The sequence below is a fragment of the Stegodyphus dumicola genome, chromosome 8 (assembly GCF_044657685.1).
Source record: "Stegodyphus dumicola isolate Sdum_Otavi_A_Nest chromosome 8, ASM4465768v1".
Lineage (NCBI taxonomy): Eukaryota > Metazoa > Arthropoda > Arachnida > Araneae > Eresidae > Stegodyphus > Stegodyphus dumicola.
The window spans coordinates 16,483,028-16,555,116 of NC_140775.1; the positions used below are offsets into that span (position 1 = coordinate 16,483,028).

General features: G+C 33.0%; 3 protein-coding genes across 3 annotated transcripts in view; 1 reads left to right on the top strand and 2 right to left on the bottom strand.

Annotated features, from left to right (window-relative positions):
* The first annotated feature begins 8,945 nt into the window (after window positions 1-8,945).
* On the top strand, window positions 8,946-17,582 carry dlt (codanin-1 like protein dlt). Its single transcript, XM_035368073.2, has one exon. It carries the CDS (start codon window positions 9,225-9,227, stop codon window positions 12,852-12,854), a length of 3,630 nt encoding a protein of 1,209 aa, XP_035223964.1. The 5' UTR covers window positions 8,946-9,224; the 3' UTR covers window positions 12,855-17,582.
* A 30,337-nt stretch (window positions 17,583-47,919) lies between these two features.
* On the bottom strand, window positions 47,920-49,750 carry LOC118196607 (cytoplasmic 60S subunit biogenesis factor ZNF622). Its single transcript, XM_035368075.2, has one exon. The coding sequence runs from the start codon at window positions 49,644-49,646 to the stop codon at window positions 48,558-48,560; it is 1,089 nt and encodes a 362-aa protein (XP_035223966.2). The 5' UTR covers window positions 49,647-49,750; the 3' UTR covers window positions 47,920-48,557.
* A 15,057-nt stretch (window positions 49,751-64,807) lies between these two features.
* LOC118205460 (tyrosine-protein phosphatase non-receptor type 11-like) overlaps window positions 64,808-72,089 on the bottom strand; it is a 71,817-nt gene continuing 64,535 nt past the window's right edge. The window contains exon 6 of the mRNA XM_085822973.1: window positions 64,808-64,996. Within this exon, the coding sequence (XP_085679099.1) occupies window positions 64,808-64,996 (189 nt within the window). The remainder of the gene's footprint in view (window positions 64,997-72,089) is intronic.

The window sequence follows — 72,089 nt, forward strand, 5'->3', positions numbered from 1 at the left end:
AGAACTGGAAGACCGAGGTGTCTTTCTTAAGAGAAACTGTTCCAAACCTTAAGAGTACTCTCACTGGACCATATTTAAAAATTTTTGTACAGACTGAACTGGAGTTCAGGGAGGTCACACGTTGGATGAAGCAAGCCGGTATCCAATTCAAAACTTTTGATCTTAAACAGGACCGGCCAGTCAAAATTGTAGTCAGAGGCCTCCCTGTGGAAACTGATGTCGAGGACGTCAAAGAGGAAATCGAGTCACTGGGATTTAAAGTGCATCGCTGCGTTCGGGTTTACCAGCCAGGCTCCAGATATCCTATGCCACTTGTTTATGTACAAGTCATCCCACACCCTTTCCTCGACCAACTGTTTGCCGTCACTGACATTTGGGGCACAGAGGTCAGCATTGAGCGTTATCGCGGCCGAAAGGGCCCTACTCAATGCTTTAGGTGCCAGGGATTTTTCCATTCTTCCGAACTCTACACTTTGCCAATCCGTTGTGTGAGATGCTCTGGACCCCACTGGGCACGTGAGTGCACCAAGGGGCTTGATGTACCTGCAACTTGCTGCAACTGTGGTGGAAGTCATCCAGCCTCATATAAATCTTGTCCTCGACACCCAGCTAATAAGCGGTCTCGTGGAAAGAAAACCACGTTTAAAAATAGGGTAGCTGCTCAGACAGCCCCCTCAAGGTTCTTCTAAGCCCCAAGCACAAGCTACTAAAGCACGTCCCATGCCTACTCCCCCTAACGACGTCAACTCACCGTCGTATGCAACGGCGGTGAAGAACGCCACCGGGCACGGATTCAGAGCTCAGAATCCAAGACTGCCGGCCGCAGAAAAACCTGTAGCCCCAGCAGTATTAACCTCAGCAGAGTGTGCAAATGATTCCGAAGATGTCTTCGCATCCACACTAAAATGCTTGATTGAAATCTCCCGTGACCCTACGGTAGACAAGCATATTCTGCTCCAAGCCTTCAAAAGAGCTATGCCAAAGCTTAGGCAGGCAGACGCTCTGATGAGGGCCTTTTACTTATATGAAAGCTATATCGAGCTTTCAAATTAATTTCGACCTTCATTAGACCCATGTCTTCTGTTTTTCAGCCAGGAATCTTTTTAAACGGCCTAACATTCAATTGTGTCAGAAAAAGTTCATTTACCAACTCTGAACTAACCATTGGCTCCTGGAATGCCAATGGACTTCAAAACAAGATCCATGAAGTAAGAGACTTTGTGATAGAACACGATCTTGACGTGTTTTTAGTCCAAGAGACTCATCTAAACTTAGGGAATACTCCCAAAATTGGGAATTATGACATTTACTCGACGGACAGGGTGTCACAAGGCAGAAATCCGAGTGGTGGCACTTGTATTTATGTGAAACATTCGATCAAACATCACATAATACCGTCCCCTGATTTAAATATTTTGGAAGCGACTATTATCCAAATTTTCCTCCAAAATTCTCCCCCACTCACAATTGTTTCAGCTTACTTACCTCCACAATCAACTGCACGTGGAAGGCCTTCTTTCCCTGTCAGTGATTTTGACAAACTTTTGAATATTTCAAATCACCTGATCATTGCTGGCGATCTAAATTCACGTCATACCGCATGGTTTTGTCCTAACAGGAACAGGTATGGCATTAGTCTAAATTCATGGTGCCAGAGTAACCATGTACAGATCATAGCTCCTACCCTCCCGACTTACTACCCTGTAAGAGGGTCCCCTGCAGTACTCGATCTGGCTGCTTTCTATAATATTTTCTTTAGGCATGAAATTGAAGTGATACAAGATTTAGACTCTGATCACTATCCTATTTTGATAACCTTAGATGTTCAAAATCGTCACTCAAAATTACAGGAGCGAGTCTCAACAAATTGGGACGATTTTCGATTTATTTTGGAAAACACAGCACTCCCTCCCATACAAATTTCCAGCAATGCGGACTTTGACAGGCAGATTAAAAATCTGGAGTCTTTACTTAAAGAAGCGAGAGCTGCGGCTTCAAAACCTATTCAGCACCCTGGTGCTAGACTCCCACCTAAGACTAAATTCAAATTTAAGCAGCGGAACTACTTGCGAAGAATCTGGCAAAGGTCGCGCGATCCCAGTATCCGCGTCCAATTTCGCAAGATACAAAACGAGATAAAGACTGAAACCCGCTTATTAAAACAAGCGGAGTGGAAAAATTATATTGAGTCCCTAACGACTGAAAACAAATCGATTTGGCGTGCAGCCGCCCGATTACGCAAACATTACAAGCTCATTCCGCCCCTTGAAACGGCCGATGGCACACAGATGGCCTACACAGACTCAGAAAAGGCCGAAGCTATTGCTGACAGCCTTGCTACTCAATTCACACCAAACAACGACTCCTACTGTAACCGCCCGGTTACACAGGGGCGCATCCATTCACGGGTTGAAGACTTTCTATCACAACCTTTCACGCCTGACATCAGGCCCACTGATCCAACTTAAGTCATGGTTTACATTGATAAAATCAAACCTGACAAGGCCCCTGGCATAGATTCAATGTCGAATCGCATGATCAAAAACTTCTCCGTAATGTTTATTGTCTGGATTACGGTCCTTATTAATTTAATGCTCAGGAGAAGCTATTTTCCCGACTGTTGGAAAACTTCAGCAGTCGTGCCCATTCCAAAACCGGGACAATTTAAACTTACCCGTCAATTACAGACCAATTAGTCTGCTCTCGTCTCTCTCAAAAATCTACGAGTATGTCTTGCTTAATCGCCTGAATGAATTCTGTCGAGATCAAAATTTGATCATCCCGGAACAATTCGGCTTCCGACCTAAACACTCCACTATACACCAGTTATTACGTGTAGTGGTTACCATCTTCACTTGATAAACAGGCTGAAAGCCAAACAAGAATCAGTTATCGCTCAGATTGGCGAAAGTGACGTTTCCTTTCAAGTGACATTCCCTTCTTCGTGTTGTTTGGTATCGCTCACACTCTTTTCGTTTTAAACTTTATTGTTAGTAACGGAAGATAATAGAAAGGTGATTGTTATCAAGTTAATCACTTTGATCTCCACTCTGGCACTTCAAGTAACAGATAAACACACTTCTGGTTATAGCAATCATTACATCAGTAATAGCCAAATTCTATATACACTAAAAATAGTTTAAAACTTGTGCTGGATAAGTCTATTTATCAGACATTATTTATGTGTATTTTCTGTTGTCTCCATTGCAATGAAAATTTAGTGGCTCACTGGAAAACTTGTGACCTGGTGACCACCTTCGGACCTTGACCAACTTTATGGCTCATAATTACTGTTCTGTCCATTCAAACAAACAAATAGAAAAAAAAAAAAAGACCTTTATGACAAAAGTCTATATGGCTGATATTTACATCCTCACAGCCAGCAGATACTATTCAGCAAAATGAAGATCAAATAAAGCATATGGATACATGAGCAATCAAACATGTGCGAGTTGTTTACTGTCCCATAGAACACTCGGTAATACACCTAAAACACATTAATTATACCAACTCTAGAAATTAGGTGGTGCACATCATGAGTTTGTTTTATGTGATTATGGCAAAGCTTCGTAGGATATCTGCCTAACAAGAGGGATCCCTTTGTAGAAGATTTTTTAAAACTGGCTCGTATACCAGTTACAAATGGGGCAAACCAAGGAAAATTTTATTTCTGAAATTTAAGTAATTTTATTTCTTAAATTGAGTCATGTAGCCAGCCCGTTTGCGGCATTCTAACCTGAGACAGAACTACCAGTGTTCAACGACACTTCGGCCACTAGTAGGCCCGTGCAATTCATTATGTAAACAGACATGAAGGTGATAATCAGTTGTGCACTGTTTTAAGTAATCAAATGTTATAAATGCACAGCTGTTACATTTCTTATTATTTATTAGTCATGTTTTTATTACGTAGATCATACATATGATATAATTATGAATTAACCCAATAACAAAATGTGTACACTCTTTAGTACTCAAATACTCATCAATTATTTTTCAACTGATTATTACATACCCATAATAATTTGCAAAGAACTGATAACTATAGTTGCTGCCAATTACATAATCGTTATCTGAATTAAAAGTAACTTCAAATAAACTTTTTGGCAATGTTCATTTTTGTATTTATACATACATATATATACACATCTAATAAGTCATATATTTACATACAGATAGAGAGATGCGATGGTTTAAAAGTTGTTAATATATATTTATTAGTATTAATGTAATGAAAAGATTTATATTAATGAATGTATATACAAATGTTTTTCATCATGCATAATAATAAATCCATAAACTTCCAATGTTTCAATATGTAGCATTTACAATAAAGTATAGTATCTAATCTATTTATAATTAAAAAAGTATTTCATTAATAACATGAAAATAATAGACAAATTTAATGAGTATTCTCATTATTACATAAGCTATACTTTTCTTTTTTATGCATCTTTTATGCTGTTTAAAATGTGTCACTGATTATGCAATTAACAATTTTAAAGATAAGTAATTAGGAGAAAAGCCGCGCACATACAAACGGATTTAAAAAATTTATTCAACTTAAATTTAAGAAATAAAATTCTATTATATAACAGTGATAATACACGACCAGCACGAAATACGACAAATTTGGCGAACGTTTGGCGACGAACAATTTGTAAACAAATCCGAAGTGCAAGAACGTCGTAAAATACTGTAAACTCTGAAATTTCCACGATTATATATTTAATGAATATATACACATTTAAAAAATGACTCAGGCAGTTGTATTACAATAAAACAGCAATAATTAAATCGGCCTCGATTTCCACCGTCCATGACTTCACAGTGGGAGCCATCGCCATATTGAATGTTTCCCGTGATCCTTCAGAAGCAGAACTTTCGGCTGATTGGTTGAACGTTCGAGGAATACGTCTCCAGCCGGAACATTTTCGGAGGAGTTTTAAAATGTTGCTCGTAGCCGGGACATGTTCCTCCTAGCTAGACGAAACACTTCTCGGAAGCCTGCCGCTTAAAGCCGTGCTACTAGAATATCGTTTCTCGGAATTGTCCCGGGTAAGCGCGCGCGTCCATAGAAGTGATAGGGCCATTAGGTATAAATCGATCTCCCTCTCCACCGTAGTGGTATTATTTCTGAGAAAGCGCTTTAAAGCCTACCGTATCACTTTTATGACATTTGTATCAGCACATGTGTCAGGATCCTCGAATGTCAGACTGTAAAACATATGTACACAAAGCCGAGAGGCCGTCATACAACTTTCAACAGTCCGACATTACCGTAGACTCTGATAACACCCACTCACGAAGTACAACCAAATGTTCATCATTGGTTCGTCGTTCCATATCAACGTGTCATTAATACAACAAGAACATTTTGCATTTATTGCCAAGATCTTCATATTATAATCAGAAACCTGCAAAATATTACTGTTGTGCATAGAGATCCTATCTAAAGACTTAAACAAGAATACAGGAAATATATGCTATCAATAACAGGAAATGTAATGTTTATCAGGATTTTAGAAATACATATGTTTGATAAATTTTAAATGTATTTTGAAACTTATTAGCTAAATGATAATAATCGACTTAATATGAAATAATATTCTGCAATATAAAATTATTGAGGAGTGTTAGTTAAAATCTTTTGGTTTACTAAGAAAATAAATTACATAAGCATTATACAAATATCATTTCAAATTTATGGAAAGATACATTTTTATAACATTATGAAAGCTGAGTTATTATTCGAAACTAATCCTACTTCAGAAAATTCTCAATACACAATTTTATAGTTTTACATATACGTAACAATTATGAGCACAATCTCATAAAAATTTATTAACATAACCTTCTCATTTGTGGTGTCAAAAATCAAGATCCGAAAGAGATTAAAATGTAACACCTACTGATTGTTTTTGTAAACTGTATTAATCTATCACATGAGAAACTTGCAATATTTTTACATGATGCTTCTAAAATAGCATAATAATATACTGGTAAAGTAAAATGGATTAAAGAATACTCTATTTTCAAAGAATTTCATACCAATATATCCTTCATAAGAAGAAACAGGGTATTCTACATCAATAGGTAAAAAATTACAATCCCTTTTCACATGAATTTTTAAGCACTATAATTAGATAAATATTAACAGATGACTTCAAGAATAACAAAATCTAAAATCCCAACAAACATTGTAATTCGTTTCTAAATAATACTGCAAATGAATTCAACTAGTTATCTTTTTCAGATCTTGATTTTTGACAAGACAACACAAATGAAAATTTTATGCACCAAAGATGTAATTTATTATGAAAACCAGAGAGAAATTTAGCTAATATATTCTTCTCTGTTTACTATTATACAATTCGGAACTTAATTCCAATTAAATTTTTCGAATGTTTCACGTGATACATAAAAATATTAAGAAGAAAATTCTTCGAGAAAAGTATAGACGAATTCATAAAAAATGTTTCTACAAGTGAAATTGATCAGTATAACAGAAATCACTACCCATGTAGAATATATAAACATAAATTATAGAATAATTGATTAAGTTATTTACAATTTTAGACTGAAATTTCAACAATTCAAAGTAACTTACTCTTAGCTCAGGCGGCAATCCAGTAAAAGGTAAGTCTTCGAATCCAGTCTACTTCGGAACATACTTTTTTGAATTGAATTACGATGATGTATTCAGTTTGAAAGACACTTCGTTAAACATTCATCCGACGCCATTACATTTCGATCGCAAGATTTTTAAACGGTTGCACATAAGCAGCCGAAAACCAGACGATCATCTACACCGCACGAAGTGGTTTCGATCGGTGCTCGAGGATTGCAAATTGTCGCTCCGCACGAAAAATCCGTCATATGTGACGTCACTCTCGTATCGAGATCTCGTCGCACGCAAGGAGGATACGGCCCTAGAAAGGAAAATGGGTTCCTTCTCTTATATATATAAAAAAAGGAACACATTTCCTTTTATTAAAGTATATATAAAAAAGGGCAGATTTTTATGTTCGCAATGTTTATCGTTTTCCTGAACGGTTGGAATAGTTTAAATGACTGATTTTGGGGGGCAAATCTTGTTTATTTTTATTTTTATTTATTTATTTATTTATTTATTTTGTAGTCTTGATTGTGCAAAACACATCATTCAGCTTAAAAGATGTGTTTTGCACAATCAAGACTTTAATTCATTCCCCTTTGAAAATTTTCATCTCAGAAAAGATAATAAAAATTAGACAGATAATTTGTGTGTAGAAAATTTAGACATGAAATAATTTAAATGCGATTAAATCAACTATTAAATAAACAATTAATCATATAATACTGGTTATTAACAATTTTGTATACCTGTTTATTTTTTTATGAAAATGCTTGGCATTTGCAGAACACAAAAATTATTTCAAAAAACTTTGAAATATTAATGCAAACACATTAATGAATTAAATTAAAATAAATAATGGGATGCAATTTAAAAGACTGAAATAATTTAATGTAAGGGATTTAAATTTAAAAATTTGCACACACAAATGATTTATCAGATTTTACAAGGTTTTATTTCATAAATAACTCTGGTTTTGAAATATGGCATTTGAACCTATAATCATGTGTGAATACTGAAAAGATGATGAATATATAAGGATAATATAATGTTCAGTAAGTTTTCTTATTGAAGAATAAATTCTGACAGTCCTATGCTATAAGACTAGGGTCTAAGTGTGCATAAAAATTCCTCTATTAAATAAATGAATTTAAGTGATTTCTGTAACCTTTTTGTCAATACATTAAAGATTTTTAACTAATTACACGTCCTGGCTTGCAATTAGAACCATCATTAAATCCCTATTTTATCTAATCCTGAACATTATCTTATATATAGATTGACCTTGTCTTTGGAACTGATAATTATTACTTGCAAATTATTCTCTTGCTGGTGAGCTATTAACAAGCCTTTCTATTGCTGAGTTAGGGTTAGCAACCTTCGCTCTCGCTACCGCCTGCTTTACGGAAATCGGGGTAGAATGCTGGTACCTGGGCTGATTGTGCGCATGCGCGAACGTGGGTGGTGTGAATAGCCTATTAGCTATTCGCACCTCGGTGCGATTAGCCACTGCGCCCCTTATCTCATTCATTTGCGCCCTGGCAGCTAAGAATGATGGTTCGGTAAAACCATGTGTAGTAACTATTTTCATTACCACTCAGAGAGCATTAAATCCGGAGGTAAGTGATGGTTCCGCTTCGCTATTAATACACATAAATTTATTTACACATAATACAATGGTTACAAACATTATTATTAGGCACACGCCTTTATTATTAGGTTTAACACCTTCGTTCTTCGATGAAATTGAATTTATAGAATAACAACAGAGACAACACGCTCGGAGCACCACCTAACGGCGCAAGCTATCAATTTATAACCCCATGGAAATTAGTCTTCTGAAAATTTTCAAATATAATGCTGATATTTCTTGTTTGACTTCTAAATTAATACTTGTTCGGCGTGTAAATAAAGTAATTTATCCTAAATAAATTACTTTATTTACACGCCTTTTTTATATATAGATATATATATAAAAATTTGCCCTTTTTTATATATAAAAAAGTAATTTATCCTAAATAACTTTATTTATTTAATATAAATTGTTTTTATTAGATACATTATTTTAGCACATAAGCTTTTTACGATCTATTGAAAATATCTGATTTCGTAAAAAGTAGCACAAGGAAATGATAGAGTAGCAAAAATTTCGCAAAATTGCAGCACATAAAGTCCCAAAGAATTGTCTAAAGTTTCGCAAATTTGCGAAAAATCGCATGTCTGGCAACACTGTTCAGGTGCGAATTTCCGATCACGTGGTATTCTGACAGCGCTTGAAATTATTTCTGGCAAGCCTGAACAGTATTGTATAGTATTTCAGTTGAACGCGAAAACTCGATCGTTTTATAAAATTATCATTGTATGTAGTGCTGTTACTATTGTGATATGCCGTGTTTAAATTTAATGAAACCTTTTAGATTGTTAAAAGAAAATGAAATTCCCCCTCCCCCGCTGCAAGCTAAAATAAATAAAGAAACTGAAGTTAAGACATCTGGCAACAGGCTCCGTATCTTTTTTAAATTTGGATTATTTGTTTTGATGTAGGGAGTGTTGCTGCTATGTATTTGTGATATTATGTGCTATTTTACTTTATTTACTTTAAAAGGAGATGATTCAGTTAGTAGTTTCCAGAATTAAAATGGCAGATATTTTGAAAGACGTTGTAACGGGCGAAATATGTTTGAACGATTTTATAGAGTGGTTAAAATACGACAAGTCGGATATTGAAAAACTTAGGTTAGTCGGAAATTCTGAATTTATTCCTTTCTTTTTAAATTACGTCAAAGATAAATGTTCCCAGGTGCTAAAGAGCGGAAAAGATGATTCAGTAGCTATTCAAAAAATTGTTAATAGCCGTTTTCCTGATACTACATCGAAAGTAAACAAGGACCATGCAAAAGAAAATGTGAATTATCAATACCCAAAATTTAGGGAATTAGGTGTAGGTGCTAGAAATAATGAACAGATTTATAACACTGATGGGATCAAAACCAAACCAACGGTTGTTTATCAAAATGGATATTCTCAACCGAAATCAATGGCTGTACACCAAAATGGATATTCCCAAGCAAAATCAACGATTATTCATAAAAATGAATATTCTCAAGCAAAACCAACAACTATTCATCAAAATGGATATTCCCGCGTGAAATCAGTGACCAGTTGCCATGATACATTTAAACAGTCTAGGAACTTTCACAAAATACCACAGAACATGAATTTAGGTTGTGCTCCATATTTGCATAAGCAGAAAGATTTTATAAGTTCTTTTCATAAAACAAAAACTAATCCACAGATCCCTGACATTAACAGTGTTGAAGCTTTTCCACCAGTAAGTGGAAACATTGATCATACCAGAGCACGGCGGAGAATAACACCAACACCGATTCAGGCTTCTGATAATAGTTCCTTAAGATTTGGGCATTCTTGCTTCTCAGCTCCAATGGAGAAGGTTCAGAGTGATGTGTTTAAAATGATGCCACAACAAGAACAATCATATTCAACCTTACAAGAAGAGAGAGACATGCTGAAATACACAAGAAGTGTAATGTCAAAACCTCCTAGTGTATCTTCTAACACTGCTATTAAAAAAAGTGTAATGCAGCCTGTAAACGTTGAGTATATAGTTCCAAATCCTGAGAACATATATTTTCAGGAGCAAATATTAATTATTGCAGAAATATATGGGTTTTTAATGAGTAATGCATTAGTATCGAATATAACATCAGAGTTATATTTTTTGTTTGAACTAGTCACTGCTAGAGTCAGCATTGAAGGTAAGCCTTCTGAAGATGATATTCTTTCTTCAGTCCATAACTGTGTTTACTTTGCTGTTTCCATCTTGAGTAAACATTGTTATTTACTACAAGTTTTAGATAATGCAACATTATCCTCTTTGTCCGAAATTCCATATTTATTTACATTTTCTCCACAGCTTGTTAACTTTCTGCAGGTGTATTTAGATGTTGGTGAATTCAGTCATAGTTTGGCAAAACAAGAAACAGTAGCCTCATTGAATTCGATAAACAGTGTAGCCTTTCAGGCAGAAGAAGACAGCCGATCGAATTTTATAAATGATAATACTTTTGTCAGTTTTAGAAAGCAGAGAGATTTATTTTATGAATTACTGCAGGAATGGCAGCAGAAGTCGATGGAATATGTCGATTCTAAATTCTATGAAAAATTTTCACGGAAGGCGAAGCTTCTTGTGAATCTTGGACCAAATACTGTAAATTTGTACCACTTAGCTAAATTATTCCATTCACAACTGATTGCTAGTTGTTTATATCTTGAAGTCAGTGAGGTTAAAGATGAATTACTACGTGATATTCAGAGGAATTTTCCTGGCAAATTTGAAAAATTGCAAGAAAGGTTTTTAATGCCATTTTGCAGTGGTGGACTCAATCCATCCCCTACATTTTATGGAATTCAGTCATTTTTTTATGAATTACTAAATGCTGCTGGTTCTGCGTGCCTGAACCAACATTTAACAAATATTCTTGTAAGTAATCTATTAGATTTAAATAATGTAGATATTTCTTTAGATGCTGATGTGACTTCCTTACTGGCTATAAAAGAGAAATATAGACTTTTAATGCACACGATGCGTTTGCTTGGTAAATTTCTCGGGTATTTACATTTCTCACCTTACAAAGTGACTGATACTTTACCTAGTAATGTTGTGTATAGTCAGCTTGCTACTCGTAAATATCATAAGCCTCCTTTGGATGTAGCAGAATTACTTATAGAATCTGTTAAAAATAATAAGATTATTTTGACCGTTCCTTGGGTTATTGAATTTTTGAGTATGATGGATCCTATAGCGTTAAATATTGAACACTATATAAAAACTTTACAAATTTTAACAGATATCTATCGATGGGAAGATTTTAAAGCTATACCTACAGAGAGCATTTTATTTGTTAGGCTCATTATTGGATGGCTGTTCGATGTTTTGGAGTATCCTAAAAAGTATGAATTGTTAATTAAACCGGAATCTTTTGAATACCATAAGAATTTACAAAGTTGTGGTATAGATTTCTTGGCAGTTGTTGACAAACAACTTATACGTTCCTGTTGTCCATATTTGATTGAATTTAGAGTTCTAATCTATAACTTTTTGAATGGTATCAAAAACAGAAACGGAGAAATACGTAAAATCACACCCTTATCAACCAAAATCGAGAAAACAAGTTCAGCTTCAGTCATTAAGAAACAACTTAATATTCAGCTTGAAGATAACTTCTTTTCCTATCATCCGCCTTCTGTTAAAAAGACTACGGAATTTGTTGCAGACAGAATGGCATCAAAGACTATAGGCAAAATACGTTCTGAAGTTACAGAATTGAAACTGACTGTTGTGAAAAATATTATGAGTGATAAACAATTTTCATCTATGTATGCTTCTAATGCTTTAAACAAAATTCAGATTGATGCAGTAATTGATGATAACGTGCTGCATGTTTATAACGACTTTCAGACTAAGTTACAAGATTTTCTAAAAGCCATTCACAAAAATATTGAAAATACTCTGCCGCTGTTGTTATCTGATGATACGAAGCCAGTTGTGTTGGATATGTGCAGCAAAGTTGCATATCGACTTGCAGCTGACAAAACTGCAGATTGGATTGATTCCAACTTATTGCTCGACCCAATAAAGTCTGATATTAAGAACAAATTATTTCATTTAAAGAGAGGTGAAGTTGAAAGCAAAGCAGATAAAAGTATTGATCTAAGTTACTGGATTCAGTTTCTAAGAAAGACAATTTTAGATGTGCATTCTAAATCAGAAAGCTTGACTGTTGATGTACTTACATCTGTAACTTTGAAAATTGCAACTCTTATTACAGATGAGAAGGTGAATACTATTCTAAAAAAGATTCTTTTATTGACAGTTGATTTGTATATAGCTGTAGTTGTACATGCTCCTGTACTCTGTTGCAGTAACATTTTGCAAAATTTTGTTTCATTGTGGTTAAAATTGCCTGAAAATGTTTTATGTGAAAAACTATTTTTATGTCCTAAAAATATAAAATTTCTGTTAACTAGTAAATCCTTGGAAATCAGTTGGGCAGCATACTTGCAAATCTTTGATGATTTGCTCAAAAGAAACATATTTAATGTTCAGCAGCTTCAGTTATGTTTAAAATGTGTAAATGAATTACAGTGGGAAGACAAACGTATGGAGAAAGTTTTAAGTGAGTTTAGTGACACTTTAACAAAATATTCACTAAGTTAAGCTTTTGGTCAGGACGCTGCCTGATAAGCTCTAATTAGTTATTATTTTATGAACAGAATTAAAATGTAAATTAATAAATTATGTACATATGTAATAATGATAAAAGCTTAAAATGACAAAGTATATAAATAAATATATGCAAACATTGAGACTGTTTGATGACAATTTATCAGATTTGTGAGTCATAATAATTAAAACTGAAACATTGTATAAATGTTTTATAAAATTTTATGTTTATTTGTATAAATATTTTGCATTTTCAAAATATAATAAGTATTTTATTTTAATGGAATTTTCAAATTTAATTCAGTGAATATAATTTCTTATTATATGTGTGTTATTTAAAGAGAATGAGGGGGAAAGACTATGTCTCCCTTATTAATAATTGTACATCTTGGAAATCAAGAGGAGAAAATTACACAGTGTACATTAATTATATCTGAAGACAGAAGTCAAAAAATTTTTTTAAAAAAAGGTGATATGAAGAGGTATACTAATATTATTGTATTTTTATATTTGAAAGACTAACTTACAATTATGATTTGCTGTACTTTTTACTCATCCATTTTATTTTCCTATGCATCCATATCTGTGCTGTTATATATTGAAGGTTCCTAAATATATGCAAATAATTATAATATATGCAGTCCTGGTAATTGAATGCAGGGACAGAGATATGCTAGATAATAGGGCTAAAATTTCCATAAAGAAGTGTTTACAAATAAAATTTATGAAAATGAGCATCTTTAAACATTTTTCTTTTAAAATCAAGTTGAAAACATTGTAATTTCAAATTCTTTTTTAAAAATGTATAAATTTTCAGAATACTTTAATCCATTGCAGATGTGATATACTGTCACCATAGTTATACATAAGTGAAACTCTGTTGTCCACAGAGGAGTTAAATATAGACATGTTGAGTTATCAAATAACAAGTAATGTGAAAGAAAATATGCTGGTTATTCTTGTTCTTAACTCGAGCTCTTATAACTTGTTCACTCAAGTGTTGGAGAAATTGAGCCATTTGCCTAATCATGTTATTCAGAAGTAGACCCCCTTTTATTTTAATCATTATGTAAAATGAGAAGTTTTTTTTTTTTTTTTGGTTGTGTATAACATAAAATATTTAACATTTTATAAGTTCTTCCTAATCCTGTAGTATCACTGCCTAGCACCTTACAGGCTTATAAATGTTCCAGCATCATGTTGCTCTGATACAATAATGATGCCATTAAAACAAGGTATAAACTACATGAATTTCTCGAAGTAATACAAATAGAATATACCTGTTCACAATTTCTTAACATTTGCTATACAGTCAAAAGTCGTTAATTCGGACTCTTCGGGACTTCGGTGATTCTGGATTATAGATCATCAGTTTAAATCGCGTAAGATGGCATGCAGAAATTCTAAAATTAAAAATATGAAATAAAGAACAATTATGATCTAAAAGGTATCAAAATTTACAAAAAAAAAAAAAAGCTTAATATTTATTTGTTTACTTTATTAAACATTTCTTTCAATGTAAGTTGTTTGCTTCGTTTTATGTGATAATACTTTCTCTTTAATTCTATAAACAGACATAATTTTTTGTTCACTTACAAAGTTTCGCTGTTCAAGTCCCGTTAATTGCTGTGCCGAGAATATCGACTAGCCAATCGAAATTTTTTCGTTTTCACTAACCTCTCTGTCACATTCTTCATGTCTTTATCCACTTTTTGCAGCAATTCCACTTTTTGTTTGATGGACATCAAAACATACTTTCGTTTTGTTCGATCCTTTGGGAGCTCCAGAATCGGAAATTCTATTTGACATAATCGAAAGTTCAAGTTTACTTTTATAGTATTGCTCTTACAGTCTGCAAAAAATAATAAGCCGGATCCAATTCGAAAATTAAGGAACAACGCAATCATCAACATTAACTGAAATAGATAATTTTAGCTTATACCGTTCGTTATACATAAAACGCTCACGCGAAAATGTATTCTGCGCTTGCGCACACGCAAATGCGCAGTCGTAAGAGGTCTTACGTGCACGCGTAATTGCCTATGCGCATGTGTCAACGCGGCGCATGCGCAGAAAGTTTTTAGCTTTGAGGTCCGTATTATAGATCATTCCGAATTATGGGTGTCTGAATTAACGACTTTCGACTGTACTAAGAATCTTTGTGCATCGAGCTGCATCCACTTTGTTTTATTGTCTGGGTCAAAACATTTTTAAATGAAAAGCAAGGGAAGACTGTTCCTTCAAAAATAATCTGATTAACGTTGAAAAAATATATTTCTGAGTAATTGTGACATGACTGAGTGCAGATTAACCATGAATGATGGATATACAAGTTCAAATTAGATTCTGTTACTTTCCATCATTTTCAACTTTAAAATATTTATTGTTAGTTGAATGTAATTCATTATTTTAAAGCAATCAGTTCTTTCTGCATATTTTTATCATTTAAATAAGTTGACTTGCAGGTATATTAAGTGCCTTAATTCATTCTCAGGTTAAATCTCTTTAAATGTGGGATATGTTATTCACAAGATCTGAAAATTATTATTGTAAATATAAGGTCTATGGATAATATTTATTATTGTCAACATAAGGTCTGTCTCTCTCTATATCATTTAAGGTTTTCTAGAACCCTCTTTTGAAATAATGAGAAGGGGGAGTTACATATTAAAACTAGACTTTTATACTTCTTTTTGATTGATAAATATCAAAATTTGAATACTTTTTAATAAAATGGAGCATTTCAAATATGATAGCTTGCCAACTTACTTTAGTGTGAAATGTTTGCCAATTTTCTCCTAATGCAGGATGGGCTTTCTAAACATGATATTAACATGTTTAGAAAAAATAATTGTAGAAGTGTGAATCTAAATGTTGCTACGTTCGTTTAGAAGATTGCCACCCCCATCCTCCAGTCTTATTAAACTTTTAATTACTCAAAACAGTATCCAAACAATACTCAATTTCAATGAAATATGTTCAAAAAATTATTGGGAAATTGTTATTCTGTGATAGACATATGCATCGTTTTGTCACCCTACTGCCTTCTTCAAACAAAAAATAAATAAATAAATAAAAAACAGTTGTTAACCATGTTTTTTAGATAATTATTTTTATACCATGCGTATGAGAGATAAAATATATATATTTTCTGAAATTTAATAAAAATGATAGAAAAAACTGTTTTATTTGCTGTAACAATATCTACAAATGTGTTTCTCTTATTTGTATATAGTTATCTCCTGATTTATTGGAGACAGTGTCCACAATTAATTCAAGAGCAGTAAAAAAAATCATAGTCGTTTAGAACTGAAAAATAAGTTAAGTTGGTTACATGAATTAATATTCAAAACGAAATGAATACATGTTAAATATTAGAAGGCCGAACATCATTAGAAATGAAGGAACTGAGTTATAAATGACATAATGAACAATATTTATTAAGCGAATTAGTATGAAATGGCACTATTGATAATCATAGTTTCTACATGATTTAACAATGCTTATATAGAAATGATGTGCTGTTGTGGCTACAAATATTTCCCAAATACAACAGAGTCTGCTAATCACTGCTGTTATTCGACTCTCTTTTTTTTCCCCTTTGTATTTTCTGAGGACATATTTTACGATTACAATTTGTCTATCATTCCACAATGAACAAGCTTAGTTTTTTATTTGAAAAAGCCCTATTTAATCAGGAGTTGATTTGTATCAGATGTAAGTACTGGAAGTATTTGTTAATGTGAGCTTCCCTCACCCAGATCCAGACACTAAACAAAAAAAAAAAAAAAAAGGTAAAAAACAGTAGTAAAATGTGGGCCAACAGCAGTTAACTCTAAGTTTTTACTTTGCCTTTTCTTTTTTAAAGAAAAACTTGATAACCCCCTTCCCTTTTTTTAAATGTGTGATGTTTACTTAAACATTTATACTTTCGTAATTTCTTTTTGTTTTTGTCCTGCACTTGGCTTTTAAATTCTTCTATTCTGACCTGCATTAAACTTTTTATTTGCGAGTTCATACTTTTTTCCTTTCCGTTTTGGGTGTCTATTTAAATATTTTGTGAATTGTCATACTGGCTGTGAATGAAGAAAGTTTATATGAAATATTTCCCTTTTTCTTACATAAGCAGTACTGTAATCTTCATTAATAATTTAACTTACCGCATTTTCTTTGTATGTATACCAGTTATGTACTATAATTTGTCTTTCATGTGTGTATGTGTAAATATTTGTTATCATTTTTTAAATAAGTCGGGCACTTTTGGATCTGTATATACTTTCTGGCTTTATGTTGTTTACAATTCTTTTGTGCCACATACCTTCAAATTAAAAGATGCACTTGAATATTTCATTTTTGAATTTTTTTATATGTATGTTTATGTGAGAGGGAAATAAATTTTGTATACTCTTCTGAAATGTACAAATTGCTTGGATAACAGAGAAATGATTCAAGGATTTATAATTTATACTGATTATTTGACGAAACATATTCAAAAACTTAAAAATCTGGTTATATGTTGTTAATTAAATTAATTTTTTATTTTTATATTTGTACTGGAAAAACACTTATGCTTATCAAGGTGATTTAAGTGCTCAAAGTGTTCTAATACTGTTTGATAATTTTTTAATAAAGTAAGATCTGCAGCCCTATTGATGTTTGTAAAAAATGTATTTAATCTGATTATCTGTAAATCTTTAAAATAAATATATTTTCATGCATTTATTCTTTGTTTTCAACTAAACAATTAAAAACCTGATATGGACACCACGTCTTACTTGTGTGGCCTATTAGATTACACACATTTTTTGCTACAATTCATTTAAGCTTACATCTTCAAATTATTCTAACAGGGTTCATACGGTCCTTAAATTTTTGGAATCGATTTTTGGTCCTTAAAAGTCCTTAATTTTGGCCAAAATCAGCAGAAGGTCCTTAAATTTAATCATCTGAAATTTCTGTCTGTTTTTATGACTGCCATTTTCAGTGTGAATTAGCATTTTGGAGGAATATTTTTGGCGATTCACTGACATATATGATTATCTTTTGAATGGGTTCATGGGTTATAATTTGTTTCTATTTCTAATATAAATGATGGGATACTCGAGTAAAAAGCAAGAAGTGAAACATAAGCATTTCAAAATTTATTTTTTCTAATAAAGAGCTCTTAAAAGCAAACAAGTTTTCGCTTTTGGGGATGTGAATTCTTTTCCAAATTTGGTGACTTGTCAACATTTTGGAAATTTTAAGATCAGTTTCTATAGAAAATTTGTCAACATTTTGGCGATTTTAAGATCAGTTTCTATAGAAAATATTTCGACAATTTTTTAAAACACCATAACATTGATAAATCTCATTAAAGTAATGGTAACATATTGAAATTATATTTTAAAAATAACATTAAAATAAAACATTTTTATTTTTTGCTGTCATATAAAGTTTCATTTTGACAACTTATTATACAATATTTTGAATCTGGAAAATAAACAAGGTATAATGATATTGTTACGTTATTTTCTTCCTTCACGTTCGTAAGGGGCTCATAGATTTGGAGTGAATAACGACGACACTTAATGAAATATCGAAACACACTTTATTTAGTCAATATTAATCAGGACAGCTCCAATAACACTTTTTATAGTCGTCGAAAATCTACTATAAACACGCTGGAACAATCAGTGACACAACCTTCACACTGTCAGGTAATAATGGTGGAGATAGCTTCACTGCAAAGCACCAGAGCACAGTTTCTGTTTGGTCGTTCTCAGAACTCCACGTACTCTCAAGACTATCCATGCAATGCACTCAACGATACACAAGATTATAGCTATTGACTCGGCACAGTCTAAGACAAAGTCCCTTGCCATTTTATGGCAACCCTAAAACTGCTTTGCGGGGAAGCTTTCTCACCGTGCCTATACATTTCGTAACAATATAAAGCATAATTTACGAAACTGCTCTTAGCAAAAGCAAAATTAGCTATGTAATTAATTATAAATGTCTTTTTAATTTTTTCATAGTAAGCATTTTTCCCATGTAACTGTCTCAGAATATTCAAAATTCTCAAAAAATGCTTCAGTTTTCTCTATAAAATTAATTGGTACTTTTCTGTTTCGCCGGCGCAAATCTCGCCAAGCAGACTTTATTGGTGACAACATACAGTATACACATAAAAAATGCTAACAAATGTTAGTTCTAAGAATTTTGTATTTTGAAGACAAACATTTTAATATCGTTTAAAATTTTGTAAAAAGCCAATAAATTTGTAAAAAGACATTAATTTAAGAATTTACTATGCTTTCACGGTTCAACATCCTGATTCGCCGCTTCATATCACGTGATTCCAAGTGATCTCATCTCGTGTAAACTGCGCTACAAAAATCTAATTTTCTCAGTAATTATCTACATTAAGTTAAATCTTAATTTGGAATACAAGTTTAAATGCAAGAATTATTTCAATTCGTACTAATAGCCTACTCAGAAATTATGTAGAACCGCGGTACTTTACTTCGTTAGTGCATTCTCATTAGAACTGATGACCCTTGACTTTGCCTTTTCTATATTTTTGCCTTCGGGTGAGCAGTGTGATTGCATCCTAGTTGATTCAATTACCGTGAATGGCCTTAGGGCATAAAATTGAACTATCTGGTAAAAATTCTATGTAATTTTATGCCAATATTGAAAGAAACAATCAATGTGATAAGAACAATGGCTGCAACTTGTTTTGAAAATGAGGCGTAAAAGGTTACCAGCGAGGTTATTCCGTTTGGCATCAGTTGTAGCACTGTTGGCGACTTTATCGCCTGTGCCGGCAAAACGGAAAAGTACCAATTAATTTTATACTTTTTCTTCTTTCGCTCTCCCCCCCCCCCAAATATTTCTGGCTTTTTGCTGTTACAGAATTGGTAGGGATAATTTTTCGTTAGTATTTTAGGCATTGCAGCTTGAAAAGTTAGAAGGATTTGAAGGCAAGATTTATAGACCCACGATTCTAGAAGATTCGAGAAATATGTGACAAAATGAAAAATATCTCCATGGTATCAACACATAATGGATGTATTTTACAGAAAGTTTGCGATGAATTTCTTACTTTTTGGAGAACGTCTGAAAGAACAATGAAAACATAATATTTGAATGTTTTACTTCTGATACTAGAATCTTTTTATTAACATGTTTATCTTCCCTTTATTTTCTTTACTAGACACAAGCATGGAAAATATCAAAAATGCTTCTAATCTTATCACTTAGGCAGGCATTATAGAAAGGGATTTTTTATTTATAAAAAAATTGAAAACTTACAATTTAAAAGATTCATCTAATATGTCTTAATATTGCATCATCTTTGTGGATCCTAAATTCTGCATTCTGCTTCCAATGCCTGCTCTAAATTCTAAGTTTTACCATTTCTAGATTTTGTTGTTCCGTATGTCACTAAATTCTAAAAAAAGTTCTGTATGTCATTAAAATTCTGCCATACCATATATATTTCATATTTCTTCTGAATATTCATATAACTAAAGAAATAAAATTAGCCACTTTTTCTATATATTTTAAATGCATTTAATGTTTTTTAGAATAACAGAAACCCTTAATTAAACCCAAAATTCTAAAATGAAAAAAAAAAACATGTTGAAGAAAGATACTGAATACATAAAGAAAATTATTCTTTAAAGATATGTGCAGTTATTATGTAAATTACCCAATTGTTTATGATTTCAGCCTTTACTATAATTTCCCATTTCGATTTCCTCAAATGATAGAGTTACTGACTCAGATTAAATTTAAATTAAATTGTATAATCTTCGACCACTAGTCCACATTTTGAGTTTGAATTTGACTGCTCTTGTTTAATTACGTCACTGTGAGCTGTAATTGATTTTGTTAGCATCAGAACATGCCTTTATTCTAATTTCTTTTTAAATAAGAGGCTTATTTAAACCTTTGTATGATATTGTAGTTACTTTCAGACATAGCGATAATTTGTATCACGTTCGTCTGGGGTTCGAGACTATTTAACTTTACCAGATCAAGTGAACCCTCATAGGTACATTGTGGAGAGGTTGATAAGTTAGGAGATAAAGCATGCAGAAACTAGCGAGAGCATTGGTTTGCATATTGAGACAAATCTCTAATTGTTAGTAAAGATGCTTAAAGAGAAGGAGATCAATATAAACTAGCCAAAATGTTTGGGAAGGCTTCAAATTAAAATGATGAATAAATATTGAGTGTTGTTGTTACAAAATATAAATGTTTTGTAGCTTTTAATGTGTAATTATCCTAATATCGTTTAAGAATCAGTGTCATACATTACATGTATTTTAAACTGTGAAATTCTATTAGATTGTGATTTTAATAGGGCTTTTTTTAACAAATATTGTTAGAAAATAAAATTTAATAGTGGCCACATAAATCTATACTGACTAAGGTTATCTAATTACCTAATTTAATAATTTATGATTAACTGCTTACCCTTAAAAATTATCTCTACATATTAAAGAGAGTTATTGCCGTTCATTAATACTCACTGTGGTCACAAGATAAAACACAAAAATGTAAAAATTCAAGTAAAACTTACTCTTTGCATCTAGTGAGACTTAAACTAATACAAAACAACTTATCACCTCTGGTGCTTTAATGGTTTATTGGGACCTTAGAGTATATTTACTGGGTTACAACCTCTGGAAGTCTACACAACTGTAACACTAACTACATCAAACAGAGCCCAACTAAATTTCAATACTTAACCAACCGTGCCTACATCAGGCCTTTCAGGTTTGTTCGAATCAGCATGTCTCTCTCTGGACAATCAGCAGGGTGACAACATTCATTCTTTTGTTATGAATCATTCTGATTATGATCTTACTTTTCATTTTAAGCCATGCCGCTTGACATAAAATCTATTTACTAAACCTCTAGACTGACCAAGTATGTGACAAAATGAGACATAAAAAAATCAGCATAAAGCTAACTATCAAGTATAAAATATTTAATGCTACTTGATAAATTGTATAAAGGTTTTTTTATTCTCAAACTTATTAATAATTATGTTAATTAATTAATGTTTAGTAATAATGCATACTACTTAGGGACCTATTTTATTTTTACGATGATATTACAAAAGTGAAATTCAGGCATAGAATAATATTTTCAGTTCCCATTTGCTCATAGGCCCTTAATTTTTTTCATTAATGGTCCTTAAAAGTACTTAATTTCTGTGTGCAGAGATGTGTACGAACCCTGTCTAATTAACCAATCCCTCAAGGGAAATTGAAAATATGATAAAAAATGCAAATTTGAAGTTTGATGATAAAAATTTATTTTACTTGTGGTAGATGGTGCTTAATGTGATCATGGTTAATATTATCATTCGGATATGTTCCCTAATTGCTCAAGTCCAACTGTTTGTATATAAAAACATGGAAAATACATTACTACTTATTTTGATCAATTAATGTTATAGAATGAATTTTTCAAACTGAACTAAATTTTATAAATAAGGTCAAAATAATTTGGAAAAGATTACCAAATGACTGAAAAATGTCACCAGGTAAGGGATGAAGTTGGGAAATTACTTAGTTTTTATTCAATCATTTAAAATTAGACAAAAAAGGAATCTTCTCTTCAGTTTGCTGCAAATTTTTAATAACTATTGATTTCAAGAACAATCAGACATAGGTATCTCTTCTTCAGATAGAAGATATCTGTTAGGTGCTTTCTGAAATAAATGCAAGCACATCGCATAATAAACTTTCTGAAGAACATAAGGTGAAATTGTTGAAATTTCCATAAATACTGATATAAGGAATGCCTTTGAGTACTAAAATTAGGGATGTAACATTGGTCAAGTAATTTCTAGAAAAGTTAAACACAGTACATAAATGAACATTTGCATAACGCTTACAGACAATCCACTAGTGATGACTTTTTTTGGGTTAAATGTTTTGAAAGTAAGTATTTATAAATTTCTACTTATATTATTAAATTAGTTAAATTCTATTGCTGATTTGAAAGATATTTTTTCTCATCATTTAATGCTATCAAAACAGCTGTGGACAAACGTAATAACATAAAGTAGCACATACTGTGTACTACTAATATATATATATATATATATATAATTGTTTCATAAGAATAAATTGAATTTAATTTAAAAAAATTAAATTTAAATATATATTTCATTAAATATTCTTTGCGCCATTGCTGCAAGGAAAGAAATTTAAATTTAAACAAATTTAAATTCTTAACAAATACGTATAAAAGTAAAAAAGCAAATTTAAATTCTAAAAAAAGGGAAAAAGCCAAAATAATTAAAAATAATTTTTTAAAAAAATGTGCAAACGTGTAAAAGATTTAATTCTCGAACTAATCTACAATATCATTTAAATTCAGAAGCATAAGCAAATCAAGTGCAATATCTATCCATGAAAATAAATCTACTAATTTAATAAATTAAAATTAAATTAAACAATTTTTTTAAAAAATGCATATTTGAATGATCCTTTTTTTAGAATTTAAATTTGCTTTTTTACTTTTATACGTATTTGTTAAGAATTTAAATTTGTTTAAATATATATATAAAATGTTGTATCATACACAGTCAAAAGTCGTTAATCCGGACTCGTTGGGTCTTCGGCGATTCCGGATTATCAATTTTTCTGAATTATAGATCATCAGTTTAAATCTGGTAAGATGGCATACAGAAATTAAAAAATTTAAAATGTGAAACCATAATTTATGAAATAAAGAACAATTATGATCTAAAGGGTATCAAAATTTACAAAAAAAAAAAAAAAAAAAAAGCTTAATATTTATTTGTTTACTTTATTAAACATTTCTTTCAATGTAAGTTGTTCAAGTTGCTTAATTTTTTATGTGATAATACATTCTCTTTAATTCTATAAACAGACATAATTTCTTGTTCATTTACAAAGTTCCGCTGTTCAAGTCCTATAATTGCTGTGTCGAGAATACCGACTAATTTGTCAATCGAAATTTTTTCGTTTTCAATAACCTCTGTTACTTTCTTTGCTATCAGAAGCGAATTATAATGACGAGGAATTTGATTTAAATCATATCAAAGATGGAGTACATCGAGATGAAATACTACATTTAGTAAGGAATTATAAGCCAAATAAAATAAAAACATCTGCCCTGAAGATAAGGATAGTGCTAACAGATCAACTTCCAATTCACTGCATGCCGCTGCCTTAAAGATAAACAAAGGATATGCCTTTATCCATTTTTTGCAGCAATTCCACTTTTTGTTTAATGGACTTCGAAACATACTTTCGCTTTGTAGATCCTTTACGTATTAGTAAATATATATCAGAAATTCTATTTGACATAATCGAGAGTTCAAGCTTACTTTACTAAAATTGCTCCAGTCTGCAAAAAATAATAAGCCGAATCCAATTGGAAGATTAAGGAACAACGCAATCTGCAACATTAACTGAATTAGATAATTTTAGCTTAGCTTATACCGTTCGTTATACATTAAACGTGCATTCGTAAACGTATTTTGCGCACACGCATATTCGCAGCCGTAAACATAGGTAGTACCTCTGCTGAAGGTCTTAAGGCCCGTCCACACGAGTACGCTCGAAACGTAGCTGACGAACGCGCTGTTACGTTACCAGCGTAAAAGCGTCCAAACGAGTACGCTTGCGAAGACTGCGTTTAACCAATAGAATTATTTTGCGCAAAAATCACGTGACGCTGTGATATAGCGTCAACAGAGCTGTATCTTATTACTTCGCTGTTCTTCTGTATGTTTGCGGCAAGTTGTCCTAATCAGATGATTTTTTTTTTTTTTTTTTTTTTTATAGCTGAAACTTTACTATTATGTGCAATTATTAAGCAGAGGCAAAACCGCAAAAAATGGCAAGAATGGGTCCGAAAGATTTATTTAGAGCGACCTGTTCAAAGAGATTTTTTTTTTTTTTTTTTTTTACTGCCTTGTTTGCGAAAGGAATATCTGGAATTATTAAATTCCTACTGTTAGCTCACACTCTCCCTATATCTTGTTAAAATTTTCAGTACATAAAATGCTTTTTATTCATCCACTCAAGTTCAAATACAATTTTTTAAACTTGCAGTGAATGACACTTGAATTTAATACAGCTTTTTCACATATTAAAATTTTTTTAATTTTTAATTAAAAAAATTATGTTTGTATTTTTATTTATTTATTTATTTATTTTTGTATTTTAAAACTTTTCTTTGTGGACCTAAGTAGGAATTGACTTCATTTTTTTGGGAGAGGGGGTATATTACTTGTTTTTTAATTCCTTCAGGATGAGTATCGACCTGTTTGACAGACTTGCAGATTCTATATCGTATGAAAATTAGGATTTATAAAATTTGTTTGGAATACAGTATATAAAGAGAATTAAATTACTTAATTCTCTTTATATACACCATCCACCATATAATAAAACCAACTTCATATTTTTTAACTCGCTCTCCCTCGGTCTTTTGTTTTTCTTTTTATTTATTTTTGAATTTAGAATGAGGTTCAAACTTTGGACAGTTTATGAGAAATTATGTGCATGATAAAATATGCAATAAAGTAAAAATAAAGAGAGAATTTATAGATGATATATGATAAAGAGATGCTGATATATTTTTACATAAGGATTTCTATTTGCACTGCACATTTTTAAACTAAATTAAAAACAATAATAATAATGAATAAAATAAGAAATGAAAACAATAATAATAGGTAAAATAAGAATACAATGATTCATGATTAAATATAAGAAACACGTTTCAAAATGAGAAAAGCTAACTGAATTCCGCCTACGGGTGAGGTACGAACTTGCCACCTTTCCACTCCTCCGCCACTAGAGCAGCGCGCTGACCACTCAGCTATCTGTGATAGCAGTGTGTGTGAAAAATAATGTAACAAGTAGAAGTCGCTGCAAAGGTAATTTAATTAAACTTCAATAAATGATTGCTGTATGAGACAAGTTGTAACTTTCCTCCAAAATTTCGTAATTGTATTTTATTGAATACTCTTTCACAGTCAACTGCTTTATTTTAGAAGTTATTATATTGCTGAAGTTAGTTTTTGGTGTATTTAATATTGGGATATTTATAGAGCTTTTTATTACACATGATATAGCCAATATTTATAATAATTAAGGAGAATTTTGTAAGGCGAAACTTTGATTTCGTAGAAACTGTAAGTTATTTAGGTTCCTATTACTTACGGTGTTATAAATAGGTGAAGCATATGGATATACTGGTCGGATCATTGCTTTATAAGTATACAGTTTGTAGTGTCGCTTCAGTTCCGTTAAGTTTCTAATTAAATTTAGTTAAAGCGGAATGGCAACACCTTCTAGTCTCCGCGAAGAACGAAGTAAACAAACTCCGAGTTTTTGTCACGCGATGCTACGTGCATGTAAAATGTAAATAAATCTTATGAATAAAAATCTATAACATCGTATGGAATAAAATATTGGTTCCATAGGAGTCAGAGAAGTGTTATTTTCCTGCATTTGCACACCAGACACTTCACTGGTGACCCGGACGTGATCTGTAACTCCTATCTCTTGATTTGGATCGGTTACGACAATAGGGACGACTATGACGTTGCTTGCTTAAAGCAGAAACTTGTAAGCTAAGTTCACTAACCTGTTTTTGTAAACTTTCAATCACTTCCGCTTTTACCGTTATGGATGATGCAGCAGCTATTTGGGGAGTAACAGGGTTTAATTCCCAAATCTTATCGGCCATTGTAGCCACTTTTGACAAATCTTCACTACTAACAGATATAATGCTACGCATATTAACGGGTAAACGTTGTAGCCACAATGTTTTTAGGAAAGTATCTGTTACTTTATCGCCAGCCAAATTACGCATCTCACACAGTAATTGAGATGGCTTTTTGTCACCCAGTTCTAACTCACTCAGTAATTTTTGGGTTTTTTGAGTCTCTGAATCAGCATATAATGAAATTAGTCTATTTTTAAATGCCGTAAATGATCCATATAAACGTATCATTAATGACTTTCCGGATTTGTTAAAACTGAATGTAGTTAATAATAAAGTTAAAAATCATAACATCGAAAACATATACGAGCAGTCCTCGAGAGACTAAACGAATATGGCCTGTGTATTAATGCGGCAAAGTGTAAATTTGCTCAAACAAAACTTGCATTCCTGGGATACGAAGTGTCAGCTGGAGGACTTGTGGTGATGGCGATAAGGAGCGCGCCTTGCGCCCTCCGATAAGTGTGGCAACCCTAGAGGAGAAATTTCTTACGAGTAGCGAGCAGAGCGAAACAGGCAGGCTGTCGGGGAGTATGCGCGAAGTTCCTAAATAAAGCTTAATTTTTATTGTGCACTATGTCTTGTTAATATTTATATTAATGCAGTAAGAACATAATCTGTGATATGGAATTCGAGGATTGGTGGTAAAAACATAACCGGAAATTACCATAATGGTAACCTGGACTGTGTTAAATCGTATGAACAGTTCTCAAGCACTTTCGGTTTTGACTACAAGCCATCACTCAAGATCTCCAAACCAGAAGTAATGGATTACATCGGTTTTCATCCTCCGGATCACAGATGAGTAGTAATTATAGATCATTTTATAATTCTGTTTACTACTTATCATTTAATTTCATTTTCTTTAGTTAAATTTTTGCTTTTATTTTGGCTTAAAAACCTTGCACAATGTCTGATGTTTATGCCGTCCAAATTCCGGTTTATAACCGATCAGACCCATCTTTATGGTTTATTATGTGTGAAAGTACCTTTGCTCTTGCCACCCCCAAACCTATCACAGAATCCATTACTAAATATAATTATATAGTTGCTCATCTTCCTCCAGATACTGCATCAATAGTACGGGATTTACTTATGAAACCAGACCCTATTGATCCATATACAAAGCTCAAAACTGAGTTAATAAATCGTTCAGGAGAATCTTCTCAGCAAGAAATTCGCCAGTTATTATCTGGAGAAGAATTAGGCTCTCGAAAACCTTCCGATTTGCTTATAAATATGAAACGTCAAGCAGAATCTTTAAATGTTCCTGATAACTTAATGTTAGAATTATTCCTTCAACGTTTGCCTTCGACTGTTCAGTCTATTTTGGCAGCGGTTTCCAATTTAACTGTAGATAAAGCTGCAGAAATTGCCGACAGAATTTTAGAAGTAAATCCAACCCCAGGGACTTGTGCCGTTTCTCGCACAGTCGATCAGTCTCTTGAGGATAAATTATTTAAACAAATAGAAAAATTAAACAAACGTATTGATCGCATTTCTCTTTCTCGTGGTCGCTCGCCAAATCGCGGAGATCGCAATAAGCAAAGAAGCAATTCCAAAAGGAGAGATTATTCTGTTTGCTGGTATCATAGACGTTTTGGGAAAAAGTGTAGAGATGACAAATGTACAAAACCTTGTTCATGGCAGGGAAACGAAACCAGCAAAGAATAGAGGCGACTTATTCTTTGCTTCAAGTTTCACGTCGCCTGTTCGTTCGTGACCGTAGAACAAACCTTTCATTCTTGGTCGATACCGGCTCTGACGTGTCCTTACTTCCAGCAAATAATTCTCAAAAACGGAATTCGTCCCAACAAACACTTTTCGCTGCTAATTCTTCTACTATTCATGTTTATGGTCAAAAAACACTTTCTTTGGATTTCAAATTAAGACGACAGTTTACATGGACTTTTCTTATAGCAAATGTTAGTACACCCATTCTTGGAGCAGATTTTCTCCATTTCTTTGAATTGGTGCCTGATCTCAGAAACAAATGTCTCAAAGATTTAAAAACGCATTTTAAAACCGTCGGTTGCGTGAAAAATGCAAGCATTTATTCAGTAAAAACTGTATTTAGTGATACACCATATCACAAAATTTTAAAAGAATTTCCTTCAGTTACTAGATTACCAGATCCTAACCAACCTGTTAAACATAACACCGTTCATTATATCATAACTAAAGGTCCACCTGTGGTTGCAAAACCTCGTCGGTTAGCTCCAGATCGCTTAAAAATAGCAAAACAAGAATTTCAAACTATGATGCAATTGGGGCATTTGAGACCTTCGAGCAGCAATTATGCATCCCCACTTCACATGGTTCCAAAAAAGGGAAGTCTGGAATGGAGACCTGTAGGAGATTATCGAGCATTGAATGCTCAAACAATAAAAGACAAATACCCTATTCCATGCTTAGCCGATTTTACTGCTGCATTGCACGGTACTAAAATTTTTAGTCATGTCGACCTGATTAAGGCATACCATTAAATACCAATTAACCCAGCCGACATCCACAAAACCGCCATATGCACACCATTCGGTTTATTCGAAAGTACCCGTATGCAATTCGGCTTATGCAATGCATCCGCGACTTTTCAACGTTTTATAGATGAAGTCACGCGGGATTTAGAAGGTGTTTACGCTTTTGTCGATGACTTGCTCATAGCCTCTAAAGATTCTGAGGAACATTGCAGGCATTTGAAAGCTTTATTTTCCAAACTTCAGGAATATGGACTTTGCATAAATGTTTCAAAATGCACCTTTGGTCAAACATCTATTGATTTCTTAGGTTTTCACCTTAGTGAAAACGGAATTGAACCTCTTCCTGACAAAGTCAAATGTATTTTAGATTTTCCTCAACCTACCACTCTCACTCAGCTTCGCCGATTTTTAGGCATGTTTAACTTTTATAGATGTTTCATACCTAAAGCAGCACATATTCTTTCTCCTTTAATAAAATTGTTAGAAGGCTATATTAATAAAAAGAAATCTCGTTCTCGTGTTCAGGATTCATCCCCACAATTAAATTGGAACGAGAATGCTGAACAAGCCTTTATTGCTGCCAAAAATGCCATTGCTCAGGCTACCCTTTTGAGACACCCTATTCCCGGAGCCCAGCTAAGCATCTGGGTAGATGCCTCAGACGTCGCAATCGGCGGCACACTTATGCAGTTGTCTCAACAAACATGGGAACCTATAGCATTTTTCTCTATGAAACTCAGTAAAAGTCAACAGAAATGGTCCGCGTACGATAGGGAATTATTTTCTATTTATTCTGCAATTAAGAAATTCCGACACATGTTAGAGGGCAGAAATTTTATAATTTATACGGATCAAAAACCGTTAATATACGCTTTTAAACAGAACCCTCATAAATGTTCACCTCGACAATTGCGCCATTTAGATTTTATTTCTCAGTACTCTACTGATATTAGGCATGTGCAAGGTTCAAAAAACGTCGTTGCTGACGCTCTTTCAAGAATCGAAATTGATTCCATAACAAAATCTCCATTTTTGGATTTTAAAAAAATTTCGGAAGCTCAACGGCATGATCCGGAGGTACAAGACCTTCTCAAAAACAACACATCATCTTTGAAACTGGAATTTAAACCGTGCCAATATTCTGATGGTAATATTCTTTGTGACATATCAACAGACATTCCTCGTCCATTTGTTCCAAATTCCTTTCGCAGACTCATCTTTAATCATCTGCATAATCTGTCACATCCAGGAATTGCAGCTACTACGAAGCTTATTTGTTCTCGTTATGTATGGCCCGATATGAAACGTCATATCAAAAATTGGGTGAAATCCTGTGAATCTTGCCAAAAATCGAAAATTACTAGGCATACTAAAGCACCACTGGGCACATTCTCTCTTCCTGATGCACGTTTTTCAGAAATCCATATGGATATCGTCGGACCGTTACCTCCATCAGAAGGCAATGTGTACCTTTTGACTCTAATAGATAGATTCTCTAGATGGCCTGAAGCCATTCCCATCCCGGATATGAAAACGGAAACTATTTGCAGAGCCATCTTCAACTGTTGGATATCTCGTTTTGGCTGCCCATCGATCATAACAACAGACCAAGGTTCTCAAATGAGATCCGCACTTTTTGCAGAATTCACGCGCATTTTGGGTACGAACAGAATCACAACAACAGCCTATCATCCAATGTCCAACGGCATTGTTAAACGATTTCATGGACATTTAAAATCTTCTCTCAAGGCTCACGAGACCAATAACTGGACTGAAACACTACCAGTTGTTATGCTTGGTATTCGGACAGCCGTAAAGGAAGATCTACAGTCATCTTGTGCTGAACTGGTGTACGGCACAACTCTCAAGCTGCCTAGTGATATGATAACGTCATCTAAGATATCTCCGTATGACACACAATTTATCACGAATCTTAGGCATAGAATGCAACAATTGAATCCAATAGCAACATCTGCACATTGCCAAGAAAAATGTTACGTAAGTGCTACCTTAAAGTCGTGTACGCATGTATACTTACGTGTCGATCGAGTAAAGCCACCTCTGTGCCAACCATACACAGGTCCGCATAAAGTCCTTTCTAGAACGGACAAAACTTTCACAATAGATGTTAACGGTCTGAAATCTACTGTGTCTATAGACCGTGTGAAACCAGCCTATTTGCTTTCGGACTCTAATTTGCCTGAACTAAAAACAAATAAAGACTTAAAGACAGTTCAGCAGAATAAATCTGCAAACGAACTCTCTAAGACACAAACTGTCACCAGATCGGGAAGACATGTTCACTTCCCTAAGAAACTTGCTTCTTACATAACAATTTAAAACATTTTTTTTAAAATTCATATCTTAACATATTTCTTGTTATTTCATGTTTATTATATGTGTCAATACCTTGTTATATATTGAATTGCATTTTGATCTTTTCTAATTTTATATTCTAATTTTGTAATCATAAAAAAAAAATACCCGACAGCACGGATACTCTGAGATAATTTCATAACCTATGTCGTTCCTTTGAATAGCCATTAAAGGAACTGGGGGGAAACTCTGTGGTGATGGCGATAAGGAGCGCGCCTTGCGCCCTCCGATAAGTGTGGCAACCCTAGAGGAGAAATTTCTTACGAGTAGCGAGCAGAGCGAAACAGGCAGGCTGTCGGGGAGTATGCGCGAAGTTCCTAAATAAAGCTTAATTTTTATTGTGCACTATGTCTTGTTAATATTTATATTAATGCAGTAAGAACATAATCTGTGATATGGAATTCGAGGATTGGTGGTAAAAACATAACCGGAAATCACTATAGACTTAAACCTCTCTCAACGAAAGTTGATGCCATCAAAAATTTCCCAGAACCAAAGTCATTTACTAGTTTAAGACGATTTTTAGGTATGGTGAATTTTTATCACAGATTCATACCAAATTGTGCGAAATTGCAACAACCTTTAACAACATTGCTCAGTGGTATTAAAAAGAACTGCAGAAAAGAAATAACCTGGACGGCAGAAACAAGAAACGCCTTCCAGATCTTAAAGGATGCACTTATTCATGCCACAAACTTAACTCACCCATCCGAAAAGGCTGAAATATCACTAACAACTGATGCTTCCGATACTGCCATTGGAGCCGTTTTACATCAGATTGTGAATAATGAAAAACAACCTTTAAGTTTCTTTTCCCGAAATTTGACATCAGCAGAACAAAAATACAGTGCCTACGATAGAGAACTCTTAGCCATCTATACAGCAGTAAAACATTTCAAATACATCTTAGAAGGGCGAACTTTTGCAATATACACGGATCACAAACCACTAACATTTGCCTTCCAACAAAATTTGGAAAAAGCTTCCCCACGACAAGCTCGACAACTGTCATATATTGGCCAGTTCTCAACCGATATCCGATTCATACAAGGGCATGAAAATACCGTCGCTGACGCTCTCTCTCGCATAGACACCATTTCTGTACCATCTGCAATAGACTTACAAACTATAGTAGACTGTCAAGAAGATGACGACTTGGAGATTCTAAAAAACAACCCAAACTTAAAAATCCTACAGATCCCTATACCGGACAGCGACAAGAAAATTTACTGTGATACTTCTACAAATTATAATCGACCATACATCCCTGCAAAGTTTCGACAGAAAATAATAAGAGCTATGAAGCCAAGTTCTACCACCACCCATGGAAATAGAACAGTCTTTGTTTCTAAACATCTTTCCAACTGTTCTCACGTATTCCTATACAACAACATTAATAATTCGTCGCTACAGCCTGTCTATCTTGGACCGTATCCTGTAAGAGCAAGAAAGGATAAGTACTTCGATATTGAAATCCAAGGAAAAGTTAAAAGAGTTTCAATAGACAGACTAAAGCCATGTTTCCTAGTGCAAGATTCTGATATTCCTTTTCAAAACTCCCATTCCAAGAAAGCGGAACTTGGGGAAACACCTGCACTCAAGAACACTGAAGAAAATTCAGAAACTCATCATAAAACTAAGACTACTAGAACCGGCAGACATGTGAAGTTCCCCAGTCACTTTAAAGACTATCTTCCATAATCGCTGTCACTAGGAAGGGGTGTGTAGTGTCGCTTCAGTTCCGTTAAGTTTCTAATTAAATTTAGTTAAAGCGGAATGGCAACACCTTCTAGTCTCCGCGAAGAACGAAGTAAACAAACTCCGAGTTTTTGTCACGCGATGCTACGTGCATGTAAAATGTAAATAAATCTTATGAATAAAAATCTATAACATCGTATGGAATAAAATATTGGTTCCATAGGAGTCAGAGAAGTGTTATTTTCCTGCATTTGCACACCAGACACTTCACAGTTTTCCCCTTTAATGAAAATTTTAAATGTACACTAATATGTACGGTTTGAGAAATCTGAAGATGGCGTGAACAATGCTGATTATTTTATTGCTGTATACAGTTATATTTCTAAGCAAAAACTCATCTCTGTGTGGCTCTGACGCCATATTGAAACGGGTAAGCAAGAAGGTTTTCTGATTATGACACGTGATAAGAACTCAGTCGGCTATTGGCTATACGCGCGCGTCGCGGGCGAAAAAGCTGAACAGGAGCGTACTCAGTTTTACGTCTTCTGCGTCCTGCGAATTTACGCCGGCGTCAAAAAAGTTACGTCAACTACGTCGGGAGCGTCCTCGTGTGGACAGGCCTTTACGCGACGCATGCGCAGAAAGTTTGTAGCTTTGAGGTCTGGATTATGGGTGTCCGAATTAACGACTTTTGACTGTATTAATCAATCTTTGGAAAAAAAAAACTGTTTATTTTCTGCATAAGAAATTTAGAATCATTCATTCTAAATATTGTTGCATGTGTATGGGTTCATAATGGATTGAATGTACTCGAAACCAATGATAGCTGGATATTATACTCGAAACCAATGATAGCTGGATAAAACTTATTTACTCCAATGAAAGGGTCCACCAGCGGCCGAGCGGTAAAGTCCCTGAACACTGGTAGTTCGGTCCGAGGTTCGAATCCCGCGAACGGGCTGGCTGCATGGGCGTTTTCGTGGTTTTCCCCATGTGTAACGTGTATACGAGCCAGTTTCCCTTAGAAAGTCCTCCACGAAGGCATCACTCCCCTTAGGCAGATAGCCCTCATGTGCTTTGCCATAATTAAATACACCATACACCACCAATGAAACAATTCTTTAACTTTCTGCAGAAGTACTCGTACAGCTGCCCTCAGTACAACAGAGCACAACCAGTAGTTAGGACTTCTACTAAGAACTACACAGTGCAGTATAAAGCACATAAAAGAGTGCTTTAAGAGCCTCTTGATATTCTGAAGTGATCTAATAAAAAACAGAGTTGTACATAGTTTCCCCACAGCCCCTGAGAAATCTCCAATACCTTTCATTTCTAGAAATTACTAGAAGGTATATACGTTAAAGTTACATATAGGGATCAATTACAGTTATACAGGAACCGGACCAAAATGTTGCCCAGTTTGGCTACATTCTCCTGTTGTAATTGCAATTGCATAACTGTAATTATTAGTCACCAACTTGGCGATATCTCGCCGTTTTAGCAACATAGTCATTCCTTCAATGTTAAATACACTGCCCCTGTAATCTTATTTTTCTCACAGAGCTTCACCTTTTCAGACTTTTCATATTGCATTATACAAAAGATACTAGAGTTTCACGTATGATTTCACTAAAATTATTTATATGTATATGGAATTCATAACATTTTTTTTCTTTGTGTTTCAAAATAAAACTTAGGAGTATCTTAGAATTACTCTTGGTTTCAAAAAGTGTTTAACTTAATATATAGATATCTAATATAATGCAAAACCACAGATTTTAATAATTTCTTAATTACACCATAAAATAGCTCATTAATAGGCCCAGTGCAAACTCTGAGATTCAAAATTCTGCCGACCTGTTTCTTCCTCAATCCTAAAAGTTTTTCCACTTTGGTGGGGCCATCAGTCAGCAGAGGTACTACCTATGTTACCACTACTTCATTTGCAATCCTCATATTTCTTTGAATGTATGAAATAGTGATTTCTAGGTATGCTTTACAAAAGTAGTAGCTTTGAATGCGACTGAAAATACTAAAGAGGGTTAGGTAAAGTTTTCAGTGTTATTAATCAGATGTTTTCTTTGCTAGAGATTTTATATTTTATGACATTTTGAATACTATTTTACAGTATATGGTGTCTAAATAGAATAGAAAATTTTAAAATGGAGGCATAGAGAAAATAAATAGTTGGAAGAGATTTAAGCATGGCAATGAGTAATACGAAGGATGCATGTCACTGAAGAGATAATTAAGTTTATATCTTAATGATATAAAAAAATGGCCACTTTTTCTGCTTGATAAGGAATATTCCATATAACTTGGCATTACTCATCATAGGAGCCTTAGCAGTTTCCCCATGGATACTTCATTTCAAACTTTCATAAGGAAACTGCTGAGATTACTGTGGATATGCTGCAGGAATGCTTGCACTCATCTACTAGACATTGCTTACAAAACTTAAGTTTATTCAACTATTCGTGTATGTAGTGGCATCCTCTGTACTACTGACTGTTTATTCCTTTTATCTCTATTTCAAAATGCCCTGTCCTTTTTTTTTAGACACCCTCTATTTTGTGATGTGAGGAACCCATTGATAAATTAACATTCATTATTTTTACTTTTTAGAAATCCTATTACATCGATTTCAGTATTTAATTGTGGTTGCTTCCAGAATATTTGCATTTTTGATACTGTTGTGATAGGAAGAGAGCACAGTGAAATAGTGTCCAAGTAGCAACAGAGGCAGAAGCAAAAAGTGCACAATTTTCTAATACAAAGAAGCTCACCAAAAGAAGGTTTTGGTTTAAGTTAGAAAGGTTTCAGTTCTCAATTAGCTATATCATGAGCACTATACAAGCCATACTAAATAGACTGATCTAGAAATGATGCAATCCAGGAAGTTATTACGATTTTTACAACAGAAAGGGGCAATTAAATGACTATTGTTAATTTAAATTAAAATTTTGATTTACATATTCCCCCTTTAAATACTATACCTATGTACTACGCCATCAGTATTTCTACGTCTCAATGTTCCTACTTCAGTACTTCTAAATTTGTTTTTTATTTTGCATACACACACATATATATATGTATATATATATATGAAATGTAGAATCTCATACATTATTTGTGCTGCGCAGCCGGGGCAAGAGGAATGAGATTTTGGAATCTAAAGTGATACGTTTATTTCAGCACCCATCTCACAAGCGTTACCCTATTTATAGATATGTGTGCGTCATGCTGCTCATGCAATCAGCGATACTAATTGAAATCACGAGGTGACGCTATGTTCTCATCAAGAGTGTTCTTAAGGACTTTATGTAATATGACAGATTTATGAGTTTGGCGATTTGGCGGGCATCAACAGGTTAATATAATTTATAATAAAGAAAAAATATCGCCAAAATTTAGGAACAGGGATGCAATTTAAGCAGAGAATCGCCACCACATTATTAAGCAATATTATTCGAATTTAATTTAATCAACTGATTTAAAAATATCATTACATATATGTATATAATTTAAAACATTGTTTACCTGGATAACAATTGGACAAAGTATAATTGCCTTTGTATGTAAGGAAAACAATGTTAAGTGTTATCTATAATGAATATTTATTTCCAGTTCAAAAGAGCCACTGTATACATAGTAGATTTTCTCCCGCAAAATCTGTGAATAATGGAGATGAAAAAAAAGTGTTTTTATATGTATATTTTCTCTTGGTTTAACAACAACAAAAAGACTTTGTGGATAAGTTTATTTTCTGTTAGAAACTTATTTTTTTTTACTTAGGGCATACTCTACGTGCAATTTAAGCAAAAGAAACAATTTTGTGCATAATTTTATTGTGATTCAGCTTAAATACTGTAAAATAATAAACTAGGCTGCACAACAAACATAGTTCAGAGCCATAGAGTTGGCTGCCCAAAACTTCATGAATCATCAGTCTCCATAAAGTATGCAGACATGAAAAGAATACCATATTTTTATTAGTAAATTTTCCTTAAAAACTGCTCTTATAACCTGGGTTTACAAGCACCACTGTTTCAGAAGCACTGGTTACAAACCATTTATTTATTTTTAATTTCAAAATATCTTTCAATTGCCATAAACTACAGATATGGGAACATAAAATATACCATTTTTAAAAGGAAAATAACTTTTATTTTTCTCAGAAAAACAGAATAAGTTTAGAAAGATATATCACCTGTTTCTCCCTAAAAAATTATTAGTAATAGGAATCTGATACTTCATGGAATTCCTCTCTCCTGGACTAAGCAAGTCAGTTATCTTAGGGTATTCTTTACTGATTCACTTATATGAACCTCACACATTACATGTATTATAAAAAGTTTTGAATGTGTTAAGTGAGTGAGTAACTCAATCCCTTATTTATCCAAAATAGTGTCCTACCTATTGCCTACAAGTTAATTGTTTATAAATTCAAAAAACTTTCATGAAAAACAAAACAGTATTGATAATAAGGAAATTAAAATTTATGTATATAGTGTTAATAATCTATCACTATTATCATTATATACATAAATTGTAGTCCAGAATCTGTGTAATCTTTTTCATTGTATTTTTGCTATAAATAAGTTTTGAATTACTTGTCCTATCGGATAATACTTATTATTTATTAGTTTGCAAATTATGACCACTTTGTGCTACCTCCATTCTCCACAAAAAAAAAAAAACAGCTATTTTACTGTTTATGCAAGCTATTCAAGAACATTCATGATTAAACCCTTAACGATCGGATAATTTTCAAGAAAACGGTCATAAAAGTGCCTATTTTTTTATTGAAGAAAATTGTATAGAAATAAATGTATGTACAATATATGCATTCATTTTCAATTTCTGTATTTTTTTTTAAGCTTGAAATTTTTAAAATATAGTTTTTTAGGAAAAGCCAATATTCAGGTTTATTTTGACAGAATGTTGGTTTTCCAGTAAGCCAGGAAAATTTCAGACATATGAAACATGTGTTTTAAACATTAAAAGATAATTTTATTAAACTTACGCATAATATAAACAATGCTTAGTAATTTTTTCTTGTGTGATAAATTTTAAAGCATGAGATGCAAAGGCCAACATCACAATCTGGACAGTAGTACCAAGTTTCCTTCCTACATCTCTTCTGGAACAACAAACTTTGCATTCTCTTGATGGTTGCCATTTCTTATCAGTCGGGGGTATCTGTCTAATAAAATGTCTTTCAATCAAACGGTTTGGATTATCCTCCAAGCTTGGCCGGCCTCTTTTTGAAATGGTGTCTGATGACTGATGCATTTCAATAAGTTCATTTACTAAAGATAAACGAAACATCAAATGGGATTTTTTTCCCGCCCTGTTTTTTGTAAATAAGATATGATTTCAAAATAGTTTGGCCTAACAAATGAAAGAATATTTTCTTATAATATTTCTTTCCTTTTTTTCGAGCAATAGAGTAATCTCCAAGATACTGGTCTACAATATCTATCGCTTCCATATTTTTATCGTAATCTGTGCCAATTGTAGGTTTTTTGACAAATTTGTTATGACACTGCAAATCTACCCTGTCATTTGTGTGAACTGTAGATAGCAAGGTAGCATCTTTCTTATCTTCATGGCAAGAATTTTACCTTGATGAAAAGCAACATTTTCACCTTTAGCGATTCTCTTTTTTACTAATTATTGAGGCATTTCTTTTCAGTTTAGTTTTACAGTTCCATAAGTGTCTGTTTGAAATTTTAAAAGCATGTGTGCCAATTCTTGTGAGGTATAAAAATTGTCTGTTATCAGACAATGTCCTTGTTTTAGAAGAGGCTTGATAACAATTTGATCACAACTTGAACTGATTGGGGCAGATCTTTATATTTTGCATCAAAAACCATACCTTTTCCAGTATGTATAATTTGTGACCATATACACCCTGAACTTGATTCACATAAATATGATTTTACTTCATAACGGGATCTCTTTTTTGGCATATATTGTCGCCATCCTAAACGACCTTTGAAAAGCGTTTCATCAATTACAATATCATGTCCAGGAGTTACAGCTCTTTGAAACAATTCATTCAGGTGCTGTAACACTGGGCAGACTTTATACAGCTTAAGATTTGGATGTGTGTTACAATCAAAATCTTCATTATCTACAAAATGCAGAAACTTGTGTATTTCATAAAATCTATTACAAGGCATTATACTTCTGAAATAAGGTGTTGAAATTGAATGTTTTTTGCTCCAATACATTTTCGTATTTTTTTTTTTTTTTTTTTTTTTTTAATACCTTGTAAAATAACTATACTGAGAAATTTAAGAATTTCTGCCTTTGTGTTAGGTATCCAAGGTTTTCTATTTTTGGATAGGTGGAATCTTGGAGAATTTTGGCATTGTTTGGCATATCTATTTGTTTCCAAAACAATTGTCCACTAAATTGTCATTTACAAAATACTTAAAATATTGTAAGACACCAGAACTTGGATCAAAATTTATATTTACCTTTGGTGTTCCCCAAAACTTAAAATGTGAGGATGCATGATCCGCTGAAGTAGACACAATTTTACTCCATGATCGTCCAGGCAACAGTACAGATCCATCATTACTGCTCTCAGATTCACTAACCGAACTTTCATAAAAATCAGTTACTTCAGAATCACTTTCAGATCCATTTATATTGAAATCAGAATCCATTTCACTATCTGACTCTGACTCCATAATGTACAGAATAAAAATAAAAATATATTTTATCACAGAACAGAAACCACGTGCATTCACAATGAGACTAAATAAGTGACTGAGCTAACGATAAAAAATTACAAAACACATAGCATAAATGCACATTTGATTAGTTCTGGCATCTAATTTAAAATAAACTATCTCTAATTGCATAAAATATTATCCTGGTACTGCCATCTGGTGTGTAAAATGAGAAATAAAACTTTTTTTGGATAAAAAGAAATAAATAGGTTTTAATCCTTTTAGCACGCTGCTTGTAAACTCTCCAGCCTGGAAAAATCATGGGCATGAGAAATAAAGGGCGAAACCTCACCCCATCATTTTGATGGGAGCGAGAAGGAAGGGGTTAAGGACTATATGCAAATATAGTTATTATTCCAGTGATAAACTGTTAATCACTGTGAACTTTAAAACTTCACAGTGATAAACTGTTACACATGGGTAGTGCTTCTTGCACCAGTATTCCATTGCTACATCATTTGATCTGGGAAATATAACAATAATTTAAATTTTTTAATTTATATTCTTCAAAGAGCTGTTTATGACACTGTTTAATAAAGAATATTTTATGCAGCAGTTCTACACTGGCAATTCCATGAATACATTTTTTGAAGACTGACAATTATTTATCTTAATTTATTTCCTTCATTATTAAATCATTCACATTTAGTCACAAACATATGAATTTTTTTTTTTTTTTATTTAGTTAAGAGGCTGTCAGACAGTGAATTATTGAACTGCAATATTATAGAAGATTTATTACTTACAAGTAAAAGATACACAGAAAGGTAATCTATGAATAATACATAATACACATAAAATAGGCATATTTTGATACTCATGCTTCTGCAAAAGGCTAAAGATGAAATTAATAATGTAGTTCATTGGGCAAAGTACTTATAATTCTCTTGTATACTTCGTGAAAAAGATTGTGGAGGTAAATGTTTCTTTGAAAAATCACACATAGCTGCAGTATTACAATCAATGAAACTTCAAATACAATTTAACACTTTCTTCCACAATGTTAAGCTAATGCTGACATGCATACTGTTCTGAGTATGACTATCGTTTTCTCTAACTATTCCAAATTCATTAAAAAAGAAAAACACTTGCCCCATATTTTACAGAAGCTACAAATTTGTTTGCATAGCTCATCGTGCTAGGCAATCATAAATTACCGTTCGTAATCTGTAATCAGATATCATGAATATCAGAATAATTATAGAGTTGGATTATCTGATTAATATCGATATTTACAATATTCGGCAAATTATAAAAATTGTAAATCCACAGAATAAAGAGGAGGTTCATGTATCTGAGGAAGGGGTAAAGAATATTTCTAAAAAGTATGAAAATATTGATGAGGCCAAAAAAGAAATCTGAATTAAACTATGAAAGTTGTACTAAATTGTAATATGAAACTCCATCATAGAATGTGACAAGATATAGAAACCCAAAATGCTCTGTAATATAACTTATCATAGAAATACTCATAATACAACTATGGACAAATATCGTTAATTTCTAATAAACATGTCTAAATTTTTGTATGGATACTGTTACCAGAATGTAATGGCACGTCCATATGCTTATGCCATAAAACATTTTCAGTCAAGTTTGTCATAATTAGCCCTTGTTCTGCTTTTGACTTGTATAAATAGGGTCAGCCTTCATAATGTAATCTAATCTCCATCAAATTTTACAACCGCTCCACAATTTATACAATATTATTATGAATAGTTTTTTTTTTAGAGCCTCGTAAATAAATAAAATAATAACAAACATATACTCTTGTATTCAGATTCCAATTTAACACCTAAAACAGTTTCAACAGGATTTTTAGTTTAAGAATTAATCATCAGAAACTCAAAGTGTTTAATGCTGCAGAGTATTTATTTCATAATGAAAAATTATTCAAGATATAGTTATAATATTTTGGTACTCTTCTGTTATTGGAACTGTATTCAGAAATGTGCATATGCATGCACATGTATTGCATACATGAACACATACATTTCTAAATCTGGTCCTGATAACAGAAAAGTAGCAAAATTTTTCAATGGAATATAGTACACAGTTTCCATTAAATATTTCTTGTAAGTAAGATGCCAGATTTGGGTAATGAAAGCCATAAATAACATGAAATCATGTGTTCAAATATACCGTATTTACGCGAATCTAATGCACATCGTTTTTGGCCAAATGTAGTATTCAAAATTGGGGTGCGCATTAGATTCGAGTGCAAAGTTCGCCAATGACGTCAACCAAATTTCTCGACTACATTTACCGTTACATTTATCATTGACACATTATTGCACAGAGGATACAAACTGCAGAGTACGTAGTCATGAAATGGAGGACAAACAGAGAAGAATGTCTTATAACGCAACTTTCAAACTTAAAGTAATTCTTTAGGCTGAAAAAAATGGCAATAGAAAGGCAGGGAGAGAGTTCAACATAGCTGAGAGCAATGTTCGCTTGTGGCGGCAACAGAAATTGGCACTGTTTGCAACTAAAGCTAGTAGAAAGAAATTCACTGGCCCTCGCAAAGGAAGACACCCTAAAATTGAAGAAAAAGTTTTGAAATTTGTAAGTGAAAGGAGGAAGAATGGACAATCTGTGACTAGTGACACCATAAGAAATAAAGCAAAAGAGGAGGCTGAAGTTCTTGGAATACCGAAACAAGAGTTTAAGGCTAGCCGTGCAAACTTCCCCCTTTCTTAATCTTCAAACGGAAAACATGCCCTAAAACCCCTAAGAATGAAAAGCTGTTCCCAGATGATGTCCTGATTCGAAACCAAGAGAAGGGGTGGATGACGGAATCATTAATGCTTGATTGGCTCCGAAATGTATGGAACGCCGTCCCGGTGGGCTCTCTAATCCACCATCAATGCTTTGTCTGGACGCATTTCGTGGTTATCTCATCGACGACGTAAAAAAGAAGATGCACAGCCTAGGTAGTGATCTTGTTATCATTCCTGGAGGGATGACGTCTGTGTTACAACCCCTGGACGTTAGTATAAATAAACCTTTTAAGGGGTATGTTCAGGCGGAGTACGAAAAATGGTTTTGTGAGCCAAACTGTGTATTGACCCCAACAGGAAAAATTAAGCGTGCTGCACCGCACATTGTTGCACACTGGGTTTCTGCTGCCTGGAAAAGCATCGAAGCACCAATGATTGTGAAATCTTTCAAGAAATGCTGCATTTCAAATTCATTGAATGGCAGTGACGATGACGTGCTCTGGAATGCTGAGGATGACGATGACAATGATGAGGAAAGAAGAAATGAATCTGCTTCTGACGAAGAGAGCTGCGAGGATTCCAGTGATGAAAATATTAGTGAATAAAGACGTTTACTATTAATCACTGATTGTAGAAACTGTTAGCTGGATAGAAATGTTACGATTTATTTCATGTTCATATTTTACAATAGGTTCCGTATATACGGTAGTGCTAATTAACAATGATTGTTTCACATGATAATAGCCCACTAATAGGTTAATTCTATGTTCTGCTACTTTGTGTATAAATCCATTGTTGTATAAAATATGGTATCTAAATTTAAATAAAATTATCATACCATTAATTGATAGTTTATATACAAATCCATTGTTGTATAAAATAAGATTCAATAAATTCCTCATATCATTGATGCGTATTACATTTGCCGACAAACAATTTTTTTATTATTTAAAGTTTTAAAATGGGGATGCGCATTAGATTCGCATAAATACGGTAGCTGTTTTTCTAAACATACACAATAAGTTTCATTACCGAATATTTCCGTACTTTTATAATTTTTGAATTAATTCAATTTTGATTAATAATATGTATTAAGTTGTAGTACAGTAGCTTACTTTTAGAAAATTGCTTTTACAGTCTGCAAAAAATAATAAGCCCTATCCAATTCGAAGATTAAGGAACAACGCAATCATCAACATTAACTGAAATAGATAATTAGATAACTTTAGCTGATACCGTCCGTTATATATTAAACGCGCATGCGAAAACGTATTCTGCACTTGCGCAGACGCATATGTGCAGTCGTAAATGTCTTGCGCGCACGAGTAAAACGCCTATGCACATGCGTTAATGCGGCACATGCGCAGAAAGATTTTAGCTTTGAGGTCCGGATTATAGATCATTCCGGATTATGGGTGTCCGAATTAACGACTTTTGACTGTACTATTTTGTAATGAACAAATCACATACATTTTTAAGAACTTATAGCATCTCTGTTTTCCTCATACTATCTTTTAAGAAACAAACTTCTTTTAGAACTGCGGTACTTAAAAAAAAAATCCCCCGCTATGATAAGTCAATGTTGCCAAATTCACCTTTGCTAAATAGAAACTAAATTGCTACCTTAAAACTTTTAAAAAAAAATTTAATTTTAATTTCAAATTACATCATGCAATCTGTACATTGGGCTACAGATATTATTTTAAAAAAAATTGTGTTTCATGCTTTTGTTTGGTCTACCAGTGGCCGAGGAATAAAGTTGCTGAACACTGGTAGTTTGGTCAGACATTTGAATACCGCAATGAGCTGGCTGCATAGGCATTTTAATGGTTTTTCCCATGTGTAACATATATACAAGTGTCCTCCATGAAGGCATCCCTTCCCATACGCAGATAGCGCTCGAGGCTTTGCCATAATCACATAATTTTGATACATATTATAGTTATATTTCATGATATCTGGTTTATTTATTGGATATTCTTAATAAATTTTAAAACATTATTACTTACTTGAATAGTTTTAAAGCAGTTAATTTATTAATTGACAAAAATGACAATATAACTACCATTTTATTTTCGTTAGTATCTCATTTAACAAATTGCTGAAATATAACAAATACTCAGAGCATATCTACAACAGGTACTTGTTTTTCATCACAGATTCATTTGCAGTATAATTTCATTTTAAATATAAAGAAAAATATTTTATAATACATGATCCTTTTTGGGATACGATTATAAAAAAAGAATTTTCTTACTATTATGGCATAGCATCTCATTTCTTGCGAAATACAGATTAAAGATCAAACTAAATAATAATGTTGTAAATGCCATATATGTAGCTTACAGCATCAAATTACCATTATCTTTTTTTTTTTTTTTTTTTTGTCTCTAATTCTGAAAATTGCATAAATTTTTAAGAAATAATTTCAGCACATTTATATGATCTATTCAGCAGTATAAGATTACATGCATCTTGTACAAATTTCAATTTCACAACAGTGTTCATATACAAAGTTATGTCATTAAAAATAACAAATCCAATTTTGGAGCCTAGAAATGGCCTGTAAAAAAAACTCCTCACCAAATCTCATTCTACTGTCGGGTGAAGTGCAGAATCGCCCACTTATCGCCACCACCACGCTTTTTACAAGAGTAAGAATAATTGAATTTTTGTCAATTGCCTTTGACTTTTTAAGTGAAAATACATCGACAAAGTGAGGGGAGTGTGAAGCGAAAATACATGTGTGAGTTTTTAAGTGAAAATACATGGACAAAGAAAGTGAGGGCAGTGTGCAATGCCAAATTTGTGCAATTCTCTGATTTTTTTTTTAAAGTGAAAATAGATCAATGTGTACATGGATACCAAATTTGTGCAATTCTTAAAAACCTGCCAAGCAGTGGGCGATTCTGCACCCCATTACTGTCTTTAATAAACAACAGATTTTTTTTAAAAAATTATCCTTTCCATGTTTTGCCAGCAAGAAACGTGTAAGCAAAATATCTGGGTATTCAATGTACAGATTTTACATATTGAATTATATAACACATAGGTTCCAAAACAAGTGTAAATGTGTGTGATGAAATGATGCATGAAGGCCTACTTTTTCAAACTTCTGCTTTTATTTGCTTTAAAAAATACTTTAAGCCTGAAATCACTTTAGACTTAAGTTTCATTAAGTATAGTTCTTATTAATTCAGAAGTCAAACAACAAAAATCAGCGTTATACCTACAAAATTTTCACAGGACTAGTTTCGATGGTTTTAACGAACCATCATCTTCAGCTGCAAAACCGCAAATGAACAAGATAGGAAATAATGATTAGATAAGATAAGAAAGCCTGGACAAGAATAAGCAAGTGGCACCATCTGTTGGTGAAACCAGAACTAAAACATAATTTCTCTAAAAGCCGAAGGCAAATTTGGATTGGAATTAGGATCGTTAACTAGAACAGAAAGATTTTTATGAATGTGAAATGCCTCTAGAAAATCCAGTTCTCCAATGGAAGATGTTTTTTGAATAATTTTGGCAGCAGAAAAATTGAAAGTGTGATTTTCAGACCAACAATGTTGAGCAACAGAAGACCTCTGTGTTTCCTTTTTTCTAACATATGCCTCATGTTCTTTGACGCGAAATTTTAAGGCTCTCTTAGTTTGGCCAATGTAAATTAAACCACACTGGCAAGGAATCCTATAAATACCCCAGGAATTCATATCCGGAATGGGGTCCTTGAGTATAGAAGTTGGAATTTTATTGATGGGAGAAAAAACAACCCGAAAGTTAAATTTCTGCAAAATATGTGCAACTTTATAGCTAATTGATGGAAAGAAGGGAATGACAACAGAATTTTTATAATCTCCTAAAATAAGAGTGTGGCTTTTAGTGTGTTGAGATGAGAATTTTTTAACTGCTTGATTAATAATGTTGGGTGAAAAGCCCCTGTCAATAGCTATTGCTTTTAAATAATTTAGTTCTTCATCAAGGGCTAGTTTGGAGGAGCAAACTTGAAGAGCACGGAAAACATAGGAATAAAATGAAGCTAACTTTTGTTTAGTCGGATGACATGATTTAAAGTGTGGTGGAAGGCAAACCGATGAAGGTTTACGGTAAACTGTAGTACTGAAGTTGGATGTGTTACGTGTGACCAGAATGTCGAGAAACGGAAGAGAATTGCAAGTCTCAAGTTCAAAAGTGAACTGAATAGCAGGATCAATAGAATTCATTGTTGAAAGAACTTTATTTAAATCATCTTTATTACCTTCAAACAGGGTAAAAGTATCGTCTACGTAGCGGAACCATGCCGGGAAGTTTAAAGTTTCAAACAATTTTGATTCATAATAATGCATGTAGATATCAGCCAGGATTAATCAAGCAGTTAAAAAATTCTCATCTCAACACACTAAAAGCCACACTCTTATTTTAGGAGATTATAAAAATTCTGTTGTCATTCCCTTCTTTCCATCAATTAGCTATAAAGTTGCACATATTTTGCAGAAATTTAACTTTCGGGTTGTTTTTTCTCCCATCAATAAAATTCCAACTTCTATACTCAAGGACCCCATTCCGGATATGAATTCCTGGGGTATTTATAGGATTCCTTGCCAGTGTGGTTTAATTTACATTGGCCAAACTAAGAGAGCCTTAAAATTTCGCGTCAAAGAACATGAGGCATATGTTAGAAAAAAGGAAACACAGAGGTCTTCTGTTGCTCAACATTGTTGGTCCGAAAATCACACTTTCAATTTTTCTGCTGCCAAAATTATTCAAAAAACATCTTCCATTGGAGAACTGGATTTTCTAGAGGCATTTCACATTCATAAAAATCTTTCTGTTCTAGTTAACGATCCTAATTCCAATCCAAATTTGCCTTCGGCTTTTAGAGAAATTATGTTTTAGTTCTGGTTTCGCCAACAGATGGCGCCACTTGCTTATTCTTGTCCAGGCTTTCTTATCTTATCTAATCATTATTTCCTATCTTGTTCATTTGCGGTTTTGCAGCTGAAGATGATGGTTCGGTAAAACCATCGAAACTAGTCCTGTGAAAATTTTGTAGGTATAACGCTGATTTTTGTTGTTTGACTTCTGAATTAGTATTTATTCGGCGTGTTATTGTGTCTTAATTATAGTTCTTATGTTTAAGTGTTAAGATCGAAATACAGAAAGTGCAAAAAATTGGAATTTTCTGCAAATCGCATATTTGGAAACAGCATTACAAAATAGTTTCATACATTAAAACTAAAAGAAATATGTCATAAAAACACTGTTAACGTTCCATAAACAGAATAGAGCTTTATTTTTTCAACTGAAATTAACACCCAATAACAATTTGCGAAAATATGAACTAATTATGATTTGCGATTTTCCAACTTCTATTTTGTCTTGCCATAACGTTTCCTAAATCTATGTAAACAGAAAAATTCCTTTTTGTCCTTCAGGAAAATTCCCCGAGTGGGTTGCAGGTTTTTAACGCTTGTCAGGGAATTCTAACTTATTTTGCACACTGGATCTAATTTTAACTATCGAGATTTGGCAAATAATGTAATAAATATGCTCACGGAATTTTTGTTAATAGATTCACCAAAGCTGCTATTTCTTTCAGTATAAAATACAAATGAGTAACAACAGCCACAAGTAAAACATTTGATCTCCATTTTAAACCTATTTCCCAGGTGATATCTCTAAATTAGATTCCACAATGTATGAAGTATGTCAACAAGATCTCAACAAAAAGAATAAATTCAACATTTGTCATAATATTAATTACCAATACAGAAAATGAGATAGCTTCTGCATTGTTAAATAATTACAAAACATCAATTATTTATCATAAGCAGTAAATTTATAAAAAAATTAAAGGAGTTAACATGAAATTTATAGATATAGAATTTAACATATATAAATTCAGAACATAATTTGCGACCTGAAATGAGGTTGCATTTTATTTTGCTTCATTCCTAATTTTAAATCATAACGACTTTTAACCTTTCTCATTAACTGAATATCTCGAGCCTTTTTGAGAGCCATTTGTCCTGTTGCACCAGTATAACCCAACGCCTTATAATGCTGCAAAATTCTTTTTACCTTTTGGCTATTATCTGGTGAAATTGGCTTGTTTTGTTTAAAATACAAAGCTAACGAACGATGAACAATCTCAGCACCTGAAGGCAAGACGACAAAATCCTCAGAACCACTCAAAGCATCTGATACTGCTTCATCTATATCAGCAGCACTTTCATAATTATAATAATCAGCATAATCCATAAACGCTTCGCCTTCATTATACATCATACAGTGGCCTTTATCACGCATGTGCTGTTTTGCTGCTATTACAGACTTGAAAGTTCTCCCTTGTTCACTACACCACAAGCATATATGGTATAAATGTAATTTTTTAGCCAAACATGCAATTAAACCATCTAAATCTGAAACATATTCTATGTCTGGTATAAAAAAAGAATGTACCTCGGTCATGTGTGTAACATTACCTTCGGTTGAATCACTCACATTATCGCAAAATAAACAATCATTTGTGTCTATAATTATTCTTCTTACTTCTTCATCTTCATCGCAGCTTTCCCAGTCACCATCATCATCGTCTTCCCATTCGTCATCAGAACAGGTCTCGCTTTTCTTTTCGTCTTCAACAACTTTTGCTGCCTGTTGAGGTACAACGGAAACGGATTTTTTCATTCTGTTAGGTTCTCCAGCTTCCATTTCTAAATGCTTTTTCGACTTCAAGTGATTGACAAAAGTGTTTTTAGAGGAAAACACTTTATTACATGATTCACATCGTAAGAATTCTTTTTTTTCTCTGGTCTCTGCATTTAACTGAAACACAGCCGCTCTTTTATCGAATTCTTCTTTCGTCAAAGGAGGCAATTCAGCAACCCTACGTTTCAGGTTATATCGATGCCAGTCAGTTTTGTAATGTTCATGGTGTAATTCAGGCGCTGAAAATACAACCTTACACGATATGCAGGATAATGACATTTTTATTTACGATAGCTTCTTTCGGACATTCAGAACTAAGTCAAAACATATTACACAACATGCGCCACGACATTTAGAGTTGGAATTCGTTGTTGACAGGTTATCTTCACGAGAAAAAATGGGAGGAGTTACGAGATTCTCTGGGTTGCATGAAGATCTACTAATAACTTTCTCGCCAAGTAATTTGGCTTCATCGGCTCATTCTTATTTCTGGAACTGTGGTTGAAGAGTGGTCTGTTTTTGATCCGTAAGTATGCTAAAATTCTACCATAAATTTTTAATACCTTGTTTTCCAAATTTACACATTTTGCTTGATTAATTTGAAGTTGTTTGTTTTTAGATGTGCGCAATGGCAAATTTCAGGTTATTCGTCAAATAACCAAGGTTTCTATTTCTCTGGTAAGTGTTTGCTTTATATCTTATATTTAGTATTAAATATTAAAAGTAATTTTTGCATGCGTATATTTTTTCATGCTCATTTTCTGTTTTATGTGCTGGTAGATTTCTGGCCGATTACCGTGTTTTTAGATAAATGCGCCACTTTCATTTAGGTCGTGTAGAGATTACTGTTTCCATTTTTTTTAAGTAACCACGAAAATTCTAACACATGAAAAAGCTTTACTAGTAAACTTTTGATTGAGGATATTTCAAGTAAATGTGCCATTTTTACTGAATTTATGTAGAAGTTGCTCTTCGTTATGCCTTTTTTGAGCCAATTTGTTAATTAGTTGTATTCTTTTATAATGTGTTGTTTTGCAGATTAATGCAGTTTATTTGACAGATGTGTAATGCTGTTTGTTGAAAAATGCATTAGAATCAATGATGGTAAGATCTTGGCCTAGCAAATTGGTAAAATATTACCTGCTCTTAATTACTGAATCATATTGTAGGATAAAATCTGCTGTTTATGTATGAAAATTTGTACTTTATCTCTGATTATGTGGTATATGCCCAGAATTTCATTATTAATGATAGATTCATTAAAATTACTATTTTTAATTGTCTACTTTGTTTTGTGTTGCTGCTGCTCATTCTGCATTTTTTTTTTTTTTTTGGAGTAGATATAAAAATTAATTCTTTTTTTTTTTTTTATTTTTTTTCCCTCCATGTCTCTTTTTATTGTGCTAGTAAATTTTTGAGAAAATTTCAAGTAAATGTGCCGTTTTTACTTAGTTTGCATAAAAATTGTTCTTCTTTATGCCTCTTTTGAATAAATATGTCAATTATTGTTTGTATTATTTAATATCTTGTTTTGCACATTAACACAGTTTATTTGACAGATTGAGATGCGATTTGTTGAGAATATTCATTAAAACTAATGCGGGTAAGTTCTTGGCCTAACAGATTGGTAAAAGATTTTCAGATCTTAATTACTGAATTTTTTATTATATTCTAGGATAAAATTCTGCCTTTTACGTGTGAAAATTTGGGTTTTCTTCCGGAGAGGATCCGTTGGCGGCGAAGCGTATTTACTCGCCAAGCTCGTCAATGGCTAATCAGCCATGAGTTTAGCGGTGTACAGTTACGTTACAAGATATTTAAAAAGGTTAACCGTAATACAAACTGTAAACTGAAAATCGTTAATAGCAATGAAAGGACTGGATATTATGTTCCCATAGATCCCCTAACTCCATATTGCCTCTGTCTTGCAGTATGCCATTTCCTGTTTGTAATAAAAAACAGCCTGTTAACGAATTTCCGCGAAATGCGTTGATCGTAATTGACTGTTCATTAGCTATTTTGGTGATACATACATGTCTTCTCCATTTAAAGCAGAACCAGATCATATTTGCAGATCACAGCAAATAATGAGTCTTTCATGGCAATGTTATCAATTTGTTGAAAAATAACTTAGTGAAATTCATATCTTTCTTTAAATATGCTTTAAGAATATAAAATTAGAAAATATTCCTGTTTTTAACAGTGCAGTTTCTTGGGAAATTGTCAAAACACAAGAAAAACAAAAAGGCACTTTTACTACTTGTACCTTCATTACATAATTTCAAAATGCTTTCCAAAGTATGAGTGAAAATAAATTCTCATCACATAAATGAAATAAACAATGTTTTCATTGAAATATAAACTATTGCAACTGTTTGACTAGGTAAAAAATAAAGTTTGTATAGGAATAAATTATATTCTGCTCTGACTTATTTATGCATGCATAAATAAGTGTGTGCTTATGTGTGCATGTGTCATAAAATAAAAACTAACATATCCACTATTTTGATTAACAATCATGCTAACCTCAGAAACAGTAAGGGCAGAATTTAACTTTTTTGCATGTAACTCTAACAAGCATAATATGATTCATTACTTTCCGACTGAATTCTGGTAGTTTGATTTAGGTCCTAATCTAAAAAAAGACAGCTAATTGCATGGGTGTTTTCACAGTGCTTCAATATGTTACAGGAATGCAAAGCCAAAAATCCCTTATAAAGTTCTCCTCAAAGGCACACCTTCTCTTACGCAGATATTTTTTGCATGCTTTGACATAATTAAAACACACCAAACCAAACGGATACATGCCACCAGCAATTTTAAACTCGAAATATTCCTTAACTAACCCTCAAACCCTAACCTGATTTCGGTTATTGTTATTGGAGAGCTATGCTGAGTGATCAATGAATAAGAAAAAAATTTCATTGAAAAATCATGTAGGAATAGTTTTGTATAAATTATCATGTAAGTGTAATATTGCATATATTTATTATATGATTACTTAATTTTTTTGTTATTAATTATTTTTATTAGCCTGAAAAAGAAACCTGCATTTTGAGTTTAAACACAGATTTCAATGCAATTCAAATGTAACTAGAAATTTTCAGCATGCCTTGCAATATAAACTATGAAGCCGTGAGACCACATTTGCAACTTGAAGTAATTTAGTTACAGTCTAACAATCACTTAAAGCAGTTGTTTCTCAGTGTTCCAAAATTACAGTTGTTCAAATCATTATGTAACTACATATACATGGGAATAACAAAAGTAGTAAAATTTATCACAGATCTGCACACGTTGGTTGACTCTTTTCTTTTGACGATATTCTTAGCATATACTAAGAACATGATGCTGTTACAAAATGCTGGTTATCAAAATTAATCTCCAAAATAGATAACTTATTTATTTTGATAATTTCAAAATATTTTTCTATTCAACTACATAGAGATAATCAAATGAAGAAAATTCCCAATGCCTGTGGAAACTATCCAACATTACAAAAAAAATCATAAAACAACAGTCTCCTATTCAACTTATATAAACAAAGTAATTGTTCAACTTTACACAATCCTAAACAAGTCTTTTAACTGAAGACTAACTTTATATCTCTGGTCAGTGCAAAGTTTTGTAAATGCGTATATTACAAATATTTTCAATAACACATTATAAACACTTAAAAATAAATAGCAATGTCTCCGTAAAATAATGAAACAAACATGAATGCCAAAGTGAAGACTAGATGTCATGCCATAGTCATTTGAAATAAATTGTATTGACACACATTTCACTTTGGAAAGAAGAAAGTCCATCTCTAAAAAGATGTTTGGAAATTTATAAGAAATGATCAACAAATTTACCTTAAAATGGACGTAAATCAATGCTTTATACAGTACTGCATTTTAGAATATCCAAAATGAGAATGAAAAAAGCAATATTTTCATTGATTTTTAGGAAATAGCATATGCTGTTGACAAATTCATATGTAAACTAGGATAATTCTAGTTCCAGGATATCGCTGAAATTATTTCTCCTTAAAACAGATGTGGGAAAAAACCAGCACTTGCAGCATTCTAGACCTTTCATCAGGCCTGATGAAATTAAATGCAGCAACATCATTTTCTTCTGAATGATGCATTCAGGTGTATGAGAAAGGCAGATGAAACACTTCTCAGAATGTTGTATCATAAATGAGTCGTAAATGCTTTGCTTATATTATGCCAAGCAGTAATAGCTTTAGGGGCCATGACAGTGTGATGGCCCAAGATACTGAGTACTGAAGATTCAAACTAGGGTCAAACTACCAGTATCCAGCAACTGTATTGCTGAACTGCTTGTGAACTTGAACAAAAGTATGAATATCTTGTTAGTGAAACCCATAACGTAAGAAAAATGGCACACTTGATAAAATGTTCAAGATTAATGGTTGATTTTGTTATGAATCCCATGGTTCTGACATGTTTTAAATATACAGTCAAAAGTCGTTAATTGGGACACCCATAATCCGGAATGATCTATAATCCGGACCTCAAAACTAAAATCTTTCTGTGCATAGGCGTTTTACGCGTGCGCGCAAGACATTTACGACTGCGCATATGCGTTTGCGCAAGTGCAGAATACGTTTTCGCGTGCGCATATAATGTATAACGGATGGTATAAGCTCTAATTATCTATTTCAGTTAATGTTGCAGATTGCGTTGTTCCTTAATCTTCGAATTGGATCCGGCTTATTTTTTGCAGACTGTAAGAGCAATTTTATAAAAGTAAGCTTGAACTTTCGATTATGTCAAATAGAATTTCCGATGCTGGAGCTCCCAAAGGTTCTAGAAAACGAAAGTATGTTTTGATGTCCATCAAAGAAAACACGAATTGCTACAAAAAATGAATAAAGCCATATCCTTTGTTTATCTAACTGTTCGGAAATCTGTTTATCAATTTCACGCTGCTCTGCGCGGGGGGGGGGCGTCGCCGCATGCAATGAACTGGAAGTTGATCTGTCAGCACTATCGTTATCTTCAGGGCAGATGTTTTTATTTTATTCAGCTTATAATTCCTTACTAAATGTAGTATTTAATCTCGATGTAGTCCGTCTTTGATATGATTTAAATCAAATTTCTCGTCATTATAAATATCACGAATACGAATCAAATAGTTTTCTGGTTGCAATTTTCTAATTTCGGCTATGCGTAAGGTATGCTTTATGCATGCGCGAGTTGAAAGAAATGTTTAATAAAGTAAACAAATAAATATTAAGCTTCTTTTTTTGTAAATTTTGGTACCCTTTAGATCATAATTGCTCATTATTTTATAAATTACGGTTTCATATTTTTAATTTTATAATTTCTGCATGCCGTCTTACCAGATTTAAACTGATGATCTATAATCCGGAATTGCCGAAGTCCCGACGAGTTCGGATTAAAGACTTTTGACTGTACTCCTCCCACACGGATAGAAGCTGAATGATCATTGTCCTGCTTACTACAGATATAACCTTTCAATGTATAATCTGAAGGAAAGTTTAGGTTATTCGAATATGGCAAAGCATACCAGCTGTTGACCTGAAGAAGGATGTATTTATGAACATTCTAAGGGAAACTGGCTTGTATTTGCATTACATATGAGGAAAACTAGAAAAATCAACCATGCAACCAGCCCTTTAACCATGATATGAACACAGATCAAACTACCAGTATTCAATGGTCTTAAGCACTAGTAGGAAAAATCTAAAAAAATGCTTGCAATATCATGCAATCAGAAATTCACTAAATGTTGCACAGCAGGATTACTTTTTCAAGTGTCGAGGATGAGAATACTTAATTTTTTGTTTATATAGGTATTTGGTCATGGTATTATTCATTACATATATTCTCTGTTGTTCATACAGATACTAATATTTTAGTACATTTAAAAGTGTCTTTTTTTCATTAAGTGCTTTGCTTGTCAATATTCCCAAAATTGTGTTTCATATGTTAGGTGCTACTGTACATATAATAGATTAATGGATTCATTACAGAATAATACATTTCAAATATCCATTTTATGCAAGCAATTTTCAAAGTTATTTTTTGAATTTACTTGCTGATAGCTTAAAATATTTTATTTTGAAACAACTGCCTTTTTCACAATAAACTGGACATTGCCAAGAATCTTCAATAATATTCAAATCCTTTAGAGTAGCATTGTAAATAAAACTATAAGAACATTATACATTTTGTTATCTTTCAAAAGTCAAACTTTTAATTAATTACTCAAAGCTGTGGCTTACTAACTTTGATGACCAATAAAAAATCTTTTTTTTTAATCTCATCTCAGAGAACCAATAATACTTTTTTTTATTCATTATTACTTCTTTATTTCATTCTAATCATCTATCATATATAAACACCTAGCATCTTCTGAAAGGTAATTGCTAAGATACATTAAAAATATGTCAAATTTTTAAGCATGAAAAGTGATGTAATTCCTATTATTTTAGATAAAAATAAGAGTAATAAAAATAAAAACTTTAGTTAATTATTTAAAACCTTATATTATTGCGGCCCACGTTAATCATGTTTTAGGACTTGGGTACCCTATGGTTCTGAGTGTTTAGTCTTTTAATTATTAAGAACACAGTCATACTACTCTAAACAGGTGTGTTACCAATTGTCAATAAGCCCCCCCCCCTCCGCCGCAATTTCACCTGCTCATCCGGTAGTGATGCACCACCAGCCAGCGGCAAAACGGAGCACGCACAGAACATACGAGAACAGATTCGTTGTCTAAGCGTTTGAAGAATCAGGTTGCTACCTACGACCACCGAATTCGCCGGGTTACCAACTTTGAACTGTTGTCGCCAATTTTGGCGATGTTTACATTTAACGGATCCTCTGCGGAAGTGCTTCCGAAAATTTTTATTTTATCTGATTATGTGCCAAATTTAATGATTCAAGAAAAATGTCATTTCTGTGTGTAGCTAGTTCATTGTTGCTGTTCGTCATGCAGTTCTTTTGAAGTATCAGTTTGAAAATTTATTCTTACATGTGTATTTTTCTCATCCATTTTTGCTGTGCACTTTTCCTGTGAATATTATTTTTATTTAGTCTATATAGAATTTGCTCTTTCTACCTTTTTTGAATAAGTATGATAATTAGTTCTTGTTTGTGTTATTTTAATGCCCAACAATTCACTTTCGAATGTTTGTTAATTATAGAAGCTAATTTTACTTTTTGCTTGCAGTTTTTAACTCTGTACCTTTTATCCAGACATAAATAACATCTGCCTTTTCATTTCTAAACTTAAAATATCGCAGTCGGGAAAAGGTTTCAATTTGAAAGGTAGTGGCTTTTCTAATTACAAGAATTTGTCTTCAGAATTATAATTAACATAAGCTGTGCATTTCTCGAAATATCTAGTAGACCTTTTAAATCACAATTTTAATCTTTAATTTTTTGGGTATAATTAAGAACGAATTCATTTGGAAGCAATTTAAAAAATAAAGGCATTAAAATATTTCTGTATAAATCAGTATGGTACTTTTCTGTTTCGCTGGCGCAAATCTCACTAAGTGCACTTTATTGGCAACAACACATAATACACATAAAAATTGTCAAAAAATGTTAGTTCTAAGATTTTCTTTATTTTAAAGGCATAAACATTTTAATATCGTTTAAAGTTTTGTAAAAAGACAATAAATTTTTTTAAAAACGTTAATTTAAGAATTTACTATGCTTTCATGGTACATCTTGATTCGCAGGTTCGTATCACGTGAACCCAAGTGATCTCATTTCACGTAATTCTTTGCTCAAACTATGCTACAAAAATCTAATTCTCTCAATGATTCAGTAATTATCTACAATAATTTCAAGTAACATTTTAATATGGAATACAAGTTTAAATGCAAGTATTATTTCAGTTCGTATGAATAGCTTACTTAAGAATTATGTAAAACCCAGTACTTTACTTCGCTAGTGCATTCTCATTAGAATTGATGAATTTAACCCTTGATTTTATCTTTTCTATATTTTCGCTTTCCCTGAGCTGTGTGATTGCATCCTAATTGACTTAAATACCGTGAATGGCATTAGGGCATAAAATTGAACTTTCTGGTAAAAATTCTATGTAATTGTATGCCAGTATTGAAAGAAACAGTGGCGTAGCTAGGGTGGGGCAAGAGGGGACATCTGTCCCCGGGTGCAGCATCCAGGGGGCGCCAAATTAATGCTACGAAATTTTTTAATGAATGTTTTGCATTCTTGACACATAGAAAGGGGCGTAAATTCTTCAGTTGTCCCCGGGTGCTGGAATCCTAGCTACGCCACTGGAAAGAAACAATCAATCTGATAAAAAAAATGGCTGCGATATGTTTTGAAGATGAATGTAAAAGGTTACCAGCGGAGATATTCCGTTTGCCATCTGTTGTACCATTTTTGGCGACTTTATCGCTTGCGTCGGAAAATGGAAAAGTACCATCAGTATATTTTTAATGTTGCCATGCAGCGTAAAAGCATCTCTACTTTCTCCCAAAAGTCTTGCTATTTTTCAGATTTCAAGTTTGAATTCTGTGCCTTGTTTTGCAGGTTAACATGCTTTATTTGATTGATTAGAAGTTAACTTTTCGTAAAAAAGCCTTAATTATAGTATCATTATTGGTAAATTCAAGGCTTAAACAGATTGGTGAAATGTTTGACCTTAACTACTGAATTCTGCTAATTATATGGGATATGTCCATAATTTAAATTTTCTTCTAGTAAATCGATCAATTGGAACAAAATGTGAAATGAATTTATTAAAGAGTATGTCATTTGCTGTATTCATAAATTTCAAGCCATGTGTATCATTTAATAATTATTTGTTTTTAGTATAAAAAAAAGTAGTAGCAGATGATCCTACCAATTTGAATAAATATGGAATTTAGTTTTTAATAGTTTTATTTATTTTATGTAATTTATGATATTAAAGTATAAAGGCTATGCTCGTGTATTTTCTAGTAAAGGCAAGTTTCCAATAAATAGCAGTTTTTATTTGAGTATGGTGGTTGAGCTATTTATCCAGCATTTTTCTAGTATGAAGACTAATCATACTAAAAAAAATTGAGCATTTCTTTTAAGTAAAAATCAGTGTGTTATAGCTGTGCCAGTATCATTCTGCATAATGACAAAAGTTCATTAAACACGTTAGTGACATTTAAGTGTTGGTTTTGATTATCATGCAATACTGAAACTAAATTCAGAATTTCATTATTGACAAAAACAATTTTTTTTTTTTAAATTCTGGGTATGAATGTCTGAGCATGTGTGTAAATTTTAAGTCATTCTGGATTTTCTTTCATTTGATTAATTCGTTAAACTTGCTGTTATCTGTAAAAAATTTTCCTATTGAACTTTACCCTTCGTTTTAGTGGCACAGGTGATAATAGATTTTTAACCCCCAAAAAATGAAAATTTCCAAGTGTGGCTATAGAGAGTATGCTCAAGTTCATAAAATAACTTAGTTTTTCTTTATCATCACCTTTCTGTTCGAGAAGCTTTTCTGCAGCATACAGTGACCACCCCTTTTCTATTATAAGAATACAGTCAAAAGTCTTTAATCTGCACGTCCATAATCTGAAATGATCTATAATCTGGACCTCAAAGCTACAAACTTTCTGCGCATGCGCATAATACGTTTATGAATGTGCGTTTAATGTACAATGGATGGTATAAGCTAAGCTAAAATTATCTAATTCACTTAATGTTGCAAATTGTGTTGTTCCTTAATCTTCTAATTTGATCCGGCTTATTATTTTTTGCAGACTGTTAGAGCAATTTTATAAAAGTAAGCTTGAACTTTAGATTATGTCAAAAAGAATTTCTGATTCTGGAGCTGCCGAAGAATCTACAAAGCGAAAGCATGTTTTTATGTCCATCAAACAAAAAGTGGAATTGCTGCAAAAAATGTATAAGGGCATATCCTTTGTTTCTCTAACCATTCCGAAATCTGTTTATCAATTTTACATCTCTCTGCGGGGGGAGGGGGGACATCACGGTGCACAATGATCTGTCAGCACTATCCTTATATTCAGGGCAGATGTTTTTATTTTATTCGGCTTATAATTCCTTACTAAATGTAGTATTTCATCTCAATGTACTCCGTTTTTGATATGATTTAAATCAAATTTCTCGTCATTATATTACGGATACACATCAAATAGTTTTCTGATTGCAATTTTCTAATTTCGACTATGCGTAATGTATTCTTTACGCATGTGCGCGTTGAAAGAAATGTTTAATAAAGTAAACAAATAAATAATTTTTATTGTATATTTTAATACCCTTTAGATCATAATTGCTCTTTAATTCATAAATTAAGTTTTCATATTTTTAATTTTATGTTTTCTTCATGCCATCTTACCAGATTTAAATTGATGGTCTGTAATCCGGAATTTCAGTGTAGTAATTTTAGAAATTTATCTGAATGTCTCCTGTGGACTTTCATTTAATAGATAACTAAAGCCAGTATGGAAATTAGGACATTTTGATATTGAAGAATAATTCATTGCTGCCTACTCTCCTTTTTTTAATTTTTAGTCTTAACAAAGAAAAACGTTTCTCAGAAATAAATGGAATGTATTTAATTAATTAAACTTAAACTAGGCAAATTCCATTCCCTCAATCTCTAATGATTTTCAGAATTTTTAAATTCTATTTCATTTGAATTGTACTTGTTACATTTTATTGACGTTATTAAATTTCATTTGGTCAGAGTTGTCTTAATCTGTAGTCATTTCTAAATTTTTAAAAAATGGAATTAGCCAAAGAATATAAGAATTAAATGTTAATATATTTTACAACAGAATTGAATTTCAAATAGTTCAAAAATCTAGTCCATGTAAATTTGAATTGAATTTTAATTTGATTTTTCTATTAATTCATTACATTTATTTAGGCGCCTAGAATGTGAACATGGTAAATAAAATGGCAAGTACCCATTCCTCAGTATATTTTGGTGGGGAAAACTTCTGAAATTTATGTTCAGTTTGTAGTAATATTATTCAGTTAACTTCATATTTGTTTAGGAATTTCACAGGATCTTCTGTGCAAGATACCGAGAAAATTTTGATGTTCTTTATGCTAAGAATAATTTCAAGAATTAATAAATTTCAGTTTTTTTATATGATAGACTGATTATTCAAAGTAATATACACCAAGGTCACCTTGGATGATCAAGAGCTTGCATCATACATGCATATTAACTGTTATAGGATAGCTATGGACTTTGGGCCTTCAAATTGTTTTATTAATATATATACAGTATTCAAAGAACTACAAAAGGGTGGAATGTAGTAAATAAAACATTTTTGCTTCTGATAGAAGTGTACAACTGACTAAAAAATGTAACAGCCATCATTAAAATTCAACATCATTTGAGAGATCTTTCTTAAGTATAGTACATACTTTTAAAAAATGAAACTGTATATATGAATTTTTGAAATAATGTATCATATTAAAAGAAGATAAATTATGTATTGAAGTGAATTATGCATTCAGTATTCCAATAAATTTTCCATTTTATACATTCTTGAATCAATATAAGAATTATCAGTATTTTTAAAATCATTAGTGTATGGGTTTTAGGAAAACTTTGGTTTAAATTCAGGCTTAGATACTAAGAGTTCTGTTTTATGAAGCATAAGTATCTAATATTTGTTTTGCAATTAAGTTGAACTCAAATCATTAAATGTGAATGACATAATAGAAAAAAAAAATCAGAGTTATTTTATTGACTGTAATGATGATATGTTATCTCTTATCACAGGAAAATATTTGGATTTTATTTCAAGAAAAAAAAACCAGCTGGGATGTTCTGTGGAGCAAGGTTTTTAAATTTTTAAATCCTGTTCCTAGAGCAGACTTGCTAGTTCCTGGTTGTAGGCAAAGTTCAAATGGTATTTTAAGAACCGGAGGTTTAAAAAAAGGGGGGGGATAAATAAAGGTTTATTTTTTATAGAAAAATTCATTTATATTTCAGTAGTAGTTATTATATTTTGTGGCTATTCATTGAACAAAATGTAAGCTTTTAAATATTAAGCTTTTTTTTCGTAAATTTTGATACGGATTAGATCATAATTGCTCTTTATTCCATAAATTACGGTTTCATATTTTTAATTGTATATTTTCTGCATGCCATCATACCAGATTTAAACTGATGATCTATAATCCGGAATCGCCCAAGTCCCGACGAGTCCGGATTACGGACTTTGTACTGTATAACAGACTTATAAAGGGCCCCATATCTCAAATAGCTTAGGACCTTATTAAGTCTAAATATGGTTCTGCATACTGTTAAGCACGAAGTTGGAAGCAAAATGGTTTGTCTATTTCTCGTAACTCCTGGAATGGAAAATTTACCTTTGTAGGGTTTTTTTTTTTTTTTTTTTTTTTTTTTTTTGTTTTGTTTCCCACCTACAACTCCCTACCAAAATGAATTTTCAAAATCCCGTTTTATATAAACGAGGTGGAACCAGTATTTAATAAGAAGTCTCAGGGAAAAATAATGACCACGTCAATTTTTTTTCTTCTACGGAAGTTATTTCTGTGGAAGAGCTTAGTAATCCATGTCTTCCTTTCTGGGCATGTCATTGCTTTAAGCTAAATCTTACTACGTTCAGCCGTATTGTTACGTGGCTGTTAGTATTCACCAGTGAGGTTTAATTAAGGGCCAACTCTGTTAGTTATTTCTGTACAGCTTTTTCTAGTTTTTAGTTAGTTAGCATTAGTTTCTTATTTTCTATCTTAAGTTAAAGCCCAAGTGGAGACTTCATGTAAGCCCAGGATTGGCCAACTATAAATGGTCTCAAGTTAAATAAAAGGATATTTAAACCCTACTTTTGACTTGTCGCTCTAGACTTTTAGAAGTCAATGAATAGTCGCTACACAATTCTCAAGTATTCTAGATACCAAAGGCAGCCAATTTTACTAGAATCTTGTATCATTTATAGCGGAAAATTATATAGATCAGTATATAACTATTATGAAAATTTGAAAGCATCTGCAAGAAAATTGGAATGCAAAATACATTCATATTTTATCAGGATAATGATTCTAAACATGCAGCCCTAAATGTTCACATGTGGTTTTCATACAACTGTCCGGAAGTTATCACAACTTCTTCCTTCATTTAGTCTTCAGACTTAAATCAAATTGAACATGTATGAATGGAACAACAGTTACTCAAAAAATATAGATAAATGCATGTGAAAGTGTAACTTTAGCTAAAAGATATCTAACCATTATGAGTATTGAATGTCCCGTTATTTTATTAATTTATTTTTTTATTGAATCTTTCTTCAAAGTATTCGAATACTTATATGAGTTCATTTTGAAAACATTTTGAATATCTTTTTTTAACCAAAAACGCTTAGACTATTTTTTTTTTTTTTTTTTCAAAATAATGAACAATAGTACATGTGAAAGAAAAGTCATTCTACTGATTATTATTAACTGATATTTTGAAATAAAATCAAAGAATGCAAGTGTTACAAAATTAATTTCATAGGTTTTATAATTTCATGAGTTAAAACTGATATTTTAAATTTAAAAATACAAAAACATGAATATTTGTCTTATTCAAAACATGTTTGTAAGTGCAAGTATATATGTTTAAATGGCTGGCAGTTACATAAGGCATAAGAACTTTTAGACATACGATATGTTAGACTTCATATCTTAAAATAATTTACATTAATGTCATAGTAGAAAGACAATTTGACTGCACTATATGTGATTTCTTTATGGTAATTAAAGAAAATTACACCACATGTGCTCTTTCCCACCTTTCCACCTTATTTTACAAATAAATTGAGCAGAACGTAATTTTTTTGGCCATATGATACCTTCGGCTCTATCTAGTAATGCTGAAGTGGCACTTGTAGTAGTTCATTCAGGAGAAGGAAAATCTCGAAGATTGAAGGGGGAAAATTGATCGCAATCAGGCATACTGGTGGTCCTGGTACGTACGATGAGACATTTCAGTGATTCTTAACACAAGTTGATTTTTATGTTATAATGTAACCTGCTTGTAAACAAGATTTTGCTGGAGCACAAAATAAATATAACAGCACAGAAGGGCTATTAAGTCCCAGAAGTATGTTTTTCATTCAATCTTAGCCATTTGGTTAGGTGAATGGATCAACAGATTATCATGGAGAGAGAGGAGGCTTTCAGAAGAACCGAGGAATGGTGTTTAAATCATACTATAGAATTACGTCCATCTAATCTTATGCTTATTATGCAAAAACTAGAGGAAGAATATTACTCACTTAGAGATGTTCCCAATCAGTCCGAGGAATAATTAGCTTATCTTAATGATCTCAAAAATCAAATCGCAGCACTAAGCCAGTACGTTATTGAACTCAAACTGAGGATGAACCCACTAATTACTCCCAGCTACCATGGAAACTAATAAATCTACCGAATCTACTAACACTAAAATTAAGCGTAAGAAAAACATAACGGATAAAGAAGGTTTTACTACACCTCGCATAACACATAAACGCACTCTTTCAAACGCAGAGGTTAATGAGCCAGCACAGAAAAACAAATTCCAGGAATTAAATCTCTAAAACAATATGGATTCTACTAACGAGCAGGGTGATTTTATCTCCCTCCCACTGTCCTAGCCGACTTTGCAGGCGACTGGAACAAATTAAAAGATGCTATTGAAGAAAAGTTACAAATCAAAAAATTCCGCGGAAATTTATCCGGTGGAACTCTTACCATCAGAGTTTACGACTCTGAACATTACAGAATGCTCACTGATTTTTTAGATAAACTTGAACTTCCCTACCATACTTTTAAAATGAACATCGAGAAACTGCCAAAGACTGCTGATATTGAACGTATCAAATCTGAAATAAAAGAAATGGAAATACCCATCCAAAAAACCGTTAAATCACTCATGTTATTGAGGGGAAAATTATCCATTTACCTGTATACTTAGCTGAATGCACCCGCAATAAAGAAGGTAAAGCTATATATGACATAAAGAAATTAAGAGGACTCGACGTGTTCGTGGAAACCTTACAAATCTCGCCCTGGCCCCATGCAATGCCATAAGTGCCAGCGGTACGGGCATACACGGGATCGCCGCAAATACAAAGCATGCTGTTTAAAATGTGCAAAACCTCACGAGACCTATACTTGCTCCCAAACAAAAAATGATAAAGATAAACCTCCAGTCTGTGCCCTCTGCGGAGCAGATCACATTTCTTCTTTTAAAGGTTGCCCTGAACAACCATTTAATATACAGAAACAGATTGAAGAAATTAAAGCCAAAATAGAAGCGACGAAGAATCTATTCCATTACGACAAAAATCAATTCCAGGCGCTCAATCCGAAGGAGATCCCTAAACGTAGTCCTGCCTGGCAACAATCATCCAGAGATGAAAACCAACCGAAAGGTTCAAACATGACATTGATGTCATGTTAGTCAATGAAACACATCTTCGAGCTTGTGACAGATTCAGAATTCATGGCTATCAGAGAGGATAGACCCCACAACAGAGGAGGCGAAAATGCTATCATAATTAAAAGCCATAATAAAGCCTCTAAATTATCAAAAAACGTAAAGCCAAGGCTTTGATAATATCTCAAATGAAGGGCTACAAGCACTGCCTAACAGATGTATAGTACTTATCACCAATATTTTCAACGGATGCATTCGTCACTGCTATTTTCCCTCTCAGTGGAAGCATTCAATAATTATTAACATCTTGAAACCTGGAAAGGACCTTAAATATGCCAAAAATTATAGACCCATCAGCCTGATACCGGCTCTCTGCAAAGTTTTTGAACATGTCATCAGTACAAGACTTACCAAACTGGCATTGAAAGGAACCAATTTGGTTTTCGAAAAGGACACTGTACTACTCATCAGATACTCCACCTGGTAGAATTTATCGCCCAAGAATTTAGAAAAAAGAATGGTGTAGCAGCATGCTTTCTCGATTTTGAGAAGGCATTTGACCGAATCTGGCATGCTTGGCTTACTACACAAATTGTCAAATTTCCTTCTGCCTAATAGCTTCATTAAACTTACCTACTCTTACCTCTACTGTAGCACGTTTCAAGTAAAGATGTGGAGAAATTCTCTCATCAAGAAAGAGATTTTCCGAGGCGTCCCTCAAGGGTCTGTTTTAGAACCGAAATATTTTAATATTTTTATAAATGATATGCCTGTCCCACTACACTCAAGTATTTATAAATATGCGGACAATACAGTTATCTTAACCAGCTCTAGAAATCCACAAAATGGTCTTGACAAACTCCAAATGCAAGCTAATCTAATCAACAAATACTGTGAAATTTGGAAAATTAAACTTAACGCAGATAAATGTTGGGTTGTTTTATATCGCAGACACAGAAAAAATTTTCCAGTTAATTCCAATATTAAAATAGATAATTCACCAGTTCCAGTAGCAAGCTCATATAAATACCTAGGAGTGTACGTCGACAAAGCTTTAAATTAAACAAAGCTTAAAAGACCATATCCAGTATACCATCAATAAAGCTAATGCAGCATTTATGTCTCTTTACTCCCTGCTTGGAAGGAAATCTAAATTAAATCTGAATACTAAGAGAAATCTTTATATCACCCTCATCAGACCAATTCTACTCTATGCAGTTCCTGCATGGGCAACTGCCGGATAAACTGAACGCTAGAAAAGAAACGTCTTACCTAATAAGATTCTCCGTAGCATAACAAATGCCCCTTGGTTTGTGCGGAACGCGCAAATCCATAAGAATTTAAATATTCTCCCGATTCATGATCAAATACTAAATACAGCACACAACTTCTTTCAGAAAAACTGAAAAACTCACAATACCTAGCCATTAAAGAACCCACAGATAAAAGACCGCGAACTATACATCATAATGCATTATGGTGGTAGTGTACAGTGTATATCTTTTATTTATACTTATCTTACGTATCTTATTACTCTTTATTACTCAAGATCAGTTTACGTTATGCACAAAGCTTATGGACTTTGATTGCAACTTATATTTCTTACTTATTATTTTCATTTAACCAAGAATTTATTTAGTACTGTGTAGTGTTTTATTAAAGCAAAGACTTTGCTTTCAGTGAAAATTTTAGTTCGCGGTCTTATGACTCCTTCACTCGCTATTGGCCACCTCGCATCACGTGGTTTTACTGTGCAACTTTAAAGAAATTAATTTTCTAACATGATTATTTAATTTTACTGTACCCAAATTGTGTTTCTGAAGAATAAGGACATTATTAAATCTTCAAATTCACCTTTTTTTTTTTTTTTTGGAACTCTACAGACTTATTTGGGCTACAATGAACCTCTGGTTGAGGCGATACCCCCATTTTAATGGATAATAAAGAGCGAAGTAATGATATATTTCATTGGGGACTCGCATGCCATGGCTTCAGCCATGGCAGCGGTATTATAAATATAACAAACTTGCTAATACTTCACGGACATAATTGATGTTTTCTAAAATCAAAGTTTTTTAGGGTACTTGAAAAGAATCTTTATTTAACACGTGGGTGTGTAATCTTTATTTACCACAGTGCCACAGCAAAATCTGGTAAAATAGTCTGTCGGATCATTTTTTTTTTAATTCTAGTGGTTTCGTGTCTCCTTTATCCTAAAAATCAGTTCAGTACCTGTTGCGCCTGCGCGCGCATTTCATTACTAACGTCGGCGCATGCGTCTTGAGCTCTTGGAGTTTGTGACATGAGATTGTGAGCTAAGAGCGTGTGAGAGAATTCGTGGCTTCGAGTGGCCATGAACGATGTAAATTAATGAGAATTAAAGTGAGATATAATACAGTCCATTGTTCCTGAGTTTATTGAATTATAGTGTAGTGCCTGTGCAAAACATCGTGGTCCATCATGGGACAGAGATCTATGGATTAAGAGTTATTTACAAATAACAAGTAAGTCAGCAGTTTCGATTTAAGAATAAAGTGCCATTTTGTTATTTTGAGATACTGTGTAAGAGTTTTGAGAAAATTTATAGTATTTATATACTGTGTTTAAGTAATTGAGAAGAATTACTTATTATCTTGTGTTATTTCATTAAGAGTACAATGTTGATAAAAGGTGCACTTAAAGAGGATTTAAAGCTATTGGCTTTAGAACTGAATATAGAATTAAGTGAAAAGGTAACTGTTACAGATTTAAATTTAGCGATTAAAAGTAGTGAAGCTTTTAAATCCGATCCAAATTCGGTAATAGAGTTGGGTAATTCCATAGTAGAGCATCGTAAATCTGAAGAAGCTAAAGTATTACAGTTAAAACAAATTAAATTAGAGAGATGTAAAACAGAACTGGAAATTGCTCGATTGCGAGCTGAAACCAAAAGTGTTAATAATGATCAAAACGAAACTAAAGGAGAAAGTTCCGATTCCTTAGATTCTCTTATTAAAAGTATAAGAACACTAACATTGAAGGTTCCGAGTAAACCTGAAAACTGGAGTTATTTTTTCTCGTCTTTAGAAAGAGCTTTCGCGACAAAAAATGTGCCACTGAAATCTAAAGCGGAAATATTGTTAAACTTGTTAGGGGAACGGGCTTCGAACATTGTCGTGTATATTAGAGATGAGGAGCTAAGTGACTATGAAAAAGTAAAAGCTATTATTCTAAAAGAATTCGAACCTACACCACAAATTGTTTTAGAAAATTTTAAAAAGGCTCAACGCCTAAATGAGTCCCATGTGCAGTTCGTGTCGCGATTAACCACTAATTTCGAATATTACTTAAAATTGAGGAAAGTGTCTGATTTTGAAACTCTGAAGCAGTTAGTAATATCAGACAAATTGTTTGAGACATTAGATCGAGAAACGTCAGCAGATATTTCTGTAAGGCAAGCTGAAAGTTGGTTTCCGCCTCAACAAATGGCGAAGGAAGCAGATTTATTTTTCACATCTCGCGGAAAGTCCCTTGCCGCAATGGACAGTTTTCAAAAATCTCGCAACAATTACAAAACGTCGAAAAATGTTTCAAAGGTATTCCTTGCCGATGCAAAAGGATTAAAGTGTGTTCTTTGTGAGGAAAATCATTTTTTGGCAAAATGCCCAAATTCCTTGAAACAACCGGTGAATGATCGGGTTGAAATCATCAAAAGTCATAAATTATGCTTTAATTGCCTAGCATTAAACCATTCCGTCAAAAACTGCAAATCAAAGTTTTCGTGTTCCGTTTGTGGGAAAAGACACTACATGACACTGCATTTTCCAGTAGAAAATAAATCATTGAAAGAGAAGGAAAAAAATAAAACGAAACAGCGAGTAGTTCGAGTGTGCTTTCCCCCCTAGCGCCAGACTTTCTGCCTAACAGCGGTAATACTCTACTTACAGCGACTAGTGTAAACAGATCCAAAAAAAGTGTTCTGAGCACGGCTATTTGCTTTATTAGTGATGGTATGGGTAAGCTACATCCAGTCAAAACATTACTTGATGACGGCAGTACTTCATCGTTTATAAGCAGAGACTGTGCGAATAAATTCAACTTTGATTCTGAGAAGGTAAACATTGCGATTTCCGGATTAAATGATTCCTTGTTTATACAATTCGGAAAAAAGTTTCGGCATGCATTAGCAATAAAGATAAAAGTTACGTGAGACATTTAGACTTATTAGTAGTATCAAAAATCACGCAAGACTTTATTCCTTCAAGGAAAATTGATATTAAAATGCAGGATTTTTGTAACATAAAATTAGCTGATGAGAATTTTAATGTTCCAGAACGTATAGAGATGCTTTTAGGAGCTGAGGTTTTCTTTGAGATATTAAAATCTGAACAAATTCGATATGAAAACTCGAGTCTCATTTTACAAAACAGCGTGTTCGGGTTTATAGTGTCGGGAAGCGTTACATAAGAAGAACAGAGCCGCGTACATTGTGGGTTAATGAAAACATCTAATGACTTAGAACAAACAATGAGAAAATTTTGGGAAATAGAGAATGTTGAAATAGCCATTCCAAAAAATAAAGAAACAGCAATATGTGAAGAACATTATGTGCAAACTCATAAGCGGAATGAAGAAGGGAGTTACATTGTAACAATGCCACTAAAGGAAGATCCTATTTGCTTAGGAAATTCAAAAGCTTTTGCCCTTGAGAGATTAAATTCCCTATGGAAAAGATTAGTTAAAGACCCTGAATATTTGAGTCTGTATCAGGATTTTTTAAAGGAGTATGAAGAGCTTGGGCATATGACTGAGGTTAAAGAGAAAAATGAGCCTAGGGTGGGGTACTATATGCCACATCATGGGATATACCGACCTCAAAAAACAACAACTAAATCGAGAACAGTGTTTAATGCATCATGTTTAACATCAAATGGAATTTCGCTAAATTCTTTACAACGTAATGGAGGGGTTATTCAAGATGACCTCTTTTCAATCATGCTTAGATTTAGAAAGTACCCATCCGCATTTACGGCGGATATTAGAAGAATGTATAGAATGATTGAAATTAACCCTGAACAGAGATGCTTGCAGCGAATCCTGTGGAAAAAAGAAAATGATGCACCTGTGAAAATCTACGAGCTTAATACTATGACTTACGGTACAGTTAGTGCTCCATAATTAGCTATGAGAACTCTTAAACAATTTTCGATTGATGAAGGTCCAAAATTTCCATTAGCTGCGCCAGTCTTACTTAAAAACTTTTATATGGATGATGTGCTTAGTGGAGCGGAATCTTTGAGTACAGCTAAAGAGCTTAAATCTCAGTTAACTGCAATACTGAAGAGTGCAGGAAGGACACTGCACAAGTGGTGCAGTAATCATGCTGAACTTGCGGAAGAAGATCACTCCTATTCCTTTCCTAATGAAGCAGAATCTATAACACTTGGAGTGTCATGGAGGTCTAGAAGAGACTGTTTCTGTTTTAGAGTGAAACTCGATAATGACATAGTTGTTACCAAACGACAGATATTGTCCACAATTGCAAGATTGTTCGACCCGATTGGTTTACTAGGGCCAGTCATAAGTAAAGCCAAAATATTCCTGCAACGGTCGTGGTTGTTAAAGCTGAATTGGGATGAATCACTACCAAAAAATGAAGCTGATGAATGGAAGAAGTTCTCTACTGAACTGGAAGTTTTAAGTAAAATAGAAATTGAAAGGTTTATTCTTATTGCAGAAGTAGACTGTGTGGAACTTCATGGATTTGCAGATGCCTCTGAGGTAGCATACGGAGCAACCATATATTGCAAGTGCCGTTCGAGAGATGGAGAAGTGAAGACAAGATTAGTGACGAGTAAATCCAGAGTCTCGCCTATTAAACGAGTTACTATTCCGAGACTGGAGCTTTGTGCGACAGTCCTACTTGCAAGGTTGATGGTTAGAGTAATATCTGCATTAGAGATTCCTATGAACAAAGTGTATCTGTGGAGTGACTCCATGATCGTGCTTTCATGGATACAAAAGGAGCCTTACCAGTTGAAGACATTTGTTGCAAATCGAGTGGCAACAATTCAAGAGTTGACTAATGGTCATCAATGGCGTCATGTGTCATCAAAGGAGAATCCGAGTGATCTTATATCCCGAGGTTTGGATCCCAGTAAATTTCTAGAAAATAATATGTGGTGGAAAGGCCCTCTGTTCCTGAGATACGACGACTACCCAAATAGAGAGATTCCGGTGGAAGTCATTGTGAAGGACTTTCCAGACGAACTTAAAATCCTTAGTGACTCTAATATTTTTCTTAATGTGAAAGCTAACCCTTTCATTGAGGATTTCTTAAATTTAAGTAACAATTACACTAAAATTATTCGTGTTTTAAGTTTTATTTTTAGGTTTGTAAACAACTGCAAGGGAAAGGACAAGGTTTCAGGTCCTCTTCAGAGCTCAGAATTAAAATTAGCTGAACTTAAACTGATTAAGCTAATTCAAGATAGTGAATTTAAAAAAGAAATCTCAAGCCTTGAAAAGGAGGGTAAGGTTCCTCCAGGTAGCAAGCTAAGAAGTGTTTTTCCCTTTTTAGATCAATATGGAATTTTACGAGTTGGAGGAAGATTAGCTAATTGTAAGTTGAATTTTGATAGAAAATTTCCTATAATCTTACCAAAGAATCATAAGTTGACTAATCTAATTATTGTGATGTTTCATAAGAAATACATGCATATTGGTCCACAAGGCTTACTGTCTATTGTTAGACAAGGGTTTTGGCCCTTAAACGGGCGTAACCCTTGTAGAAAAATAGTACATGAGTGTGTCGTATGTTTCAAAGCAAAACCAGTGCCCTGTCGACAACTTATGGGTCAACTCCCTCAAGAAAGAGTCAGCCCAACTTTTCCATTCAATTGTGTTGGAGTTGATTTTTTTGGTCCTTATTTTATAAAATACCCACATCAGAGAAAAGGTCGCCTTAACAAGGTGTATGTGTGCATTTTCGTTTGTTTTGTTACCAAAGCTTGCCATCTTGAGTTGGTAACAGACATGTCTAGTCAAGCATTTATTGCAACCTTAAAGCGTTTTTTCAGCAGGATAGGCAAGTGTGCACGCATATTTTCAGATAACGCAACCAATTTTGTTGGTAGTAACGCAGAATTAAAGAAATTGAATAGGCTAGTCAGCAAACCAGATGATGAATTAGGTAATTATTTATCGAGTGAGAGTATTGATTGGTCGTTCATTCCCCCTAGAGCTCCCAATCATGGAGGTCTTTGGGAGGCAGGTGTCAAATCTGTTAAGTTTCATTTGAAACGCGCAGTAGGCAATTTGAAA

What these genes read in the sequence shown, in the direction of transcription:
- dlt (XM_035368073.2), top strand. Translation starts at nt 9,225, where the DNA reads ATGATTCAGTTAGTAGTTTCCAGAATTAAAATGGCAGATATTTTGAAA.
- LOC118196607 (XM_035368075.2), bottom strand. Translation starts at nt 49,646, where the DNA reads ATGTCATTATCCTGCATATCGTGTAAGGTTGTATTTTCAGCGCCTGAA.